At 37.5% G+C, this 52,332-nt stretch overlaps 7 protein-coding genes across 7 annotated transcripts in view; 3 read left to right on the top strand and 4 right to left on the bottom strand.

Annotated features, from left to right (window-relative positions):
* Window positions 1–2,947, top strand: part of LOC128727161 (putative fatty acyl-CoA reductase CG5065) — a 3,603-nt gene extending 656 nt beyond the window's left edge. The window contains exons 3-9 of the mRNA XM_053821038.1: window positions 1,234–1,488; window positions 1,557–1,702; window positions 1,762–2,064; window positions 2,139–2,381; window positions 2,449–2,600; window positions 2,664–2,769; window positions 2,851–2,947. Coding sequence (XP_053677013.1) covers window positions 1,234–1,488; window positions 1,557–1,702; window positions 1,762–2,064; window positions 2,139–2,381; window positions 2,449–2,600; window positions 2,664–2,769; window positions 2,851–2,947 — 1,302 coding nt within the window. The remainder of the gene's footprint in view (window positions 1–1,233; window positions 1,489–1,556; window positions 1,703–1,761; window positions 2,065–2,138; window positions 2,382–2,448; window positions 2,601–2,663; window positions 2,770–2,850) is intronic.
* Window positions 2,948–3,652: 705 nt separating this feature from the next.
* LOC128725084 (uncharacterized) lies at window positions 3,653–5,487 on the top strand. The gene is made up of 7 exons (XM_053818803.1): window positions 3,653–3,890; window positions 3,964–4,093; window positions 4,166–4,321; window positions 4,681–4,875; window positions 4,934–5,132; window positions 5,214–5,300; window positions 5,362–5,487. Exons 1-7 carry the CDS (start codon window positions 3,653–3,655, stop codon window positions 5,485–5,487), a joined length of 1,131 nt encoding a protein of 376 aa, XP_053674778.1.
* Window positions 5,488–10,135: 4,648 nt separating this feature from the next.
* Window positions 10,136–12,278, bottom strand: LOC128727513 (elongation of very long chain fatty acids protein 1-like). The gene is made up of 5 exons (XM_053821432.1): window positions 12,209–12,278; window positions 11,094–11,190; window positions 10,834–10,927; window positions 10,519–10,765; window positions 10,136–10,446 (listed from the first exon to the last, which is right to left on the bottom strand). Exons 1-5 carry the CDS (start codon window positions 12,276–12,278, stop codon window positions 10,136–10,138), a joined length of 819 nt encoding a protein of 272 aa, XP_053677407.1.
* A 7,052-nt stretch (window positions 12,279–19,330) lies between these two features.
* Window positions 19,331–20,725, bottom strand: LOC128725083 (elongation of very long chain fatty acids protein 4-like). The gene is made up of 4 exons (XM_053818802.1): window positions 20,361–20,725; window positions 19,883–20,220; window positions 19,649–19,788; window positions 19,331–19,546 (listed from the first exon to the last, which is right to left on the bottom strand). The coding sequence occupies exons 1-4, from the start codon at window positions 20,543–20,545 to the stop codon at window positions 19,331–19,333; spliced, it is 879 nt and encodes a 292-aa protein (XP_053674777.1). The 5' UTR covers window positions 20,546–20,725.
* A 1,930-nt stretch (window positions 20,726–22,655) lies between these two features.
* On the bottom strand, window positions 22,656–23,889 carry LOC128725082 (elongation of very long chain fatty acids protein 7-like). Its single transcript, XM_053818801.1, has 6 exons — window positions 23,853–23,889; window positions 23,619–23,715; window positions 23,434–23,527; window positions 23,105–23,348; window positions 22,901–23,043; window positions 22,656–22,832 (listed from the first exon to the last, which is right to left on the bottom strand). The coding sequence occupies exons 1-6, from the start codon at window positions 23,887–23,889 to the stop codon at window positions 22,656–22,658; spliced, it is 792 nt and encodes a 263-aa protein (XP_053674776.1).
* Window positions 23,890–33,316: 9,427 nt separating this feature from the next.
* Window positions 33,317–34,823, top strand: LOC128727515 (oxysterol-binding protein-related protein 9). The gene is made up of 5 exons (XM_053821433.1): window positions 33,317–33,644; window positions 33,748–33,840; window positions 33,910–34,084; window positions 34,399–34,534; window positions 34,602–34,823. The coding sequence occupies exons 1-5, from the start codon at window positions 33,332–33,334 to the stop codon at window positions 34,821–34,823; spliced, it is 939 nt and encodes a 312-aa protein (XP_053677408.1). The 5' UTR covers window positions 33,317–33,331.
* A 3,720-nt stretch (window positions 34,824–38,543) lies between these two features.
* Window positions 38,544–44,324, bottom strand: LOC128727361 (probable Ufm1-specific protease 1). The gene is made up of 2 exons (XM_053821264.1): window positions 44,196–44,324; window positions 38,544–39,224 (listed from the first exon to the last, which is right to left on the bottom strand). The coding sequence occupies exons 1-2, from the start codon at window positions 44,322–44,324 to the stop codon at window positions 38,682–38,684; spliced, it is 672 nt and encodes a 223-aa protein (XP_053677239.1). The 3' UTR covers window positions 38,544–38,681.
* Between the last annotated feature and the right edge of the window lie 8,008 nt (window positions 44,325–52,332).

Genomic DNA, 52,332 nt, shown 5'->3' with positions numbered 1-52,332 from the left:
TCAAAGCACGCCAGCTGGCCACCCCTACCTATCTCCTTTTTTCTCTTCATGCTGTACATCTCAGCAACTCGTAACGTAGTAATAAACAGGTCCACGGACACTACGCTCGAAAAAGCCAACCTTGGATTAGGCAATCCCAGCATCACCGCAACTCCATCGTCTTAGGCCCGCGTCGTCATATCGAGTAGAAGGGAATGTAACGGTGTATTTAAATCGCATATTCGAGCGTTCGATGAAGCAAAAGTCAGATGCAGCAGGTTCCATTTCCAAATTGCGGAGCGTTTGCTTCGTTGCATACATGTTGTAGAACATTCAAACGGTGCTGCCTTAACGATCACTCGCAAAAGTTGGATAAACTGCAGCCATTTTGTGCTGCAGATTGGGATCGTTCAATATCGTAAAACCGGTCACTCAGACGTTCGAGACCCAGTTACTCGGATCCGTATTATATACATTAGCCACAGGCATTCCATCAAAACACTACACAAGCAAAATCGATCGTTTGGCTGAGAAACTCCATAGGATTTTTTCAAAGCTTTATTACACTTTAAACAATGCGTATATTTAATAAATAAATGTATCTAATTTTAAATCTAGTTAACGTAAAACGCAATCTCCGATAAGGTTTTCATGTTTCACGCTGAAAGTTTTTTTATTCATCAAGTAGTTTTTAAAGTGAATGGTAATATAGCATCATATGGTTACCTTTGAGCTACCAAATATACAATCGTTGCTTCTCGATGTGAACGGTTGTATCCAGTGTAGTTCACTGTAAGACATATGACTCTAGATAGTCGAGCCTATAAAGAAGTGGTCAACCTTTGAATATATTAGAAGTGACTCTTTGGAGAATTCAAATATAGAAAGCTACATCCCATTTCGCAAAGAAGAAGAAGAAGAAGAAGAAAGAAAAGCTACCAAACGTTTCCTTTGATGTGCTCATTATGACTTCAGCTTGAGTACAATCAACAATGTGCTCGACTTGTACATTTTCATTGCGTAGGATTGTGTTCTACGTAGCGCAGTGCCAAGGCTAACTTGGGAGAAGCTGCAAACCTTGTGGACAACAATTTTACTGTATTTTTGCTTTATTATTCGTGATGTGGAGCTAACTACGCTGAAGTTTGTCGTCACGATAGAAGTGTTGGATAGTTTGAATGTTTCAGGTCAGCTGTTCAGCTTTATTTTATACCTTACTAAATAAACTCCCACTTTCTTATCATACACTTCTAGCTGTTCGAAACCGTCAAGGGATTGCGTGGTCTAGATACGTTGATAAAACAATGTACAGTGATCGGGGGTGATGTGACCGAACCGGAGCTAGCTATTTCAACCGAGGATCGTACACTGATAACGGAGAACATCTCGATCATATATCATTGCGCTGCCACGATCCGCTTCGATGAAACACTCAAGAAAGCAGTCATGCTCAACACACGTGGCACAAAGTTCATGATTGATTTAGCGAAGCAATGCAAAAAGCTAGACGTAAGTATTGGTAAGAGCCAGAAGCCGTGATCCAAATTATCCTAAGAGTACTGATTACTCCATGACAGATGTTTGGTTATGTTTCTACCTCGTACTGCCACCTTAACGAGAAACTGTTGCTCGAGAAGCCCTATGCACCACCAGCCGACCCGCACAAAGTCATCAAAGCCGCCGAATGGCTAGAGGAAGGTGTCGTCGATGGCATGACCAAAAAGTAAGTGCCTCGCAGTGACTTTCTTGCAATCGTTTAAACACTGTTTGTTTTCATTTCAGAATCCTGGGCGACTGTCCCAACACATATGCCTATACCAAAGCTCTAGCGGAAGCTCTAGTGGTTGAATCTATGGACGAAATCCCGGCAGTCATCTTTCGACCGTCGATCGTGATCCCTACTTGGCGAGAGCCGATCCCTGGTTGGACGGATAACATTAACGGACCGGTAGGGCTACTGATTGGTGCTGGTAAAGGCGTCATTCGATCGATGTACTGTAACTCGGATGGTTACGGTGACTACTTGCCGGTGGATTTTGCCGTAAGTGCAATGTGTGTTTGCACCTGGAACTACGTCGGAAATCAGTGAGTCGCGATATACCAAGAAAACCATACTAAGTTCATGCTACATAACATCAAACATATTATTATCTTGTCAGGGATCACAAACGAAACATCTATCATTTGGTCAGTTCGGCAGAAATCAAAGTGTCCTGGGAGGGCATCATCGAACGGGGCAAGTGGATCGTCTCGAACAAGATCCCACTCAACGGTGTCTTGTGGTATCCAGGTGGCTCGATGAAGCGCACCCGATGGGAACACAACCTAGCGGCGTTCTTCTTCCACTGGATACCAGCGTTCCTGATTGATTGTCTGCTTTACTGCTTTGGATTTAAACCAATGTAAGTATTTGTCATTGGAGCCGATTGCGCTGACTCATGCGTTGAACATTCAATGTTTCTTTCTCAGATTGTGGAGGATACATCAACGAATCGCAAAAGGTTTTGAAGTCTTCGAATACTATGCCAACAATCAGTGGGACTTTGATAATTCCACCGTGCTATATCTGCGAACGATTATCAATGAGGAAGAGAAAACAAAGTTCAAAATAGATGCAGGAGGTATGACAATGCACAATGTTGGGTATAGAATTTTTATTACAACACTACATTTGACCTCCATAGGTGTAGAGATTCAGGAATACTTTGAGAATTGTATACGAGCCGCTCGCTGGTATATTTTGAAAGAGACAGATGACACTATTCCAGCGGCTAGACGTCACATGCGAGTGTAAGTAACATAAAGTAAATGCTTCAATTGAACACGACCTACCTTGCCGTGGCTTGTTTTGCTTTTTTTTCTCATATTTAGTATGTGGTGGGTGGATAAAATATGCAAGACATTAATCTACGGTGGACTGATTTACTATATCGGCAAGGCGTTTTACTCGTTGCTGCTAGCGTCCTAGAGCAAGTAAGTCCAGTTTGGAATGGAGTAAACGTGAAGTTAACTTCTGGCTATCTCGTATCGCGCCCTACACAGTTCAGTGTTATTAAATGTAATTAATCTATCGATATCATCTCCACCGTATTTTTTCTACCAGGCAGAAAATGCCTTATATCATTTTGTATAAGGATAATTTTGTATGTGTTACCCACTTTAGCGATAGTTTTGTTTTATGTTTTGTTTGCAGTCAAATCGTCATAATTTCTACCATTTTTGCTAATCTAGTAGTATCATGTAGCAATTCAGGTTTTTATTATTTTGTTTTATTTCAAGCGCATGTAACCATTTCCATTTTAGCGCTGGTGTAGCGTTTTGAGAGGTTTACTTTTTGTTTCGTTCGTCAGGTTTACCTTCGGTATAGAAATATGATCGATTCCATTTACATGAAAACATGAATAATTAATAAAACGCAGAACAGTTTGATTTTTATCACCCAAATGCTCGTTCCAGTAATTGATCCAGGCTCCTCATGTGTCGTGTTGGCTAGAAGGAAGCATTTTTCATTTTATCCGAAACAGTTCATAAAATCCTCATTTTGGGTGCATATGTGGTTTGGTGCTCTTATCCATAATACTACCAATAAAACAAAATTCTGAATACTTTTTCAATATAGAGAGGCATCATGAGTGATAGAAAAAAATTGACAGACAGTACGTTCTGTCGTATTATGAAACCGATCTACTATCTATCAAAGGTTACTGGGTTGTGGCCATATTCGCTCTTGCGTTCATCACCCGGCGTGACAGTACTTGATATTGCGTATATGATATTAGTGATCGGAATGTACGTGTTTTGTCTTCTTGTGAACACTAATGCTAAGCTGTGGGACTACTATATGAAACCATTTGAATCAAACATCTTGCGGTACGGTCTGCAAACGCATCTGGTCAATGGGTTGTTCTTAGGTAATGATGGACACGACCAATGTTCTAAGAAAAACAACTCTTAAGAATCTAATGAAAATCTTATGTTAAAAAGGCGTTATAGTATGCTTTATCAACGTTGTACAGTACAGGAAAAAATGGGAATACATGGAGCTACTGGACAACATCACAAAGGTTGTTGAACAAGAGTTTCACGTCAAGAATCCTGTTCAAGTGGTTCAAATGTAAGGTGACACGAAAGCCATTCTTTCTGAACCAGTCTATATTTAAATAAATTTTAATTGGTTACCTATTAGGTTTATAAGCGTCATCATATTGGCAGAGAATGGATACCTATGGTTGGTGCTTATAGGATACTACTACCTTATAGATCGAACATTAGAGATCAATACAACCTATCTCTATGCGTCATACTACTTGATGAACATCTCCCTGTTATCGCTTATAAACGAGTACACTTATTTTACAATCCATATACGTCGTTTATTCATGATAGTGAACAGATTACTCAAACAGTTGCTCCTTAACAGCACTAGCAGCAGTGACACAGTCTTGCTAGATCATAATCTTCTAACTAATGTACCGACGATTGCGTACGACGAGATATTTACTATCTACGGAGGAGCCAGTACTAAAGATCACGGAAACGTTAGGAGGAAAGCACCACCGAAGGGTACAAAATTGGCTTCAGTGTCGGCTGGATTTAATAAATTTTCTATCAATACAGTATACACCACGTAGGGACCGCAATAGTTGAATGAAAAAATGGCTCTTACCGCTCTAATCGTATTGATTTTGTTTTTTACTTCAGATTCGTTAGCGAGCTAAAAATCGACAACAATTCCAGCACAACAGCGATGGTGCAAATGGTCAATCGCCTATCTGTACTACATTTCCATTTGTGTGACGCCATACGGTTGGTAAACCGAATTTGTTCATTCCAATTAATGTTGCATTTTGGGGCAATGTTTGTATTTCTCGTGTTCGGGCTATTCACAATCTATAAGTTAGTATTGATACACGTAGTTGTAGATCGTTATGCTCATGATTTTTGTTACCCTCAGAGCATTTAATTCCAACACATGGGCTTTCAAGATCATGGCGATGGCCAACGGGTCTTGGATTGGATTCTACTTGCTGGCAATCTTAGTTGTAATTAATGCGACCTCTGCGGCCCAATCAAGTGGCCAATTAATGGGTGACATCGTCCATGAGATTATTCGAAAACAACAGAATACTTTTTCCACCGAGGTGATTGAGAGGGTGAGTACCGTGCAATGGCTCTGGAATATTGATGAATTAATTTCAACGAAATTCGAGCTTTGCATATGTTTCAATTGATAGCTTTCAATTCTCTCTCTGCAAGTAAAAATGCGAGACATGTCCTTTTCATGCGGTTTATTTTATTTCGATTGGAATCTTTTGGGATCGGTAGGTTTTGGTAGGTAAATAATCACTTTTCATTTTTACAATATCCAATGCATTTTTACAGATGCTCGCAGCCCTAGCGATGTATTTGGTTTTTCTTATTCAATTCGACGTTTCACCTCCCGTTGGACTTGCTTCATCTAATTTTACGATACCTTCGATAGAAATAATTCAATTTGAAAGGGATTGATTCTTTTGTACAAGCTGATATAATGACGAATAAAATTATATATCAATGAAGTTTTAAAAACTATTACCTTAAAAATTGAAGCTGTTTAATTTATTTTAACTTAGACATTCATGTAAAGTATTTTTTTCTTTAAATGTGTATTGTTATTGTTATTGTTATTGTTATTGTTATTGTTATTGTTATTGTTATTGTTATTGTTATTGTTATTGTTATTGTTATTGTTATTGTTATTGTTATTGTTATTGTTATTGTTATTGTTATTGTTATTGTTATTGTTATTGTTATTGTTATTGTTATTGTTATTGTTATTGTTATTGTTATTGTTATTGTTATTGTTATTGTTATTGTTATTGTTATTGTTATTGTTATTGTTATTGTTATTGTTATTGTTATTGTTATTGTTATTGTTATTGTTATTGTTATTGTTATTGTTATTGTTATTGTTATTGTTATTGTTATTGTTATTGTTATTGTTATTGTTATTGTTATTGTTATTGTTATTGTTATTGTTATTGTTATTGTTATTGTTATTGTTATTGTTATTGTTATTGTTATTGTTATTGTTATTGTTATTGTTATTGTTATTGTTATTGTTATTGTTATTGTTATTGTTATTGTTATTGTTATTGTTATTGTTATTGTTATTGTTATTGTTATTGTTATTGTTATTGTTATTGTTATTGTTATTGTTATTGTTATTGTTATTGTTATTGTTATTGTTATTGTTATTGTTATTGTTATTGTTATTGTTATTGTTATTGTTATTGTTATTGTTATTGTTATTGTTATTGTTATTGTTATTGTTATTGTTATTGTTATTGTTATTGTTATTGTTATTGTTATTGTTATTGTTATTGTTATTGTTATTGTTATTGTTATTGTTATTGTTATTGTTATTGTTATTGTTATTGTTATTGTTATTGTTATTGTTATTGTTATTGTTATTGTTATTGTTATTGTTATTGTTATTGTTATTGTTATTGTTATTGTTATTGTTATTGTTATTGTTATTGTTATTGTTATTGTTATTGTTATTGTTATTGTTATTGTTATTGTTATTGTTATTGTTATTGTTATTGTTATTGTTATTGTTATTGTTATTGTTATTGTTATTGTTATTGTTATTGTTATTGTTATTGTTATTGTTATTGTTATTGTTATTGTTATTGTTATTGTTATTGTTATTGTTATTGTTATTGTTATTGTTATTGTTATTGTTATTGTTATTGTTATTGTTATTGTTATTGTTATTGTTATTGTTATTGTTATTGTTATTGTTATTGTTATTGTTATTGTTATTGTTATTGTTATTGTTATTGTTATTGTTATTGTTATTGTTATTGTTATTGTTATTGTTATTGTTATTGTTATTGTTATTGTTATTGTTATTGTTATTGTTATTGTTATTGTTATTGTTATTGTTATTGTTATTGTTATTGTTATTGTTATTGTTATTGTTATTGTTATTGTTATTGTTATTGTTATTGTTATTGTTATTGTTATTGTTATTGTTATTGTTATTGTTATTGTTATTGTTATTGTTATTGTTATTGTTATTGTTATTGTTATTGTTATTGTTATTGTTATTGTTATTGTTATTGTTATTGTTATTGTTATTGTTATTGTTATTGTTATTGTTATTGTTATTGTTATTGTTATTGTTATTGTTATTGTTATTGTTATTGTTATTGTTATTGTTATTGTTATTGTTATTGTTATTGTTATTGTTATTGTTATTGTTATTGTTATTGTTATTGTTATTGTTATTGTTATTGTTATTGTTATTGTTATTGTTATTGTTATTGTTATTGTTATTGTTATTGTTATTGTTATTGTTATTGTTATTGTTATTGTTATTGTTATTGTTATTGTTATTGTTATTGTTATTGTTATTGTTATTGTTATTGTTATTGTTATTGTTATTGTTATTGTTATTGTTATTGTTATTGTTATTGTTATTGTTATTGTTATTGTTATTGTTATTGTTATTGTTATTGTTATTGTTATTGTTATTGTTATTGTTATTGTTATTGTTATTGTTATTGTTATTGTTATTGTTATTGTTATTGTTATTGTTATTGTTATTGTTATTGTTATTGTTATTGTTATTGTTATTGTTATTGTAATTGTTATTGTTATTGTTATTGTTATTGTTATTGTTATTGTTATTGTTATTGTTATTGTTATTGTTATTGTTATTGTTATTGTTATTGTTATTGTTATTGTTATTGTTATTGTTATTGTTATTGTTATTGTTATTGTTATTGTTATTGTTATTGATATTTATTTTAAAACGGCCTGGCCGTATTTAGATTTGGATAATTTTTTGTGAGCTGAAAGGCATTTCCTCCCAACAGCCGCAGAAGCCTTATCCCGGGCTGACTCGGTTGACAATTATAATTTAAATTGAAAGAAATTTTCAATTAATTTAATATAAATATGAAATTAGCTAGTGATAAACGATTCCCTACATATGTTCTTTTGTGTGATAGTGTGTACAAAAGTACACCATTGGGATCGTAGAAACAGTGATTTTTTATTTTATCTTGATTCAATATCTCATTTTTCTTTTACGAAATGTATGAACAAAATTCGTCCCTTATATATCTTCACATGGCATTATTTATTGTTAAGGTTGTAATTATGTTGAAAGTTTTCGTTTTGCCCTCTTGTTTTACTCGTCTGTAAAAAAATATTTAAAAAAACATTTGAAGAAAAATATAAAGCAATTAAACATTTAAAATATTGTAAGTTAAAGTAATCAGTATATTTTACTGGCCACATGCTTTGACGTATTGACATTCTTATTTGAACATGACATTTGCTGTGTCAAACGAGAAATGTGCGCGATTGTTTCGTACGGTATATTTTGTTGGCGAAGTATACTGCAGTTATTAAATGAAAGCAATATTATAACTCCTCCTTATTTTTAGATAGGCAGGTGGTTTCAATTATTCAACGGCACAATAAGGTTAAGTCTAGCAAGGTCTAGATCCGCTAACCTTTTCGTGATTTATGCTCGATGTAGATAAAGAAGAATAAGCAGAAGTGATCAGTTGTGTTGCTTCGTTTCATACCTTCGAGTACTGAATTTTTTTTTTGCTTTATATTGTTGTGCATTCGATATTGCAAAGATTGTTCCGAATTAAACAGAGCTCGCGTGGTGTGTAACTTAGTACGTACGGGTTCATTGATTCGTGCTTTGAACGTGCGCTTGGCCTGAAATAGTATTTTGCCAACGAAGCGTTTACGTTGGTGCCAGTTTGTTCGTGTGTTGTGTTTTTCTTTCCGTTAGTTGCGTTTGCCTCCAACAGCTCTTTCTCTTACTACGATGGCGATGCTGGAGGGCACCTTATCCAAATGGACAAACGTCATGAAGGGTTGGCAATATCGATGGTTCGTTCTGGATGAAAACGCAGGATTGCTATCGTACTACACCGTAAGTTAATCATGCATGACTTGATCCATCGCCACGAGCGGAACACGAAGCCAACAGCATATTCCATTAAGTTACGGCTCTGTAGCCGTTTCTACCGCACGACGGATTTCTTCTAAACATGACGGAATTACTTTCTAGTAGTATAGTTGTTGAACGTATTTTGAGAGATTTTAGACATTGCTTTGCTGATCATATTTGTCTACCATTGTAGGTAAGAATGGCATATCGTCCTGCGATGGCGATGAGTACGGTATTTGAACAAACTTTTTTACTAACATAACGATGAAGACCACTGATGGAAGCCGCTTAGCTGCATTAGTGGAATTATCTTATCAAATTTATCTGCGAAACCTTCTACACTGCAGCCCTTAGTGCCGGTGGAAAAGCAACCAGAGAAGTCGCATAATGTTTTCCAGGATGCAAATCGCAAAGCACTTCGGAATGGCACATTCCAGTAGCGTCTGTTAATTCGTATAAAGATGCAAATGTTTACCATTTCAAATGATCTTACTGGCTGGGCATTTTGTTATCGTTTCGAATGATAGCGCCAATCGACGTAATTAATCTGTTGTAGCCTAATTGGTAGTAGTTCAAACTTTTGTTCTGATTTCAAATATGAATGTATAAATAGCGCATGGTGTACATTTCCATTTATAACTTCCCGTGAATGTGATAAGAATAATTTCATTACTATACATAACATTACATAATTTTCTTTCCAAGTTAATTTTCCACCGTTTTTTGGAAAGGATATGTATTTTCTGAACTGATTCTATATCAATTGTGTTTTACATTTTTTATCTTCAAAAGAACAATATTTTTGTGCTATGTCGTCTATCCTATATCCGGGTTCTACTGTGGTTTTTACGTATAGCCGATAATGTTTCACTTGTTATGTGCGGAGCCTAGTCTGATATTTTGTTAAGGTTAGTTGTTTACTAAGAGCAAGAATCATTGTGCCGTTTCAAAATCAGCCGTTGATCTCGTTATATATTTGCAGTTGAGACCGAACGGATAAAAAGAATTTTATCTTAGAAAAGATTCGGATGTACGCAACATGTTGAAATTGGCATTAGCAGATGGCTCATATCATTCTTCGTCGTGGCCTTTTAGTTTACCACCTTCAACGTAGTCTTTATCAGCGTAGAAAATTTTATATTTCCCGCATAAGGCTCATCTAACTCTAATACGCTTTTTGGTATCTTTCCCCTACTTCTGCTTGAGTTTTCTCGCCTTCCGCACATACGTCTGGATGTAGAAGTTGGTGAACAGGCTTATCAGAATGACGAGATTGATCGCGTGTAGCGTGTAGATCGTTTTGTTGGCTGCGCAGGAAGGCTGCAGAGCTGCGTAGACGTGCACCAGCATGGCAACAAGCTGTGCCAGTTGGATGATGGTTATGGCCGGCTTGATGCGGCTTGTGAACGGCTGGCAAAGCTTGAACGACGACAGGAAGTAGTACGAGTACATCATCATGTGCACAATCGAATTCAGCACCATGATGGACATCTCCTGGTAGGCTGTATGTGATTAATGGAAAATAAGTAATTTTTAATTCATTGGAACGTAAACCTTAAAGGCATATCACGTACAAAGGCTAAGTTTCAGACTCCACCATACGATCAAGAAGGTGCTGATATGATGATACACATGCAATGTGGATACTTGGTTTTGTTTTTTGCGCAACACAAAAAACACCGTCTCGATGAACTCGACCATCCGGAGGCACATCGCGAGCCAACCGTAGTAAACCGCATCAAGACCGTGTTCATACTCGGTAACGGGCAGTTTCGGTGTGCAGCGTCCAATGAAGTTGAATTCGAATCCTACCTTCATGTACTGTGGAGAAAATGTTAGTATTATGATACAACCACGATCTGCTGGGAGTTTACAGAGAATTGGCTTACGTTAAGCACGAGGTAGCCACACGCCACTACTTGGAAGATGTTGTAGCCCGCTATGATCCAGCGCAGATTATATGGTTTTCTGAATTCCATATAGCTATAATGAGATTAGCGGTCATTGAACCATATTATTAGTTAATTTTACCGCTTCCTCCATTTTTATCCGCAATAAGGTGCTAAATTTTAAATTTTTACTGGTAATTAGGAATATACAAGTAGTCGAACCGATTCCATCGGGACGCAGAATATAAGTTCGATCTTACCTTGGTCCATATTTGTAGATGAAGTAGAGGTATATGGCGATCATGATGGAACTCGGAACGGGTGATGCCATCAAAGGGTAGGCATCGATGTGTTCCTCTGGTTGTGCCCGTGCGTCACACGATATAGAATAAAAAATCAAAGAAATGGTAGGGACATTCTTTTAGAATGGTTCTGTGGTACACTTATGGGGACGGCTAGTAGCAGTATTGTTGGTAATCCCCGCTGGACGCTCATTATCGATTGCGGTAAACGTATTTGGACCTATGGATCGTATGGATAGAATTTTAAATGATGCAAAACTGATGTATTGTTTCTTGATACCCTAGCACGCGTTGGTTTGGACCGGTAAAGATTTGGTTTTTGCATGCCTTATTGGTGAATAAATTTCGTTGCTTTGTTTTGTGGTGTTTTATTTGCTAATGTGCCAACTTTGCATTTCGCTATACCACTCACAGGTTGGATATTGTAAATTGTTCACTATATTTAAATAAAAAATATTCAACGCATTTAACAGTGATCGATGATTATACGCATATCCTCGTTACGACCATTTCAATTTTTCAATTGGACTTGTTTTCTGTCTAAATCAGAACAATGCTTACATAGTTCTCCAAAACCCAATTTTTTCTCCAAATTTTATCCTTAAATGGCTAATGAAAGGCAGTTTGCAACCGCTATATCCATTATTGCCAATATTAACCAGCTCGATAGAATTTATTAATCGCATAAATTACGCAGTATGAGAAGGTGTACTTTCACCGAAAACGGTACAACGCTTACACTTTCACACTCTGACCGTCAACGGAACATCAGGGGTTAGGAACATTAAAGTCATGGAAAACTCTACACTAGCTTTCGTATGTTTGCTGAATCGGCAGAACGGACACTCGCCGTGCCCAGTGAACGACAGGAGTACTGTATCGTGTGTAAGAAAGGGTATTTGTATTTTCCACTCTGCTTACGAGTGGTTTTTGCGTTGCAGTGTTTTTTTTTATTTTTGCTGAACTTAAGGAATGTCTTCATCGGACTGGACGATACAGTTAGCCGCTTTTGGCAGACATGGTTCTATTATATCTATTGTTTTCTGCAATGCACACTTGCTTCGGTAACTTACCGACACCTTTCACGTTGAACAGATCGTAGATTGTTAAGTCGGAGATGTTCATCTGGTGGAGAAATTCCATTTTGGTTTGTTGCAGCAATTGGCACTCGAGGATTAGATGCAGTTATATTTTCTGTTAAAACACACTCTCCAATTCGCGGTTTGGTTGGTCACACACACTGGCTCACACACAAGACACCGCGTTTGCAACTTGCAACGAATTGTTCTTCCGGCGTGTATTCGGGCACTATTCAACCTTTCCGATCACGTCCGCGCCGTGATCTACAAGAAACAAAACAAGTAATGTTTCGTTCAGTTGAGATGCCTCGGTCCGGTTCGATACAGTATCTGCTCAAAACCCACCTCTATTGACTAATTATATGCTGTTAGTCGGATCCTCCCACCCTGCTCCCATTCGTCATTCACTCTTAGAGGTTTTGTCGCCTGCTGAATGGAGATTACAACGCAACCGATCCTCGAACGATTCCCTAATTGTATGCTGGTGAATTTTTTCTCTAAACCTCCGTGGTGGCGCGTCTTTACGCGACACAATCCAACTGCAAACTGTTGGGGTGATTCGCGCCATCGTGTTTGTAAGCGGTCTACGCACCATTCGTAGTGGGTTAATCTTCACCAGGGTGATGGTGAGCTCTTGTTGCGCGACACTCGGTGAGACTGCAGACGATGGATTCCACTACAATGCGCGTCGCCGCGCATCATTTATCAAGAGTTCCTCGTCAATTTTTTATTTCTTTTTTTTTGATTTTTATTTCTCTTTTCTATACTGGCTCCTTCCGTTCGATCTCTCTTTCTCGTACTTGTCTTCTCATTGCAGTTAAGGAATGTTTCCTCACGAAGTGCATCCTGGAAGGGCGGTGCAACGAAAAGCGATTTTCTCTACAGATGACCTATTTTTACTTTTATTTCTCATGTCGAGGCACCTGAAAGAGAAACTTATTCTTTCAATGTATGGCTTGGTTGGATATTGGAAGAACGACAAAAAAATGAAATCTCAAGAATCAGTGTATTGTGCAATTATGGCTTGACTGAAAGTTATTGACTTTTTTCAAGAGATTTTTAATTTTTAATTTCTTTTGATCAGTTCCGTTTTTTCACACATCGATACATAACTTTCTGATTTAATTGCTGGATATTCTAATTGAATTGTTTACCATAAACACAAAACAATCCTTTGACAGCTTTACCGCGGATGAATTATCTTGATCGACACGGTTTTGAAAAAATAATCTTTTGTGCGATCCATACCTGCGTGCCAAATCGTTGCCTTAATAACTGAAGAGGAAAACAATTTAATCAGTTGACGGACTTTTGAGGGTAAACTACAGCAATCTGCCTCTCTCCACTAAACCATAGTTCCTCTGGATTTATCTTCGCGCACGTGTTCTTGGTTGCATTACTATACTACCGCCATTTTGATCGGATAGTTACGCTTTGGAATTCAAAGGTAATGTAAATCGTTTAAGTTTATCGCAACTCATCAGGTCACATCTCTTAGAACTTAGAGTTATAACCTTTCATATTGTTGAAGCACATCAACAATATCAGTCAGTTATATTTTGCTAATAGGTATGGCTGATCAACAATATCAGTCAGTTATATTTTGCTAATAGGTAATAGGTGGTATTGATTACGATGACATTTGCACAAAGAAGCATGTGTGACTATGGTTGACTTTGTTTTGATGGGTGTTGTATGGGAGCTCCTTGCTTCCAACCCGAATAAAATCCGCGAACTAGTTCATAATTTTATATTATGATACTGTATCTGATACGTCTTATAGTTTGAAATGATCATATTTTATATAAACGAGACCATATCAGAACAGGTCAAATTTAATACCTATGTAAAGCCGACATACCTGAAAAGAAAAGGATCCACCCTCTTTAAGTCAAATCTTTTGTAGAAATCATGTGCTGGCATGCGTTTCTTTACGCAAAATGGCATATTTTAAACGATAACATATTTGTATATTTCAAACGATCTGCGAAGCAGATGATGAGCAACCCATTGGCTGCTGATACGTGCAGAAAATCACGTAGACCGTTCTTAAAGCGTTTGACGATTGGAAACTGGTTATGTCCAGTTTCCGTTGAGGAGGACTTTTTCTCACCTTCAATATATATATACGGTCGCTTAAATCAGTTAATTTTTGCAAGGATTTACAGACGGCATTCGTGTCGTACCGAGCATGAGTATGAGAGCGTCTCGCACTACTATCTCTATTTGATTTGATCATTTCTCTGTTTGTCGGGTTTCACTTCACTCCGAAACAAAGGCAAACTGTTTTAATATTTCCGTTGGCTTTAGCTGCTAGTTTTTTCCTGTACTCAGCGGACTGTACCGCAAAAGGGCTTCCGAAGCAAGGATTAATATTTATTGCCATCGTAAAGAAAAACTAACGATCACAACCCACCAAAAATATCGTGGAACGTTTTTGACCCGGTTTACGATGAGCTTTCAATGTTTGATTCCGATACGATGTAGGTTATCGACACCTCCCTTCATCACCTTTCCATTTACTGGGGATTGTTGTTTAAAACACCCGGAGAAATGGATTGAACGTTAGAGTAAGCTTTGTGTTTCTCTATTTTCGCGGAAAATTGTAATGCGAATCAATTAAAAGCGAAGAGTAGTTTTACAACCATCGAAGAAATTTGTGGGATTCAATCGCATAACTTTTATCTATTGAACGCACCTCTGTTTCTTCCAATTGGTAGCATATCATTTCTACAGTAAAAACGAAACTTGAATTTTATTAACATAATTTTGAAAGTAAAAATCGCTCGCTTTTCAACTTTAAGTATATTACTGTCCCAAGAAAGTATGATTTGTTCCGGTTAATATGCCTCATATTGCCAGATGATGTTCGTGTAGGCGTTGTCTTTTTTCTCTCCAATTATAGAAACGAGCTTGACAAATAGTCATCCAACAGCAGGTCATTCCGGCTCAATATCGCAATGCTTAGGACGCACTGAACTTGACCCTCGCAAGTGTGATAAATCCGCATCGTTACGATTTCGATGCGGTGCATGCAAGGTCGGGTGTAATGAACGCTCAGGGCCGTTACCAATCGCTTGGGAAACCAACGATTAATGGTAAACTTGCCACCAGGGTAGATGTGCAACAAAAACTATTCGAAATTCAACTGAAACTTAACAAGTACCAGCACGTGGCCTCGCCGGACTTAGATGAGACGAAAAAATTGCCACCAAACACAGCTTGGCATCCGCACATGTATTCAGACATTTCGTTAGTTCATTTTTCCTTTTTTCTCTTGCATGTTTTCTCGTTTTTGAGTGCCTTTTGCAAGGAGAATTGTAATTGCTTCATAACAACGCAGCATAAATTTGTTGCCATCGGAAGGACGTTCCCACTGATACGCTTTCGTACGCGTGGATTATGTACCAAGAGTTCGTTTTGTGTCCCCTCTCGGCATGACGCGTAGATTAATACCTGCATTGGGTTGGTTGATGCTCGCATTGATTATCAACGCGTTTGCCATATACAATATGAAAATAAAATCTCTTCTGCAGAGTCCACGCCTGTCTGCACATATTTTTTTGCCTTTTCGGTAGTCGCTTTTGAGCGCTAGGTTACGCGTCGGTTTCAGTTCACTGGAGCATGGGACACTGCTAGGCGAAAACGCCGCTGAGCTGACTTACATGAGCTTCCTAATGTTCACCCGCGTTCATATCGGACCCGGAGAATTTCGTGTTGTAGCTGTGATAAATTATTACACATAATATTAACGCGGTGGACATCATGTGCTGGGTTCAGAAAGTGAAACGTCGATTGCCACTAGCTGGTTGATCACTTCGCGTTCAGGCAAGCGGGGTTCAAGTGCTCTCGCGCGCGTGAAGCGTGCATCTAGCGCGAACAAGGTGCAGGTGAAAGTCCATTATGAAGGAGAAGCTTTTGTTTGTCCACATTTTGTACTGACAATTGACGACTGGCACATGGTATGCGATGTTGCTGGATCGTTAGGAAAAATGCACATAACGCGAGTGAGGCTTGTGTACCTGTTCGCTTTTTCGATCGCGAGACATCTTTTATGGTGACTACCCGACAACATTTCCAATACTTGGCATTGTGTGGTATTTCATTCGTTGTCGATCGTTGATGATCGACAGAAAATTTATTTTCTATCGCGTATTTTTTGTATCCCCGATAGTTTAACGAATGGTCTATCCCCGATAGGGTCTTTTCAGAGAAACGAGAGTTGAACGGATCGTACATTGTTCCACGCTAAGCTTTTGGCGACAGCTTTCGGTGGAGTATGTGGAAATCAATCGTCAATGAATACCACCGCTGCGATGTTGAGACATTCTCCCGCTGGAAGCTGTGGCGTGTGAAAGTGTGAAACACATTCTTATGTTTCTCGACGCGAGGGGGAATGCGCAATAATTAACAGCATTTGTAGACCCATTTTAAGTCGCCAGTTGTAAAAAAGTAGATGATCAAATGTTGAATTCGCGATGGAGCAAGTGTTTTATTAACATTTCGTTCATCGATCAGTTTCTGTATATTTGGTGAGCCGAATCCGTGCTACTAGTCCACCAATGTTGCTCATGGTTTTGCATAACCGATTGGATTCGCTTTATCTGTAAGTTTCTCTTTGAAATAGATTCGTTTTATGACAAGAGAGAGAGAGAGAGAAAGAGAGAGCCTGCGGTAATAAGAGTTAGTTGACTAGCGTTTTTTATGAGTGCGTGTATGGTAAATAAGTTATGTTTCCTGATTGTTTTAAATAAGCTACTACAATAAAGATCATGTTTTAGTTGAAAGTGATTTAGTTTATTACGCTGATCTGTGAAGAAGAATCCAAATAACTCTGTAAATGTAACTCTTAGTCAATAGTCTTCTGAAGACCTTTTATTTAGCGATTATTATCTGGAGAGATTTATCATCTGAAACGATTCCACGCTGCATAATCGGACCATCACAATATGTTACATCACATTGGGGATTTTCGCTGGAAAGCCGTGACTACCGTGGTATCATTGACGTTCTGTCCCGTTCGATGGAAGTTGTTTATCGTCGTTGCGTTACCACGTGCTCATGGAGATAGATCGAGCGCAGATTTATACGCGAGTGTCAATAATTGTCACGAATGGCAAAGAACAAACATTAAATAACTGTCCGAATTTGGTAGAGGTGTCTCCGTGAGTTGCACGAATGCTACAAACAAGCCTGGTAAACACTTTCAATCCCGAACGAGGTTCCGAGATATGGAGAGATGATGATGGTAGACTTATTCGTCAATGGCATAAGAGCTTAACAGGCAGGATTTATTTAACACGTGGCTGTTTGGCTTTTTAGGTCTATTTGAGTTTTGGCTTGTTGAGTCCTTCGCTCGTTTCCATACAATGTTGGACACCCGCGTGAATAGGCGCGTGAAATGGAATCGTTTCCGGGAGTCCGGATGAGAACGATGACGGTGAGGTGCGTGAGAATGAATACGGTAATGCAGTACGGTGCAGTAATTAAAACGGCAATTAAGAACACCCCTGGAAAGTTTTTCCCCGAAAAGGAGCACATTAATACTAAAGGCTATTTCTGACCTGCAGCGTTTTTCAGCTTGTGTGCCAAATGCTTATTAGGTTCTATTTCGTTTTGCATTTAATTCTATGACGTAAAGTGTACGCAATTTTACTCATGTGTTCTACAATTCGGTAAGCACCTGCAGGATGATAATCCTAGATTAAATGTAATTGAATTCAAGTAGAAAAAATAGCTTCTCTAGTGTAAGTGGCAAGGATAGTTAAAATAAGAATGTTTCATTATGTATTATTAAAGTTTAGCACTTTCAGTTCATATTCGTCTAGAAAAAAACTTGTTCCTTTAAGTGTTAGGTTTTGCTATTTCTGGTTAAGTTTTAAAAGAGCCCTGTGATTAACATCCATTGGTGTGTTAATGTGTTTTGTGTGTTTCAAAATACGCAATTGCAGTTCGGTTAATCAAATATGAGCATAATTGCAATTTTTTCGTGCTAACAATGCGAAAGTAAACTCTATGCGATCCAAAATTTTGTTTTTGGTCATGTGCTCATATTGCGAAAGCGAATTCTAAGCGATCCATCAATCTTTTTATTCAAATTATTAAATTGTTAGGAAATGCAAAAAAGGAAACTTTTCTCATTTGAGGAAAAAATAAGAAATGTCATATTTGTTATGCAACATGTATAGTTGATCATTTTTAATTTTAACCAGAAGCCTTCAAGTCAAGCAAACGATGCGTGTCATTATATAAAATCCGTTGATAATGTCGAAGCAGGCGGAATACGAAATAACTGACTCAATAAAATGGGTGAACATTGAACTGCTTTCTCTGCTAGCATTGGAAGTATTATAACGGAAAATGCACGATATTTTTATCTTTTTATAAGTAATTTGGATTTATTTATGCATGTTTAAACCTAAAAAGAATTATCAAAACGCAGACACATACATATATTTTGTTGGTCTTTTATTGGATTTTATATATATATATATATATATATATATATATATATATATATATATATATATATATATATATATATATATATATATATATTCATTTTTAAAAGTATCGCTTCTCTTTAGAAAAAGAACACTTACCAGCTAATAGGTTGATCTGTTGGGTTTCCGCTTTACAAAAAAAATACGATTAGTTTGTTTACTGGGTAATGATAGTGTATTGTTCGACGTAATTTCAAAAAATTGCATTTGCAAAATTGAGACAAAATCTGTTCCTCCCACATTGCTGCGATATTAGCTAAATCACAATTAGTCTCTCTATCTATAGCTCACCTGCACAATCTGTTGAGCTGTGCAATTAATGTTTTCATCGGTTTATCCGAGCAAATTAGCCTAGAAATGGTAGCATTTTCCGACACCTTCTTTTTCTCTTTTACATTCCCTGTCTAAATATTCCGGCTCTCTTTCACCGCATGGCAGCAGCGGTTCGCGTCTATTTGTTCACGTTCCCCCACTCCCCAGGAAAGTGCCTCGTGTTTCACGTTCACGGCACCTTAGGGTTCTTTCTTCTTGTCACTGGAAATAACGTCATGTGCATTGTTACTTACAGTAAAAACTAAATGTTTAGAGTTGGCTGGTTCTGCAATCTCGTGCATCAGTTGGCCTTCTTGTAAACACCCCAAGCAGCACCATCAGTGTAGCAGACGTTGAGCTTTTTCGGTTTACTACTGTATGTCTTTACATAGAAATTAATGAACATCGATATCAGCACCACCATGTAAGGCATGTAGAGTAGAACGTGCGTTCGCGGAACGGCACAGGTGCTTCGCATAGCAAACATGATGTTCATCAAGATGCTCACCAGCTGTATCTAAAAAAAAATTGGAAAGAAAGTGATTGGGAGAGATGTTAGAAGATAGGTGGAGAGAAGCAATAAGGACGCTGGAATCAGGACCCACCGGGGCATACTCACAATTTGCAGAGCAGTGAGGTAGCGCTTTAGCTTGCTCAGCTGAAAGGGAACATACTTCGGTATGACGGCTAATAGGTAGTACGAGTACATGCACATGTGCACCAACGAGTTGACGATGATCGTATAAGTGAGCATACTTCCTATGTGAGAATAGAGAGAGCAGGTGAGAAAGAGAGAGAACAATAGTAAAACAGAGTCTGGTCTATGCTAAGGGATAATGTCGCGCAAACGGACCTCCAACGTACTTGGCGAAAATCCACGCCAGCATGTATGTGAACACATGGTGGTAGACGTGCAGAAAGGAAATCTGGTTTCGCTTCTTGCGCAGCGCAAACAAGACTGTCTCTATCAACTCGGCCGTCTTTACCAAATAGTTCAAGTAGCTGGCGTGCAGGAACCCTATCGCATCCTTGCTGTCTGAGTAGTCAACTAGCTCGCACGTGTACAGATACCGGAACGTCCATCCGTGTCGGATGAGCTGCCGTATGAGGCAGTAGCATACTGCCACCTGGAACACGTTGTATGCCATCATCAGCCTGCGTAGATCGTAGGGCTTGCGGTCGCGCATGAACCTGTACGCCGGACGGACGGAACGCAACCCGATCGGTGATCCATCCGGAAAAGGAAAAGAATGGAATGCGCGCTCAGTTGTGAATTTTGATTGCCTGACATCGTTCACCAGGTATGGGACCGCGAGGGGTGCACTACTCACTTTGGTATCCAGTAGAACACGAGCAGGAAGTATACGATGAGTACCGAAACCGGCCAGGCCGGGCTGTGCAGGAATGGCAAGTGGGCCGTGCGCTTATCACTCAAGTCCTCCACCAGAAAGGTGTACAATTGCTCGAACTGCAGCTGCAAAGACTCGCCTATGTTGCTGGTCGTGTTGAAATCCATTCTTGTTCTTACTACTTTTGCTGATAGTAGTATGCGCTCGTCGGCGGGTCAAAACTGGTCCTTGTTCTCTAAAATCCCAAGCTTGAAAGATCTCCCGGAGCTCTTTGCGTGCCGTGTAGTGTTTGTACCGTCGTGATCGACGTCCAGGCACGAACTGAAACGCGCGCTCGATCGTTGCACCGGACGTGCAAAAGTTTAAAAAATCCCCCATTCCGACACCGTCGTTCCACCGTAGCCGGAGCGCAATCTTGGACGGCCCGCTTTTACAACTCCCTGTGGGTCGATCCAGTGATCACTATGGTAATGCTCGCCGTTGTAGCGCCGTTAGTTCGGTAGTGTGAAGCGAATTGACGATGCGCCACAAGACAACAGTCGTACCCCTCCAAAACGAATGTTGTACAACACACGCGCATCGTTTCTGTGCGTATCGGTATACCGAACCCTATTGGGACCATAAATTGTTAGGGGTCACGCTTCTGCCAGGGCTTTTTAACGGTAATTGTGCGTCATGGAGGTGAATAAATTGATAGCACATGCACCCGCAACCAACCATGTGTTTAAGCAAATGGGAGAAAGCTTGATAAAATCTAGTACTCGATATTTTCAGGATTCATCTAAAAAATGAAACTAGATGTTCAATGTCTTTCGTTATTATTTGTTACATTTAAAATAGTACATACAATTTCAAAGAAAAGATGAAAATTGTTAACGTTCGAACTGTTCAAAACGATAAATCAGTTTTCGTTTCTCTATTTCTCTCCGGTATCTTCCAACATCACAAACTTCATAGAATCAGTTGGTAATGTTACATATGCCTAGGTTTGAACCTTATTGGGGCTGCAAACTATTTCTATCTCATTCGTTTGAATTATGTTAACTACGAGCGCATGATCAAACAAATCATATCCATCTATCAACTACAATCATTTCAAATAGACACGATTATCATAATGAATGAAGTTTAACTTCGCAGTAGGGTTTATTAAAATGTTGTTTGATTTGATGATGTTTCGTTTGTTAAGTCATTCTTTTAAGCCACCTTGTGGTATTAACTAAATCGATTTGTTTACAATATTTGACGTAATTGTGACAAGTTAAGCATATTTAACATTCATTTGTTGTCACTTTTGATACGGATTTTATAACCCCATTCAAAAATACCATGGCAGATTGCACAACTCCAGTGAATTCATCACGCTAGCGCATGAATGAACCTATCTGTTTGTATCCTGTAGTGGCGGCCAACAATTTTCTTGCACTATAGCTAGCATGAAAGCTTGTGTACAAGTTGCTTCAATGGTATGTCATCTAAAATTCGATATAAACCGATACCTCAGATTTCAGCGTCACTGAAGGATGCTGTTGTGTTTACTGTTTTGTTGAAAATAATACCTAAAAATGCCACCCGAAGAAAACATAATTTTATTTATAGTATTGTTGACTAAATGTGAAATTCAATCCACGTCAACCTCTATACCTTGAAATATTACGATAAATTTAAATGATTATTTTTACTTAAATCATGAGAAAATAGTTGCACTGTATATTAAACGAGGATTTATAAAACCATTATAATTCTATTATTTTATTATCTAATGCTTTCAATGACGTACTTTTTGTTTACAAAAACATTTATTCATTTATTGAAAGTCTTTGTGAAACTGAAAGCAATTAAATTGCGAGTTGAAGTTGTACAATTTCTATTAATCTGCATCTTATTTCAACGATGTAATCTGAAGTTAAGAATATATACTCATGTAATCGACAGTTACTACTTCAAAAACCGGTTTTAAGCCTAGCATGTCTCTTATTTTGACTTACATGTTTGCTAACTGAAAAAATAGATCAATTCATAGCACATCCTTCCGCCCCAGCTTTTAAGATATTCTTTTTATTCTTCGTATATTACTATTTTTTTCTTAGATTTTTTCAAAAGCCTATCTAAATTATATCTACAATATTAATTTTTCGAGTTTCCCACACCTAATCTTCAATGCAATTCCGAAATTGTGGAACGGAAAATAGATTTAACATAGAGATCTTAGGATCACGACATGGTTAACGATCTTTTATTTCAAAAGCTCCAATTTTTAATTTTGTGCGATAGCACTTATGATAATTTTTCTTCCTTGCCTTTGGACTTGTTGTAAGATTTTTTATAAAAATCGTAGAAAAGGTAGGTCAAGATAAGGATGTTTGGTATGTACATTGCAAGAAACGGGCGAGAAACGTTGCAGCGTGGATTGAGTCCGAGCAAGTTGTTCATCATCATCAAACAGAACTGAATCTACAATGTTGAAGATAACATATACGATTAATTGTGAATATTTCTTTGAATTTCCGCTACGGACGTACAAGTTGAATTTTGGTGATGTACTTTTTGTACTTCACAACGAGGAATTTAAATAGAGACACATTGTAAGCGGACATGAAGTAATACGAGTACATAATTATATGGACTATACAGTTGGCCACAATGGAAAATGTCAGCATGCTCCCTAAAACAAAGTCAAGTGAGCTTAATTCGAAATATGATCAGAATTACGTCCTCGTCCTTACCTCCGATGTACTTGGTGTAAATGTATGCAATCACTAACGTACTGATGTGATGGTAGACATGTAGCAGCGTGACTTGATTTTGTTTCTTCCGTAACACGAATAGCACCGTCTCTAGCAGTTCGAACAGCTTGATCATCATCAGATACCAGGTCGTTTCGACCATTCGCACCGCATTTGGGTTGTCGGAATAATCCGTTTCTACGCATTGGTAAAAAAAGTACGGTCTCCAACCGGCTTTCACTAACTGGATAGATTGTAACAGAATTTACAGTATGTACAGAATTATGATTAGCATGGGTGATAAAGAACCCATGGGATGGTTCGCTTACATTGGCTATTAGGAACACGCAGTAAAACACCTGGAACAAATTGTAGATACCCATGAAAGTTTTCAGCTGAAAAGCTTCTCGGTTTCGCATGTATCTGAATGTTAGTGAGCAAAATTGAGATTTTATTAAATATGTAATAGAAGATCGATTACAAGATGGTCTTGTTCGATTTCGTTCTCAGTTACCTAGGCACTATGTAATAGATCAATGCTAAGTAACAAAAAATGATGACGACCATCGGAAACGGTGACCCTGCCAGAAACCAGTCTTTAGTTCGTTGATCTATTTATCGAAGAAACAAGGACCAATGTGAAGTTTAGAAAATACCGATTATGAAATACTCCAGGGACAGTCTAGACAGTTAACGGTAGTTTATTCGATTCTGCGCCAAAAAAGCTAATAAATGGAAGATTACTTACCGGCATTTTCATATATGTAATACTGGTACAGATCCATCCTTAACTGACTTCAATAATCTTCAGTAACGCTGTGCAAACCGTGATTGGTGCAATATATGAAACCGAGCTAGAGCGCTACAAACGTTTGCGCAATTCTGCGTGTTTTATGGAACACCTTACCGGCAGTGTCACTTTAACAACTGTGTGCCTGTGAAACTAAAACACGATGTTTTTGCTTTCTTTGGGTCCCTCCTTGCTTTCACCTTCGTTCTAGCGTCTTCCCAACACGCACCCCGTAGGGTTTGTCACCTTTTTTATTCTCTTTCTGCTTTAACCCTCAACTCTGTAAACCATCATCGCGGAACACAAACTAGTCGTAGCAGTACTAGAACCGTACTGAGGATCAGCGAAAAATAACCGCCAGTTTTTAAGCGCCTGGAGGCTTTTCTTCATCCAGTAAAATGTAGTCTGCTGTAAAAAAACTATTTTATTCTCTCTATTAGGTTTAAAATAGTGATTGGAATAGTCCAACCTTTCTTTTGGTTGTATTAGCAATATTACGTACTAATACGTGTTATCATATCATATCATGTTCCCCTACGTTGGAATAACCATCTATGTGAAAATTACATGTCAAAGAAAACCTAAAGTATGCCTTTACTGTATAACGGTTGTAGCGCCACTTCAGAAGAATCATGGTTATTCTTGATTTCAGGTATTTTTTTATCCAATTTATAGTTAATTAATTAATGTGTTCCAACGTCTTGAATACATTCAGTCATGCCATCATCAAATCCGGAAAAAAAATCAACATTAACAACTGTGTAGAACATAAATGAACATTCATGAATTCAGTTAAGTGTTTTGCCTCGTACCAACTTCAATAATTAACTGATCGATCGATCAACGATGTTCCTGCATCAGAGGTATATTTAGAAGGGGTAAACTAGCTCGACATGTTGTTTTTCTAATTACCAAAAAAATGAATTAGCAATTTAAGTCTGTAACATTATGGCTTCCTCAGTTTTACCCGGCTTTGATATTCGCTAGTTAGATTGGTGGAGACCAATGACAAAAAATAGCGATAAACACGTTATTCGTTAATTAGAAGACCCTTTTGTAGATTCCTATATAGGTTAGACTGAATATGTTATGCAATGAGAGCAAACATGAATTTTATCACAAGACGCAGTGCGTGTTCATTGTAAATATGAGACACAACATTGTATGAATCATAATTTTTAGTGGTATTTTTCTGCTTTTTCAGTCAAAGGAAAAAATGATGAAAGGTGTCCGACGTGGATGTGTGCGGCTAAAGGGCGCCATCATTGGGATAGACGATCAAGACGTTAACACATTCACAATTACCGTTGATCACAAGACGTTTCATTTTCAAGTAAGTGGTTTATCTATGCCTTTTCGGGGACGGTGAGGGACGCCATGTTGGAGAATGATTGATTTTCAGAATATTATTTCAATACTGTATTCGCTACATATTGGCATAGTACGGCGGCATGCTTATAAATGCCAAAATAAATCACACCCATCGGTGTACATCGGTGTGCAATGAAATGAAAATAAAAAATAATTTAATATCAGGCACGCGATGCAGAGGAACGCGAAAAATGGGTTCGTCGCTTGGAGGACTCGATACTGCGACATGCAAACCGCAGCCGGGCGTTGTGGGACCAGCAGTACAACAACGGAAACGGTAGCGCCCAGAGCAGTGCGATGGGCGGCGGATTGGGTGGTCTGGGAAGTGGCAATGGTGGAGCTGGGGGTGGCACACCCGGAACCAGCACCCGTCGCTCGAACAATCTGGTGCAGTTCGACCGGAAGGTAACGGAAGCTGACGTGTTCCTGCAATTGATGATTGATCAAACAACGGTAGGTGAAGACAAATGCATTTTTTGTCTCACGTTTACCAAAGTAAATAAAAGATGATAATGATGTCTTCAAAAATTGTTTTTAGAAACTCGTAGAAAGACAACAGACACTTGGAGATACGGAGGAAGGAAACGGTCTGAAATACATCAACGACCATGCGAATGTAAGTTGTTGTGATATTAACAAAGGAATCATTAGACACTAAAGCCCCGTTTATGTTATGTTTCATTTAAAATAGGCTATGCTAGATAACATTAAACATTCGATAGTGTTATTACAAATAGCAAAGGTAAGCCTATTGAAAAGGAGGAATTCTGTCCAAATAGCAATCATTGCAAATACTACGGTTCGTAATCCACAGAATACTGCAAACCCTATAAACGGTATATACCAAGGTCCAATATCATGTAAACCCGAAATCGATAGAGAACTCAACGAAACAGGTGCGAACCCTACTGACGGCGAACAACCGCTTTCCATTGGCACTAAATCAAAGCTTTGTTTCTTTGCGGTTTTCCATAGGTCTCTCTACGGGTATAATGTCTGTTTCGCTACCCACCGACATCGAAGTTGCCGACGAGTGCAGAGAAAGTGTACGACATGCCAACATAACACATGCTTCTATCAGCGGTATGTACGCGACACGATGTGCAGTACTGTTAGTGTCTTTGCTTAGCATAGCAGTTTTACTATGATCAGCACCGCGAATGAGCGTGGGTTACCTTTATGACTTTCAAAGGCACATCTGTGAACAACGAATTTCCTAGGATCCTGAATCATGTATCGTAGGTCGTATTCAGTTATTGGAATCACTACCTACCCATTTTATTGCAAAGAGAAACTCTATTCGTTTGAAAGCTTGTCGCTAATCGATTCTATTCGATCGATCGATGGATTATAACGAACCCGATCGTTACAGGATACATCTAGCACCGCCAGTGAGAGGTGCTCGATCCTTTTTTAGTGAGCCCAACTAAAATGCTTAGTTGCGCAACATTTCCAAGACAACTCACAAACAATGCGACGGTGGATTGAAGTTTTTGTCGGTAGATGGGTATTCTTTTATTCCATCAATGCTAAATGCAATTCACATCGTGCGTAACAGAAAAACACCACTTTTTAAACTATCGCGTAGACGCTTGTCTCATTTTTTGTACAGCTTGTACCGAGTATTAACTCTAAAAAAACAGGATCGATGATTCTTGAGCTAGCCCATGAGAAGATGGCCCTTTACCAGTTATATACTGTCGGAAGCTAGTATCGGTAGGAGCTTAGTGTGTTGGTTTTTCGGTTTAAAGCACTACAGTCCTAGAGTTAGGAATAAAACACTGCGTCGATCTTTATCTCTTTCGGTATGGCCTTAGGTCGGTGCCTCTCGTGCGCTCTACGCGAAACTCATCAGCGACCGGCACCGGGTGTGAACATAGGACTGTGTAATGCGATACTAAATGCCAGAAAACTGAAACAGGCCAATGTTGTCCCATTTGGCCGTTGCTTGGTGTGCTCGCATTTCCACGGTACTTTTGAGCGCGCGCTCTCATTTGCTTGCTCTTTCTCTTTTTATGTGTCCTGACGACCATGCCACACTGCTTTGCTGGGTAGTGCGTAAAGGCTCCTACGAAATCACGTGGATATCGATCTATTTTAGCGAAATACTGCAGCATATTCGCACACTAGTAGACGGAGTGTGCTTTTTCCAGAGAGCTAAAGGAAAGTGTACACAGCATAGAAAACGAGACAGCCGGAGATAGAGAGATGTATAGTGAAGGGCTTTTTTGCATTAGCAAAGGAGCACAAAATTGGAGCTTCTCGAGTCTTGCTAAAGAACGTTCGAAACTAGCGTGAGAGTTTGCGAGAGACGTTCCAATCCAGCAGATACTTCTGAATGGCGTGTACCACCAAAGCACCACTACCGTGGGGATTACAACGAGCGCCAATTAATGTTGCGACTGGTAGTACCGTTTCCTTTTCCAGCGCGTACGGACCCCTCCGAATCAATAACGGCCACCAGATTTTATGAAGATTTATAATTTTAGGCTAGCTTGCTGATGCGGCATTCGATTTGATAGGATTAGGAAGTGTAAGAGGTATAAAATAAATGTGCTTCTATTGGCAGCCTCTTTCAAATGATGGTTGAAAGTTGGTGAGATGATTAAGGGACAATGACGATCGGAGATTCATGCTCCTGAAACATCCGCGCTGGTGTTATTCGCTACGAGAGTGCGACGGTACCGCGGATGAGAGTGATTTTGGACGTAGTTGTCTTTTGGATAGGAATGCTTCATCGGAGATCGGAGAGATCTCCTGCCCGCAGTGTTTGTGTATGTGCAGGTTGTTGACGGTAGAACTCACGACTGAGGCTGCGGTCGTATCCTCGCAGCAGCCGGCTTTAGGTAGTGTAAGTAGACCGGTTAATTTGCCCCGGGATAGAGCTGAACCGGAGGATTAAATTAGTTGTGAGCTATCGAAACGGCTGGAGCAAAAACACGTTTTTGTGAAATCGAAAGAATTTCTTCTCCGGATATCCTTAACGCGCCGCCTTGTTTAAGAAGATACCTGTGGCACTGGCATACATCGAGTGTGGTGGAACCAAGAGCCCGTTGGGACGAGGGCGAAAAGTTGGAGTGTACATGTGTACTGCTGTGTGGCTTCCTTGCGGCGCTGGTCATTGTATTTTTGCTGTACCTTGCGCGGCATGCATTGACGGCAAAACGAAATCGGCGGCGACGTCGAAGACGGCGCCCAAGCATCGTCATGATAACCGAACCGATCCATACCTTCTCCACAGTGCCGGAGACATCCTACTCGAGCTCCGAGGGCGAAGACGACTTTTTCGATGCGAATGACTCGCCGTTTACCTCTAGTCAACTAAACACTCCGACCAGGTAAGTGAATGGAAGGGAATCTGGGATGTCAACTTTTCCTGCCTTTGGTATTCTAATAGTGCCTCCTAAGCTCTGTTAAGGCGGCAAAGTTTAAGACACCGGGACACCGAGTACTCATGGTAGAGTGTTTCCACATTGCACCAACCCCGACCCTCAACTTCGAAATACAGAATGCAAACATGTGCGTTTCTCTCTTTTGTGGTTTATCCCTCGATTATCTTGTTCTCTCTCGCGTTCGGCTTGTATCTGATAATTGGGCTTAAGTTTGTCGCCACCAGCTGATGCCATGCAAGAGACAAATGTTGTAGACATGCAAAATCGGGCATTCCATGTATTATGTTACCATCAAATAAAGGCTAACTTTAAAAAAATGTCCCATATATATCATGTTCGATATTGTTGATGTAGGTGAATGATTTAACCAACCGTACGCTTTGTTAATCGACACTAGTCGAGAGTCTTTAAATTGTGTGAAAACAATTCTATTTTTCATTTTCACTTCAAGTTCCAAGTCTTGATATAGCCCGATTTTACCACGTTGATACTGATGCCGCGAGCTGTGAAATGAAAGGAAAAAGTGACATTGTGTAAAACTAGGATGTTTCATTATTGATAGATAATTCAATATTCAAGTGCAAGATTTGCAATATACCGAACGTCGGTTGGATTCTGAAATTGTCCAATTCAATTGAAATATGAAATGTTAAACAAGAAATCGTAATATATTTCAATATTCAATAGATTTTTTCCAATAAAGTTCAATCGGTTCAGAATACTTTTTTTTATTGTGAAACGTACAGCGTGTTATAATGTAAAAATACTTTTGAATGTAAATTACTTTTGTTTAGCAGAATTACTTCAATTTGATTGACCTCAATTTATAAAAATGGTATACTATCGGTGGTCGTGCTTGTTATGTAGCTCCCGCAACCTCGATCCTACAATTTTGTGCTTTAGTTCTCATATGAAACGGTGATTAGTAGTTGGTTTCTATATGCATTTAGAGCTTGTACGTTTGTAATCGGTAGTACACTTGAACGGGGGAGAAGCATTTGAATCTTATAAATAAAAATAAATTTCTAAAATCGTAGGACAGCCTAAACTTTCAAATATTACTTTCGCTTTTGTTTTAGTAATTCTACATACTACAAGTTACGTGAACCGAAATCTTTTTTGCAAAGTTCTCATGCAAATCAACACAAGCTTTGGTATGTGTTGAGTGGTGCTGTGTATGGAAATTATAAACGCTAGGATTCTGTTCGCTGTAGTATGTGGCATTAATTGTAGCATATTGGGGTCTTTGGTATACGTTCGTTATGGGTTAAATTATTCATCAGATTCTCCCGAACAAAAGATACGACGAAAGACGATTGGACACGACGAAATCAAACGCGTATGAGTGACACCACCGGGAAATGCATTTCATGATGTAAGAAAATTTAACAAAGACACGATGAAAATTTGTCGATCGAATCGCCTTCCATCTCTACCATGCCGTTCAAAAATAGTTAGAGAATTTGCGTATTTGTAAAAATTGAGCGACAGACAGAAGGCAAAATATTTTCATCTTCCCCGGAAAAACTGCGGCAAACGCAGTTTTTTCCTCATTCCGTAACATCGCCTTGTTCTACCAGTCACACAGAGAACACTACGACGGAGAGAAATTGAGAGAGAGCGACCCATCGTTTCGACTATGGTTCAGAGAGAGCACGCCTTGAACTAGGAGTACACTAATAGGCTCCTTCGGTGTTGCTGCCTGCGATGATTCTCGAGGCAACCGGCACTTGCTAACCTGATCCAGATCTCTCGAAAGGTGGGCTACTGTGACACGTTGTGGGGCATCGTGCCGCGGTTGTCAGACGTACGCCAGGAGCGTGACCTGGCGCTTCGTTGCTTTCTACGACGACTCGGTGCTACTGCTGCTATTACTATTGAAGTTATTGTGTTTTCTTGCCCTGTTTGGTGCGGGTTGTAGGAGTTTTTTTTACGGAATCGTTTTTTGGTGTTGTACATCCTCTAACAATTCTATGCTTTCCTTATTGCTAGTGAATGGGGCGGATTCTAGTGAGTAGCACAGATAGCACCCTTTTCTAATCGATGTCTTCCATGGTGAGCGTATTCGTGAAATATCGAAAGTAAAACAAAAAAGAAACCGCGTGCGGCTAAATCCGTAAGCAAATAGTACCGGAAGCACTAGTTAAGATGCTAACAGAATCGGAATCGCTATTCTTAAGATTTTTATATCAAAAGAAAAGTCCAACTATGAAAATTACAACGAATCAAGAAGCATCTATGGGAAATCTCCGGCCTATAAAACTGTGTTTTTCCAGCCAACAAGAACAAATCGGTCGGTGTACGAATGCGATGTTTGTGTTTTGCTATGCATCATGCCTTATTGTACCAGTGGCATGGTACGCCGTGTTGCTACCATAAACACCTTAGCTATGCATATATCTGCCAATCCACGCGACACGAGGAAACGAAACCAAATGCGCATACAGCGTGAATGAAAAATAGATTTTGCTTGTATATTGTTCTTGGGGCTCATTCGCCCTACATAGCAGAGTACTTCCATTATCGATTAAAAAACATCAACAAGGATGGCCACTTTGACATGGCTTAGCGGAGCTGGTTCTCTTTGAGTTTGAGTGAGTTGTATACTAGTGCGTATGTGGTAGACCTAGTGCATCGTCTGTTATGGTTTCCGTCGCGGTTGAGAACACGACACATAGCGTAAACTATCAAAGTCTTTAGAATGTGCTAAAAATAACTTGCATTTTCTATTGAAAAAGCCGAAAAAATAATACTCCACTCACACCATCCGACAACCGAGCAAACTTTCCTCGTACGTCACGCAAGAGTGAGAAAGAACGAGGGCTAGCAGAAGCTCTGACGAGAAATGAATCCTTTTATTTCGATAGCCAAATCATCGGCAATAAGGATGGCAATGATAATCAAAGTTCCCAAGCCTTCATGATATAATTGTAACGATGTGACCAAAATATATGTGATCTGTGAAAATCAGAAGCAATATTCTACAATATAGAAATGCTACGAGTTACGAGTTATTAACATTGTGGGAGGTAGAGCCTTCTGTATCGATGTGAGTGCGCTTTTCTTGTGTTTTTCCTACTGTTTTTGGAACAAGTTCAAACCCAACGCCGGACACAAAATCCCACAAACAACCAGAGACGTCCCGCACGTGTCATAAAATCATGTTCAAGTCACTGGCAGAAAGGTTTTCCTTTCGGCGCACTAGTAGCGTTGCATCGGATAGGTAAATGCACGAATATAGTGGTCGAAGGAGAATCACTATCGATCTCTCCGTCACCTGCTACCCCACGCGATATGACATCAAATTTCCTTTGTATTTGTTGATACCCGTGAAAAAAAGACAAATTTGATATATTTAATTTAATTTAAAAAAATGTGCAAATAAAAACAGATGTGAAAAGATATAAAAGAGGTATAAATATATAGTTACAGCTTGACTGGGCGCCATTAAAAAAAGCCAGCCATTACGGTTTTTTTTCGTGTAATAAATGGTTGTTACGATACTGCAAATGTACCACAATTGCAGCGCCGTTCGGCAATGATGATTGTATCTCTGCTTGAGGTTAAAATTTTCCTTTTCATTTGGTCTCTTACGGAGAACGTCATGCACAGAATGTTAGAAAAATGCAGATGCAACGCTCGTCAGCTGTGGGGAAGGTTTTATTTATATCCGTTTGCCATCCTCCCTGAAACCTCAGCCATAGACCAAACCGTTCGATTTAGATGTTAAGAGAAAGTATTTATCCAATAGCAATTCAAGAAAAAATGACTCCTTGAAGTACCGAAGTAATCTGAAAGCAACAAAAACCAATTATCAATAAACGCGTCAGCACAACCTTTATGTTCATTAAGGTTTTTACGATGTTTTCCATGTAACACATCTTTTTGAGTAACGGTTGGGATTAGCGATGGGCAGGCATATGGGGTGTGTTGCAATTTTATGAGAATCTTTCAGTAACATTTTGCTTTACCATAAATGTTCTCGCTGTCATTGTTAAATAGCAGTGAACGAAAATGTTCACATGTTTTCTAGGATGTCAAGCGAGGATTAATCCGTGGTGGCAATGGTACAGCCTCCTTTTGGATCTGCTCAATAGATCCATTGATATGCGATTGTATGGACTTGTCATAATTGCTTTGCAATTGCTCAATTGTTCTCATCTTACTTCTTCTTTGACAGTTTTACGTGTGTATGACTTGAGCAGTTCTATTATTCAATTATCGTTATCATATTATCAATTCACTTATTCTTTTAATGTAATAAAAATTTATCTTAAACTTTACAACTTGCATGAAATCAGACATTTATTCTTATGTCAATCAACCCATTTGCGTCTTCCTTATTTCAGCAACACTCGCAACATCTCTGAGGCTCGACTGCCGGTAGAGGATCACTATGCGTCAGCGGAGGACAGCACGGGTGCGTCGCTTAATAAACACGACAGTCTCATTGACTCCAATAGCACCTCTATAACATCCGGACAAAGTGCGACAGGTCTGGTCGCCGGGAACAATGGTGCCGGGTCGTGGATGGTATCATCGGAATCTCCAAAAGGTCCTCTCTCTTCCAGTGTTCCCCACAAATCGTACGACTCGAAAGTACTCCCTATCCGCACCGACGGCACCCTCGACTACGATGCCTTATACGAAGACGAATCCGACAACGATTTGTCGATGGAGTCGCATGGTTCGGTTGTTACACATCTACTATCGCAGGTGAAAATCGGCATGGACCTAACAAAAGTCGTCCTGCCGACGTTCATCCTCGAGCGCCGTTCACTGCTCGAGATGTATGCCGACTACTTTGCACATCCGGATCTGTTCTTGCGAATAGCGGATCTCAAGGAGCCGCGAGAGCGCATGATTCAGGTCGTACGGTGGTATTTGAGCGCGTATCATGCCGGTCGCAAAAGTTCTGTCGCGAAGAAACCGTATAATCCGATCCTTGGTGAAATTTTCCAGTGCCACTGGGACATTCCGGAGATGCGTAAGTTTGTTAGCTTTTCACTAGAACTTCTAGGATGTCCTGCAGATGCTCTTAATTGTGTTTGATCTTTTGTGTTATCTTTTTCTAGCAACTGGTGACGAAGTATCGAATGTGGAGGTTGAAGATGGACCCGTGCCGTGGTGTCGCAGGGATCAATTAACATTTATAGCTGAGCAGGTCTCACACCATCCCCCAAGTAAGCTTAACCTTCTAACATACATGAAAGAGCAGGTTAAAACATCGTTTCGTTGCTTTACACCTAAAGTATCAGCATTCTATGCCGAGCATCACAACAAGAAGATCAGCTTCGCAGCCCACGTCTGGACGAAGTCAAAATTTTTAGGGCTTTCGATAGGTGTGCACAACATCGGGCAGGGTACGGTTACGCTTTGTGATCTCAACGAAGAATACATCGTGACCTTCCCTAACGGATACGGAAGGTAAGAGAAAATTCGAGCAAGAGGGTGCATATTTTTTTATATTTTATCTTCTTTTTTAAAATGGCTCAATAAGCGATGTACGGTCAATGTCTGTCTTGCTAAGCTAAGCTAAAACTTTGCAATTTGGAATTTCTTTGTTACAGCCGTCGGTCGAGATTCGAATCCAATAATATCGTTCGATCGATATTCATATATCTACTTTATTGAGTGAAGCTATTAATTACTGTTATATATTCGTTAGTTTCAGTATTGTTTTGTAATTTTCAGAGCCATGTAGCAATAATAGTAATACTGAAACTGGTTCTTCTCCGTAGATCCATCCTAACAATACCATGGATCGAGTTGGGCGGCACGATAACCATCACCTGCCCGCAGACGGGCTACCGTGCAGACATCGACTTCATCACAAAACCATTCTACGGTGGTAAAAAGAATAGAATACAGGGCGAGGTAAGCGAGCACCTTTGTCATATGTTACTGTTGCTTGCAATTAAAAATACGTTCTATACTTTGCCAGATCTACTCACCGAACGATAAGAAATCGTTTGTCAGTATCAGCGGCGAATGGAGTGGCCTAATGGAGTACAAATTCAACGACGGTAGCAAACCTTCCAAGTTCGAAACGTTCGTCGACGTGAACAGCATACCGATTTTCAAGAAGAAGGTGCGTCCGGTCGCGGAACAGGACGAGCACGAATCGCGCAAGGTATGGCGCGAGGTTACAGCTGGTCTAAAGTAAGTTTCCATAAGAAACCTACTTTGCATTAATGATGGTTTAATTGATCTCATGTTTTTAAAATGCAGAATGAACGACATCGAAAAAGCAACGAATGCAAAGTTCCAGGTCGAGCAGAAACAACGCGTAGAAGCAAAAGAGCGGAAGGAAACGTTTGGCGAGTGGGAAACAAAAGTAAGAACCATTCTGCAGACGAAAAGACGGCGTTTGATGGCATTTGGTGACATTTTCTGTATTTCTTGCATGGTTTTAGTACTTCAAGAGTGTAGGTGAATCATGGATCTACACCAATCCACTGCTGCACAGGTTAACACTGGAAAAACGGGACAGTAAAAGATAGCCTTCAAACGAACATTGCTCCACCAACAATGATGGCATTAGTATATAAGCGAGACTTTGAATATAACTGCTAAATTTATATATATATAAATTATATATATATATATATATATATATATATATATATATATATATATATATATATATATATATATATATATATATATATATATATATATATATATATATATATATATATATATATATATATATATATATATATATATATATATATATATATAAGTTTCAAAGAGCCCAATCATGAAGTAAGAAAAGAATAAAGTAGGTTTTCTTTTATTATTTTGACAAAATTTTCAATGTTGTTTTCAGCCATGAAGATGAAGACTAAAAATAGGCCTTTAACATTCACAAAATCCTAATATCCTCTCTTCTTTTTTTTTGGATGTCTTTCACGTCAATAGTCAATGATTTCAAATGGATGAGGGTAACGAGAAAAAAATATTTTTGTCTGTTTTTACCTAATTGTGAAAGCTTATTCCTTCCTACATCCCATTTTCCCATTATTCGATATTGATTGGTCGAAACATCATAACTTAATCATCTTAATATTTTCTTTTGTTTTCGTGATTAAGCGCTACTGCCTTTCCTCATTGCATCATGCACTTAAAAGTGTCCTCAATCGGCCAATAGCTAAACAGAAGAAAACAGTAAATGTTATGTTGAAATTTTCTGCTTTAGGCTAATATTGTTATAGCAAAAAGGGAAAAATTGAACTCACTAAAGGTAACTAACAAAAAACAAAAGAATGTGATATGCACAAAATTAAATATAGAGAGAATCTATGCATGAACACCACACTTCTCCTGTTACATGATAATTCAAACCGCAATTCTATAGTGTCGTAAGGATCGGGAAGAAGAAAATAAAACTAAAGGTAACTTAGAGCTGTTCCTCATTTCAAGTCCTACCCATAAAACAAACTAAAAAATATTCTGTCCGATCAGAATATGGTCAATATAGATAAGCCAACAGAGATTAAGACGAAGCTAATGAAGGATTGTTAAGATAGAAATGTTTAAAACGGCAAAATAAAGGACTCAGTTAATATTTTCTGACATTTGATGACTCAAGAACAAAAATAAATTGTTCATGTTCATGTTAACAGCAAACATATTTTCTACCGATGAATATAACACACACGAACAAACTAGGTGGGAATTCGTAAATATGCAGAGGATTAGAAATATGCACCGCATCTTCCGAACACTGTACACGGTTAACAAGCAAGCTTAAAATGATCATTCACTGTTAATGTCGTACGTACACAAGATGTAATTTTATATTATACACATTCACTTCGTGTAGCACACGAAAGCTGTTATGAATACCTTAAAAAGTTGACGACTTATTATGTGGTAGCGTGAATGATTGAAACCCCGAAGCAAAGCAAACTATATGTAATACAATACAATACAACAAATCTAATGCGCTTGTTATAGAGAAAATAAATACAAAAATTAAAAAATAACAGTAACAAAGATACATCGCATACTTACGCTATACATCAAAGCATAACAGGCCAGTAATCACGTAAAGAAATATTATAGACGATAATATATAGAATGCATTCAAAATAAAGGCTATAACGAATATGGAAAAAGAAAAAAATAGACACATACACATAATACTTAATTCTATAGCGACAAACTATGTTTTAATAGCAAACACCCTATTCATTCACGTGCATTCTATAGCGATACTCTTGTAAATCTAATCTCCTTCCGGCGAGAAAAAAAACGCGAGCATATTGTTAATGTATAAATGGCATTGTGATTCGCGATATCAATTCAAGCAAGGGGACAGGAATGTTTTAATGGAAGAAAACACTCTAAAAAAACAGATCGCAGAAGAACATGCTTTCGATTATTGATTATCGCGAATGAAGTAATAGAAAACGCAACGTTTAAGAGCAACAACACTATCCAACAAACGAAAAGCCACTGATCCCATATTATTAAAAAGAGATTTTATACACTTCCTTACTAGTTAACAAAATAGAAATAAAAAATTCCACACCAAGCCAGAATAAGACAACACCCCGACTGTGAGTCAATTTTTTTCCTGTATTCTTGTTTTATGCTACGGTTTTTCGTTTTAACATATCTAACCAATGTTATCATTGGTTTGTGATTTTTTTACACCTGATATTCTTCAAAATTCTTTGGATGTACAAAATCGAAGCTCTATTTAGCTTCGAATTATAGTTGATGAGTAAATATTTATTTATTACATATATTTCCCGCTGTGAAATGTGTATTAGAGCTATAAATACATAACAACAAAACAACCCCCAGCAAATCACTATTTTGTTACTCCTCTATAAGGCTCGAAAAAACCCAACAAACTTAATCTGCAGTTGCAATGACTACTGTCCATAGTTTCCTCATAACCACGCCTGTCGTGTTTGTCTAATTCAAATGAGCTGGTCTTCTTTTTATTTTACGCTGATACGATACATGGAAAAAGGCTTTAAATGAATATGATTCCCATTTTTCAGTGGTTAGACACCTTTCAAGTTGTAGTAACTACTGACCAATACGCAACAAATGGGAGTGCCTATTCCCGATTGTGTTGGTTTGGTAGACTCTGGTTAAGAATTTCTGATTTAAAACTTTTTCATTGGTACGTAGAGAATTTATAATACAAACCTAACCTTTTTGCAACTTGAACAACCGTTGCTCGAAGGTTGATTAACTCGATAGATGCTTTACAATTTTTAAATGGCATCGTTTTCTGATGAAATGAGTGTTTCAAGATACGGTTCAAGTTCTGGTGAGGTATGGTTGGTCCCTTCAATGAGGCAAGAATGAGATATATTTTCCGAAAACTCGCGGCGATATGCTGAGCTGAATAGCACAAGTAGCTTCTGAGTTGATTTTTAGTGACGTGCTGCAACTTCAACACAAATGTTATACCGGTAGCAATCTACGATTACTATGTGGTACTTAGATTCCTAAAACGATTTTAGTCCAATAACGGAAAATTCAAAGAATTAGATTTTTTATACGTTTCTCATTTGTGTTACACACTTAAACAATTGCACAGTTACATATTTTGTATTATGGCAAAGAAACGAAATTTAAGTAAAAACATATACTTTATCTTATCATTTTCTACTGATGACTGAAGTTATGAGTTTTGAGAAGTATTTGGGATCGATTAGATGCTAGCATACTCCTATCGAGAATCTGCTTGTTAAATTACGGGTAATGTATGTAACATACTAGTTAAATGTAATCTATTAAAGATTTGACTCACTTATATGAGAAGCGAACTCTCGTTTTTAGGGAAAATAGCAAAATTTAAACTAATCAAACCGTATTCCCGTACCTTATCTATTGTCCATCGAATCTTTAATCCTGCATTTCCGCTCGTTTGCCTTGTTTGTAGTGTGTGTGTGTGTGTGTGTGTGTGTATTTTCCTAATTTTTATTTTCTTATAGGCCATCTACCTTTTGGAAGCCTCTCTATCGTTATGTAACACGAACATGATCCGAGAGGTCTACGCCACCAGCTCTCGGCTCTTTACCATCGGCAGGCACAGGTTGTAAAAGGAACTATCGACGAAGTCCTCTACTTTCTGCCATTTGACGTATTGCTTCGTGTAGAGCTCCTCCTTCGTCATGATTCGTCCAGCGAAGTGCGGATCGACCACCAAGAGATAGACATCTTGGTCTACACTAACATGGATCCCGGCGATTCCCTTCGAGGCTGCATCCATGTCACCACCCATCATGATCAATCCGCCGTATTGCTCGAAGTAATCGCGCAAAGCGTCCGCGTGTTTCGCGATGCTGTCCCTGCGGGCTATGTGCAACACTTTGCAAGACACGTTGAACAAGGTGTCGATGACGTAAATCGCCTCGAGCGTCCCGATCCATTCGCGCGATCCGAAGAACCGCTCCGGCTTGTCTTTGATTGCAACAAGCGTCTCTTGGATGGTGGGAATGTTGGGGACCTCACCAGGCTGGGATGTGTCTGGGGAGCCGTTCTCAAGGATCCACGAACAGATCGACTGAAGTGTTCGATAACCGCAACCCCAACCCTACGGATGAACGAAAAGCACATGTTATATACAATGTCAATGTTATGATTTACAGACTGCGACAATTAAGTCTTTATTTTTAACTAAATTTATTCTGTATTGTTATCATGGTCGAATTCTCAATTATTTCCATTTTTTTCAAAATATCTCTATTTATATTTTTATATAACAATTTCTAAAATTTAATTCGCTGCTATTTTATCTATACAATTTTTTATGTAAAACATTGATGCCATTGCATCCACCATAATATTAAGACATACCGTATTTTATCGAGTATAGTGAGCACTTTTTTTCTAAAAATCATGATAAAACAGTACCTGCGCACAATATTCGGAAGACACCAAATCAGCCAGTGAGGTAAGCTGAACAATTATGTGCAGAAAAAGATTTAACGGATAAAACAGCATATTGAAAGATAAAATAAATTTTTTTTTCGAAAAGTTTTGTTTCCCTAAAATTGGTTGTAAAATTTAGGTCCGCACTATACTCGATAAGATACGGTAAAATGCACCTGATGATGACTGTCAAGCACTACACACGGTGATAGGCGGCAAGTGGGAGATGGAAGTACTTTCCAATAAGTGTCAATAACCGCCTTGCAAGGTGGTGTGAGACCATGGGGAAATAAAATACGACCGGAAAAAAACATGACTTATGACGTAAGACTACCCTTAAGGCCATGCTTCAACGAATCGAAGCATATGAATCTGGTGTACGCAAGGATAAATTTAGACGTTAAATCGACGGTACGAGATCTAGTCATGTTGGTACTCGATAAAAGAGTTGTGTTTTCATCACTTTACCCCCGGACAACGGCGGGAAAATGATGCAATGAACCATAAGAGTGATCAATAATGGGGCACTCTGGTAGCGCATCGATTAAATTAGCCCATATGGCATGGATAACAAACATTTATGGATCAATCACTTCAAGCAGCTAAACTTGAACCTAGCATTTTGAATTATGCGTCCAGCATTCGTATACATTTTTCAAGCAGGCAGCATTCGTATACATTTTTTTCATTTGATATCAATTAGCAAAGCAATCGAAGAGGAAAGTACCACGCAAAAATTATGATGAATGACATTAAAATATGCGGATATAATATTTAAAGGAACTAACTTGTAATACTACGTTTATACAATCAAAATAACATTTTAAATAACAATACCATTAATTTACATTCAAAGAATGTATTATATAAGCATTGGAACTAATGAATAATCAAAAAATAATAAACTTTTTCAACAGAGAACTTAACACCCATTTCTAGTACTATTTCTCATTGAAGGAATATCCAAAATCCTTATAAACGCTTCATATTATAATAATGTATATAAGATAATATAACAGATGATGGCTTTCGAATGTCACCAGATTCGATTTTTAGCTTCAACAGACCAATACTTTTAATCGGTTGTTTCACAAATAAGTAGTATATAATAATAATTATAATAATATAGAAAAGTTAAAAAATAGTTTAAAAATATTATAATTCGAATTAATTAACAACACACAGAGAGAAAAATAAAAAACAATATGTATAGGACATGTATTCGGAATGCGTATTGCACTCACCGAAATTTTGCACGCTTTTAGAAGGATGGCAGAGCAACTCTATATGTAGAAACAATTGCCAGCGTTAATCACGTTCATTCTAGAGTTTCAGGTAAGATACTACTGTTAGAGTGTCTGCACTACCATGTAGCGACAATTGCTATTCTGAATACTAAAATAGCACTGTTGAGAAAAAGTATTGCACCAGCATGATAAGGAAGGAATGCAACGTAAAATACACATACACGATACAAGTTTAGACTTTTTCCCCTGCTAAAGTGTTGTTGTGCATTAATTATCCTTTCTGACTTATACAGCAACAAGCTTCGTTTGTGCGATGATAAGACGATCTCAAACAGGACCTTAAGCGCTATTTTTACATGTTTTTTTCTCTCGCTGGAGGGCCACGAACAAACTGTCCAAAGAACTAATTTCTTGTTCTGTAACATTACTTTTTATAACGCTGAACTTTTTATCGCAATGTGATGCTTCGACCGGATAATGCTTCAAGCCGAGATACGTATCAATTAAACCAAAATAAATCACACATCACCGTTGGAAGAATGGAGAGAAGGGCTCGGTTCAGCGTTTTTTTGGTCCTTCATTTATGGTATCGATATAGTCTGTATTTTCTGGACTTCAACACTCAGCATACAGAAGTTTATTTGTCCATTCTTAATTAATAATTAATGTTTTAAAAGCAACAACAAGCATTTTTTTCAAATCGCATCTTCTTGAGACAATATGTTTACTTAAGGCAATTATCTATCGGATCATACTGACAAACAACGACAAAGCGAATACAGAAACTTAAATTACAATCCCACTGCAATTCAAACTACAACATTGAATTGTGAACACGTAATACTACGTACAAGATAATCGACGAAAAAAAATAAATAAAGACTAATTAACTAACCAATTGAATCCAATGATTCTGTGGTGACTGGAATGAAAAAAGGTAAATTTTTTGTAAATGCATTTTTGAAATGCAACGAAATTAAAATTTTTCATAATTACACGAATGCTTCTATACATTCCACGGCACTCAGACCAAAACAAAAGCTTATTCTGACTGCGGCACTAATAAGGCATAAGTTATTTTTTTTAATTTTGCAAAACATTTGGCGCAATTTCAATGGTCGTTCAAACTAAAATGTGTTTACTGTGAGAATGGTGATTCTAATTTATCATTCGTTCTCTGACGATCAGTGCATTTCCTTCTCACTTCCTGCGAGGGGATAACTACGATAAAAATGCTTGAAACCCTACCCGAAGGTGTGACCTTACGTTGTAGCTTACTGTTACGATTACTTTTTTTGTTGAAGGCATGTAAACTATACGCTCACGATCAAATTTCATCCGAGAACGCGACTTACAGCAAATTTCTTACGAGACGAGAGATGATGATATCTCGTCTGCCCGCCCATATGTGTTTGTTAGTGTGAGTTCACCCTCCGCGGGGGATTGAAATGAGAAGACATTTCTCTGCAAAACTCTGTAATGCCGAACCGGGGGTTGGCATTAGAGACAGGATTATTATTTTTTGCACGAAACGGAAATCAACGAAAAATGAAACCATGACAAACGCTTTTTTAATTTGACTATAGATCTATAAGTCGCAATAGGTCTAGCAACCTCTATGTCTATAGTCTATGTCTATAGTAAAAATAGTAGTATCTATATTTAAATATTGATTTGTTAATATAAATGTGAAGATTACATTGATTGTGCTTTACATAATAATAGTCTATGTCTAATATACGATAATACTACAAACTTAACTTAACTTTTGTTAATACAATAAACTTAACTATAAATCAAACTAATTACTACAAACTAACTGGAAAGCCAGCATTTGTACTGGCTAGCCCTGGGATTATGCATCCTACCAGGGGTTATAATTTCGAAAAATAATGGAACAAAATTTTAACGGATGGAGCATCATATATGTCCAACCTTGACCTTGTCTCGTACAACCCGAGCGCGTAGGGCCGTCACATGTCTTTGAAATGCATGCAATACTGAAAACCGCGTAGAAAAAATGCATCGTGCAGCAAACAGCAATGGATTGGTATGGGCAAATAAGCCCAGGGTAAAGACAAAATCATCGCCCTTTTCAATTGTCGAAGAAGTTAACCTCAAAATTCGGCAATTCGATTTAACAACCAATTGTTTAAACTTTAATGAGTTATTTCGGAAAAAGGTGCGCAGCGTGAAAATTATTTATGTTCCTAACAGAATGGTAATGGTGTGCTTCCGTTAACCTAACAAAACTAAAATGAATTTAATGAATACATTAAAATTAGACTAGCTACCCTATCTGGACGCAATTGGCTTTGACATCTAACAGCACGAACGGGTTTTTTTTTGACTGCATACATTCTGCCTGAATGAAAAAGTTGTTTATTTGTCTTTACTCACTTCGCACGTGAAAATTTGGCCATAAGCCATGGAGCACCTTTTCTCATGCCTATTTCTCTTTCTCTCTCTCACTCCTTCTATCTCTCACTTACTCTCTTTTTCTCTATTCAATGCATTGTTTGACTGTTGCATTCTGCAATAGTAATCAACAGGGCCTACTCTATTGAGGACACGGAACCTGATGGTTTTCTTATTCTCTTCAATCATTGCTCCTCCCAAGACAAAGGCGTATCCCTACAAACAATCCCACCTAAACTCAAGTTAGGTTTTGAGTTATTAAAAAGTATATAATAATATACACAATAATAGCATAAAACTAAGCCAGCAGAGGAGGATAGGTAACCCATCATTCGAGAAGGAATATTACGAACGTCGCAACTCGCTGAGGCCTCTAAAAAGGGTTTAGATCAAGAAATTTAGTCTAAGGGCTTCGCTTATGGAAAACAACAGAAAAATGGCAGAAAGTTTACTAAGATTTAAGCATTCAGCAACCAACCCCAAACGAAAAATCAGTGAAGAAATGTTCTATTAATAGGAAATCCATACCGAGAAAAACCTTCCTTCCTCACAAGCTCCATCTTTTCCAACAGCAAGAGATGGAGCGCTGTGGAATACAATGCGGTAAACTATTCCGTGGAGGGAGCGAAGTAAAATTGCTCCGTCCCAAACGTCCATGTTCTGGTTAAACGATTCAAATATTGCTTTCAAAAATTAGTCTCTATGAAAATAAAAAACTCATCGAAGCTATGAAAACAATAAAGTAAAAAAGAGAAAAAAGAATGTAAAACAGTAGTGCAGCATAATACTAATGAAGGATTTAGACGAAAAAGAGAAAAACTTTTAAATATTCATCAACCATGGCGAACTATACGTGAAAAGGGAATAGATAGTAAATGGTTCTTCAAGCAAACAGAACAACCCCACCTCACAAGAAACGGATCTTGCACCGTATATGTCCTGGATATCCTGGTGGCAGCATGACCTACCATATCTTGGAATCCATCGCACCCGTAGTGATAGTACTGGTAATTTCCCCGCATTAGCACGGTACTACCGTCTGGTTTCGGAGGTTCCAGGTTGCTGTGGACGTTCAGCAGCAGATTTTTGCTTGCCATCGCGTTGGTGTGTCGTTTATTGAATGTACCCAGCAGCGCTCCACTACGTATTCGTGTTCACTTCACCTCTATATAAACAGGCACTGGGTCACGATACGTCGCGCGTAATATCACTGCACGCAATGTATGCAACCTTCGGACTAAACAAGCAAAACAAATAAACACTATCGTATAAATCCTGCGAAACAAGACAATACGCAATCTTGTCGATCGAAAAAAAATTACTACCGATTGTGGCCGCGTGCTACAATATATCAGAGCTCAGCTGGTCGACAATTCTAGTGAGAAACAAGTTTTCTTTGCAGCCCTACCCATTGCGCTTGACTTGCTTACGCGTGTGTTCTCAGAGTAACCTCGCTAACCTCTCTCACTCTCGTGCACGCGTGTCAACAGATGACCACGACCAATGTTGAACTAGTCAATCGCGCACTAACTTGCTCCCGCCGTGGCTGTGAGAGTTTCTGCTGCGTGAGAAATCGCGTAAGGCAAACTGCATCACTCGACGAACAAATTGTTATGACGAACTGCAATTTATTTGGTGCCTTTGCTGAATCCTTCTGGTGTGATCCATGAATTGCGCGGAACAGTACTGCGAATTCACTATCCCGTTCATAGAAGCGATTTCCATTGTCTAACCCTTGTGAAAGGGCAACTATTATCTAATCCCAGCGCAGTAATCATTTCAACATTCAATATATATATATATATATATATATATATATATATATATATATATATATATATATATATATATATATATATATATATATATATATATATATATATATATATATATATATATATATATATATATATATATATATATATATATATATATATATATATATATATATATATATATATATATATATATATATATATATATATATATATATATATATATATATTGTTGGAATATATATTCTTAGGTTGCTTATGTTTAATGCAGTCCTGAAAAATAGCACTGGATTTGGTAAAAACTCAATATAGACCACTTCTCTCATTTTTTGAAAGGGCCCTGAAAATAGAAATGCTGTCATGTATACGTCACCTATGATTGGTGACATGTACAAACAATTGGGTTAGCTCAAAGGTGTCTTGTTTACATGGTAAAGTTTGATACTGTTGAAAAAATTTCATCGTTAATATAATTTTTCCCTACCAGATATTTTGGTAAAAATATGTTTAAGTCGGTGGGAGGCGGGGTTGTTGAGAGGGGGGGAAGAAGGCGGGGTTGTTGAGTTGGTTCGTGAATTGTTTTCTATAATCAATAGGAAAAAGAACTCCATTTCAGTCAATTCTTTAAGGTTACTTTACTTAATGGTTAAAGTTAGGCTTATAGGTACAAATATATTTTGCACAGGTGATGCATATAATAGTTTTTTCATGCCCATTTAAAAAAAAACACATCCACTTCTTTCAATTCTTTATCGGGTCTTGTAGGTGAAAATCTATATTACACAGACGATGCATACGTATCATGGGTTTAACTTTCTCAAGTGCCAGCTCTTGATTTAACATGAAGATCAGACGCTTCAGAGAATTATGATTTATGTTTTTTTTAAACGAAGATACTTCTTTACTTCACCAACAGTTTTTAACAGTCTGTCGTAGTTAGACACCTGTTGCTAGTCATTATAAATTTCCAAGCATTGAAAGTGCTGATAGCATCTGAGATTTAAATCACACTTGCTTGCTTCAAAGTATTATAGAAATTTTACAAGTAATATGATTTCAACAGAAATTTTCAACGTCGCAAAACGTCCGAGAATCCATAGCTTCATTTTCAAGAGATGTTCTGGATATTGAGTACCAACTGCTTCTTTGACATCTGTTTGCCGTCATATAATCGATTTCGCCTGCCAAACTCAATACTTCAAGAAAAATTTACTCGTTCAATTCAATTTCATCTGTAACCTGGTCTTTTGCAACACAACATTTAAAATACTTCGAAACAATCATTCGCTGACTGTCAAACAACCATTCAAAATGGCGTCCACACTGGATTTGAGCTAACCGCTCATCGTTTTCCGAGCAATCGTTTTGAGGGTGCCGACATCATTAGTTTGTTGTTGGAAAAAATTTCTCGTGAAAAATTTGTGCAGGTCTTGGAAAGTATTAAGAATTTGCAAATTGCTGGCGTTTAACAGCAGTTCAAGTGGTGTATATCATAAGCAGAAATCATGGAAACCATGTGTCGATAGTTGAGTAAAGTACAGTTTATGTCGAACCATTTTCGGTTGCGTTAATTAGAAAGCCTCGTCCTTCCGATCTGCAATCGTTTGCACTTTGGATGTTGACAAATATTTCGAAGGTGAAGTATCATGGACGCACAATATAACTGTTATTCTAACTGTCGCAGCTGTTCTCGAGACCACCGGGGACGATGGCGTTTGAGAAAACTCCAAGCGTAAAAGAACAGTTGAATGATGTGAGAGTGCATCCAATTTTTCGTTGCTATTCGTAAAAAAAGAGCATAAAATCCATCTACTGTAGCTAGAGTGCATAGAAAAAAAGTTGGTACGATTATTTCCTTCACGTTATGCTTCATACAGTGATCACTTAAAAATAGGTTGGAAATATAGTTTAAAATAGCAGTGTAAACCAATATTTTTTTCGAGATGCGGTAGAAAACAATGGTGCGATCTTACTCAAAAGTCCGAAATCGGCGGCAGCAAACAGTACGAATAATAGCTTATTTATGCAGCAGATTGCATAAAATGGGCAAGCGTGTCTCAATTGACTCATTTTCGTATCTTTGGTGATGGTTGTTTCAGCCGCTGAGTTTTGAAAGTTTGAGTACGTGCGTGCACAGCAGTTGCAAAGGATAAAATTGGAAAATCCATTTGGAACGGATCGAAAGGTACATCCTAACGAAAAAAGTAGGAAGGGAAAAAGCAAATATTGGAGTATTTTCCTCCATCCTAAAACAAGCATAAAATTGCGTTTCGGCTGTGTGTGCGTGTGGTGAAGAGATTGAAAACTTTCCTTGTTTCACGCACACTTGTTTTACAAACGTATCTAGTAGGAGAAGTATTTTGAGGGGAAATTAATTCGAAGTGTATAGAATAACGAACAGTCTAGCAAGCCTAGAAGGATACCGTCGAATACGATCAAAATGTTTACGACGGTTCACACATACACACGAATTGACGTTGTCACGCTTCCTTTCCGTCGCCTTGCTTTCAATCTCATTTAAACTGTTTCAATCAATACTCTTTCGTTTTGTTATTTTCCGTAATTTTTAGCCGGCACGATCATTATCATTCCTTTTTTAATAAAATGATAAAAGGAATAGAGTGCTATTAAAGGATTCGAGATTTCATATGCGTATGTATGTGTTCGATTGCATCAAGAATAAAGCAACAAGGAGCAGAGTGATCTGGTATTGGCCTTAATTATCAAGGTCGGATATTTAAGGCATTAGTTTTCGCTCCAAAGATTCCCATAAACGATTCCATATTACGTAGCAATCGTGGAACAATTGAAGCGAATTAGACGTGACGCTGTAGGCAAGGAAGGACTGTATTTAAGATGAGCAAAACGATAACATTTCCGTGGGAATGTGTGAGTGTGTGTCCTTACGTTGTGATTTTTTGTTTTTGGTTTTGAATTGATTGAAGTCGTAAGTTATAAATTGAGTAAGGTTTAGATAACATGTAGTTCATCAGTATTTATCGAAGGTATTTCATTTTAGTAATTAGCAATTCAAATTGTAAAATATAACTTTAAAATATAGTTCCATTGCTGGTCAATCGACAGTCACTTTTTGAAGCATTTCGTACATAACGCTGTCGCCTTCGTTACCGCATGGCACATGCGTAGTCTCCATTAGATTATTCTGAAGATTGGGTTAATACTAACACGCAAAACTAATGTTCATGTTGCTTTTCTTTTGTTAACCATTTGGGTATTAATGTTCTTAGATCACGTACACCCAAATTGTTTATTCATTCATTCAACTTGGAAAATAAAATACAAAAAAAGATATGATTTTTTAGGAAAATACTTCATTAACTGTGTATAATGGTTAAATACAAAGGAGCAAAAGAGAACAGCAAACAAAAAAAGATTTCTTATACTTCAGTCATTTACTGCTTATTTTCGATTACGTTTGAAGCGTTCGACTTACTGGGGAAGAGACTATCGGCCAACAACTGGGATGACCATGAATATATGGCCTGCTTTCGGCTGCGGCGAACCGAGCAAGAAAAACTAAAAGATCGATTGTAGCACCGAAATGCAGCTTTCTTTTGTGTAACGTTGGTCAGCGATAAGTCAAGCTGCATGTTTTGGTTGCAAAATAATCGAATACAACATTGTAACGATCAGTTGTAATCATTGTTATAGATTTTGCTAAATAAAGGTATCTGCTGTTGGTGCATTTGTGTCGCTCGCACACGTAAATAACGCAACATTTCATTAAAAAAATATTCTCGGCATAGTGATAGTACAGATATGCCGCATATATTTCGTCCTCTCTTTGCTTTTGGGGTTTCAGTGCTGCGATTAACTACAGCACCATATATCTGGGTGCTAACTATCTTATGGATTGTTGTTGTGTCAGTTCTATAGCAACAATGGCTTCTGTATCTACTTCATTATTATCCTGTCATTTATCGAAACTCAGCTTTTCATCCGTATCGACCGGGTTTTAAAATGGTACATTCGAGGCTTTGATTCTCATCTTGCTGTTCGCATTTTTTTATGCCTTATCTCCAGGACTGATCACAAAGAATTCATTCATTACCGCTAGGTTCCCTTCAGTGAAGTTGCGCTGTCAAGATACTCCTCTTAGGCACCGAAAAATAAAATTTATTGAAAAACATTGAAGATGGCAGTAAACATGTGGTGTAACAGTTAAATTGATGATATTTGCTGTTCCTTGTAATCTCAAGCGTCCAACATCTGTTAAATCAGCATGTCCAATAAAAGCAGTTTTTATTTTTTAATAAAATATCCGTTGGCTTGTTTTTTTTTCGTCAACAAACATTACGCTAATTAAGCTAATTCGTCATGACTTATTAAAGTTTTGTGTTATAATTTTTGTTAACCTAAAAAGCACTTTGCATGTGTTATTTAAAGTTTTGTTAGGTTATGGTTGGTAGGATTGTTGCATTATGAAAAGGTTAAATATTTATTACATAAATATATAAATATTGTTATTGTTATTTATTTAAGAACGACCCGGTCGTATTTAGATTTGGATAATTATTTGTGAGCTGAAAGGCATTTCCTCCCAACAGCCGCAGATAGCCTTATCCCGGGTTGACTCGGTTAAATATAAATATTGTACATGTATAATCAAATTACTCGATTGTTTCATGATTATTTTGCCAGTAATTTATATTTGCTGGTAGTTTCCTTTCTTTCATACAAAAAGTTGCGGTGAGCTTTATCTGGTTGAAATATTTATCAAATTTCAGTATTTTCTCAATCTAAATTCTCATTCAGTACGTGAAGCTTTCACGTCTCTTCAATACGCAATCTTTCTCTTAGATTCCGCTTGCGTAAAGCCTTAAGTGACAAGCATAGATCAGTGCAATGTTATTATTCTGGTGGATGTATCTGTTTTAGTTCCGTAAACATTAGCGATTCAAGCTATGAATATCACGTAGGGTTTGTTTTCAGCAGGCTTCTGTTATTTATATTTCCGTAGTCTCTTTGGTGAAGTGAATAGATGGCACAACACTGTTTAGTGAGTTTTCAATAATAATCTTTTGTGAAATGCTTAACATAATTAGCCTAGAAATATTATTGTTCAATTGACATCCTTGAAATTATAATTTGAACAGTTATAATTTAATACAACAGTTAAAAAATTATAGTTACAATTTGAACAGTTATTCAATGTTGGGGGTGAGGACAAATGATGCTACTAAACTTTAATAATAACTCGGCGCGAAAAATATTATTTGTTGCTGAACTCAGAACTCGATCAAATAGAGCCTAAGGAGTTCGATAAAAAGCGTGTTATCAACCCAGCTTATATTCCGCTAGTCCCTCGACAGATTAAAACGTTAGTGACCTATTATGTTAAAAAATCCATTAGTTTTGGATATAAGATAGACTTCCAAAAAGTTGTTGAAGCATATTCTGGATATCTTCTTTTTAACTTTTCGTTTCATTCTTCTATTTTTCTACCTTCGACAATTCAACACAGAACTTTGTCTAGTGCGTGTTTGTATTGTTAGATTTTGGTTTGCTGTTTTGTTCAATGTTTTTGTTCTGTTCTTTTGTAAGGAACATTGATACAAACTACTACTTCTAAGCAGATTTTTTTTATTATTTTAAAGTCGTGGTAACCAATCTTTTTACCTTGCTTCAAAGAAAGAAAGGAGTTCGCTTAATGTTTTATTTAACATCGATTATACGTAATATGCTTGACTGAATTGGATAAACGTTACTCGTATTGAATGGACGACGAGTGTAATTCCACATCCGGCTAAAGGACGAAAGTTGGACAATAATTTATTTGTCAATGGTTCTAGACAGAAAATGTCTGTTTCAACAACATCCGAGGGGAAAAACGGCGATACAAGTATTCCAATGAAAGAATTGTGTTGTTGCAATGCTCACGGCATTAAGCGTTAGCCATGTGTTTCTCTTGCTGGAATTATGTGGAAAGAACCAGCCCCTTCATCGCCAATGTCCACTTTATCTCTCCAACATTATTAGTGGTGTCTGCTTCGAAACAACTGGTTCCAAGTGTGTAATAATAATCAACGCCTGATTCCGCTCGGATGAGGCTTTCAAGTTACTGCATCTACTGGTGAACCAGCAGTACATACCAGGTTTATTTGCATCAGTGTCTCGCGTGGGCAGTAATCTATAGGCTGATAAGTTATGTATCGAGCTGACGTCTGTGCAGCGTCTGTCTGTTGAAGAGCCTGCAAAATTACCAATGCTGAGTTGAATCGACCGGAACGTGCTAGATCAAACTGGCGGTGGATAGGCAAACTGGCCAGCTAAGCATGATCGATTTGATCTATTTTTAATGGAGCACGACCGTTATAACTGATTTAGACGCTGCCCTAATTCATCTTCAGAGCTGTGTAGGAACTCAAACATGTTGATTTTAAACAACGCCCTTCATTGTTTAGTGAGAGGGAAAAATTTAAACGTGTTAAATTTTTACATTTCACGTCTGCTTGTGTCTGGTTGTGTTGTCTTCTCTGGGTAAAACGCTATGATGCGGTATTTATGTGCAAACTCGCAAATATGTTTTAATTTCTCTTCTTTTTCGACGATTATGTTGTAATGGCGGATAGTTCGCACGAAATTTAAGGAAGATATTGTGTCTGAAGCGGAAATAGTATTTATGTTTCGATATTTTTTACTTAGAAATAGATAATGGTTTGTAATTAACTAAATTGCTTGAAAAAAGACTTACATGAGGTATTGATTGCAAGCATTATGAAAACTCATAAATATAAATAGATATTAGTATGCTATTGATGTAAATGATGTAAAAACTATGCTCAATTTGGTTGAATTTTTTGCATATGCGTTTCATCACCAACATAACAATTTTTTTTTCGCTCTAAATTTCGAAACCTTATGTTTGCCTATATCTCCAAATAACATTTGATTTGACCTAAATATTGCATACGCGCTTCTACACCATATATGGTGAAGTATAAGCTTCCTGATTCGGATTAGAAGGAGGCAATGATACATTCTATCATAGAATATTCACTCAAGTATAAAATAGTCGTCCAAATTAATTCAAACTTAATCACCTACAAACAAAAGAGGAGGGCCAGATTAGGGATTTTCAAATGCCAAAACCAACGTCATGCATCCTAAGGTTGGACCAATGTATTACTTTTCCTTACTGCTATGTAAAGGGATTGATATGACAGTTTGTTTTACTTATTCAATGTAGCGAAAGATTAGGTAAAAAGATATCGCCATTATGTCTTCTTTTTGGTTTGGTAACCGTATATGCAGCTGGTTCAAAAGCTATTTGGAAAAAGGTTGACCTAGTAACATAACGCCCACAGTT

Source organism: Anopheles nili, chromosome 3, assembly GCF_943737925.1.
Source record: "Anopheles nili chromosome 3, idAnoNiliSN_F5_01, whole genome shotgun sequence".
NCBI classification, from domain to species: domain Eukaryota; kingdom Metazoa; phylum Arthropoda; class Insecta; order Diptera; family Culicidae; genus Anopheles; species Anopheles nili.
This window is presented reverse-complemented; position numbering and strand designations above follow the sequence as displayed.

What these genes read in the sequence shown, in the direction of transcription:
- LOC128725082 (XM_053818801.1), bottom strand. Translation starts at nt 23,889, where the DNA reads ATGGATCTGTACCAGTATTACATATATGAAAATGCCG. An exon ending in TTACATATATGAAAATGCCG is followed by an intron (nt 23,716 to 23,852) that starts GTAAGTAATCTT and finishes TTCGATAAATAG; the next exon opens with ATCAACGAACTAAAGACTGG. An exon ending in ATCTATTACATAGTGCCTAG is followed by an intron (nt 23,528 to 23,618) that starts GTAACTGAGAAC and finishes ACTAACATTCAG; the next exon opens with ATACATGCGAAACCGAGAAG.
- LOC128727361 (XM_053821264.1), bottom strand. Translation starts at nt 44,324, where the DNA reads ATGGCAAGCAAAAATCTGCTGCTGAACGTCCACAGCAACCTGGAACCT. An exon ending in GCGATGGATTCCAAGATATG is followed by an intron (nt 39,225 to 44,195) that starts GTAGGTCATGCT and finishes GTTCATCCGTAG; the next exon opens with GGTTGGGGTTGCGGTTATCG.
- LOC128725083 (XM_053818802.1), bottom strand. Translation starts at nt 20,545, where the DNA reads ATGGATTTCAACACGACCAGCAACATAGGCGAGTCTTTGCAGCTGCAG. An exon ending in GTGTTCTACTGGATACCAAA is followed by an intron (nt 20,221 to 20,360) that starts GTGAGTAGTGCA and finishes TCCGGCGTACAG; the next exon opens with GTTCATGCGCGACCGCAAGC. An exon ending in ACCTCACTGCTCTGCAAATT is followed by an intron (nt 19,547 to 19,648) that starts GTGAGTATGCCC and finishes ATTTTTTTTTAG; the next exon opens with ATACAGCTGGTGAGCATCTT.
- LOC128727515 (XM_053821433.1), top strand. Translation starts at nt 33,332, where the DNA reads ATGGAGTCGCATGGTTCGGTTGTTACACATCTACTATCGCAGGTGAAA. An exon ending in GGTCTCACACCATCCCCCAA is followed by an intron (nt 33,841 to 33,909) that starts GTAAGCTTAACC and finishes TTACACCTAAAG; the next exon opens with TATCAGCATTCTATGCCGAG. An exon ending in AGAATAGAATACAGGGCGAG is followed by an intron (nt 34,535 to 34,601) that starts GTAAGCGAGCAC and finishes ATACTTTGCCAG; the next exon opens with ATCTACTCACCGAACGATAA.
- LOC128725084 (XM_053818803.1), top strand. Translation starts at nt 3,653, where the DNA reads ATGAAACCGATCTACTATCTATCAAAGGTTACTGGGTTGTGGCCATAT. An exon ending in GGTCAATGGGTTGTTCTTAG is followed by an intron (nt 3,891 to 3,963) that starts GTAATGATGGAC and finishes TATGTTAAAAAG; the next exon opens with GCGTTATAGTATGCTTTATC. An exon ending in CCTGTTCAAGTGGTTCAAAT is followed by an intron (nt 4,094 to 4,165) that starts GTAAGGTGACAC and finishes GTTACCTATTAG; the next exon opens with GTTTATAAGCGTCATCATAT.
- LOC128727513 (XM_053821432.1), bottom strand. Translation starts at nt 12,278, where the DNA reads ATGGAATTTCTCCACCAGATGAACATCTCCGACTTAACAATCTACGAT. An exon ending in GTTCAACGTGAAAGGTGTCG is followed by an intron (nt 11,191 to 12,208) that starts GTAAGTTACCGA and finishes GGGCACAACCAG; the next exon opens with AGGAACACATCGATGCCTAC. An exon ending in GTGGCTACCTCGTGCTTAAC is followed by an intron (nt 10,766 to 10,833) that starts GTAAGCCAATTC and finishes TTTTCTCCACAG; the next exon opens with TACATGAAGGTAGGATTCGA.